Here is a 53685-nt window from a genome sequence, read left to right on the forward strand (position 1 = left end):
TTTTTCATTTACCTTGGATGCATCATATCTTCCATCAGAGGAAACTTCCTCGAAATTTAGTTATATTTTAAAGCTCTTTTTTTTCTTCGACATAATTGGTTTGTTAAGCAAGGCTACGATCTAATCTATCTCACATTTTAAAAGAGGATATTTTAAGTGTATGCTGACACAAGCGAAATGCAACGGCTTTGGTGATTCAAACAACGATTCACGAGGCGAACAGAGGCGTGATGTATAATTTTAGGATATTTAATTATGTACTTTTAGTTTTTTAATTATGTTAGCTTTTATAGTTTTAGGATTTTAGTTAATTTTAATTTAATTAATAATAAAAAATATACTACTATAATAGATGAGACACCTAAAAAATGGAAAGAAATAGATGAATTATGAATACGTGGATACGATTGTAATGCTAAGTGATAAATAAAAATTAAATTAAAGAGAGTAAGACCAATCTAAAAATGGTTAAAGAGTAATAGTTACGTGTACCCAAAAATTAAATTACTCTAAAATTGTCCATGTACAAAAAACAAGTGTGCCTAGTAGTCTAATTTCTATTTAATTGTTTCCATATACTTGGATGAGCAGTTAATTTTCAATCTCATCTCGCAAAATCTATCCCAACCATTTTCGTCAAAAATTATTTTTCGTTTTTGAAAGAGTTAAATTTTAAAATTGATATAAAAAGAATGAAAATGCAAAAGGGAAGTGATAATTGCTAACTAATTAGTAATCATTAAATCTTAGCCATTAGATTAGAAGATCTAGTAGTTAAAAATGCCATGGATTATATTTTTAATTAAAAAAATTAATAAATAAAATTAGAGGGTATTAATGTCAATTCCCTCTAATTTAATCATCTTAAAACTTTAAATTTACGCAACTCCCTCGATTTAAATTATTTTTTTGCAAAAAATATAACAAATTAAAGATAATTTTATAAGGATTCCAACGAGATCTCAATTGCATATGTTCGACGACGTCGGATGATGAAATTTGATATTTTTTATTTTAGTTTTAAGTAAATGTTGATACAGATTTTTATCACAAATACATAAAAATCTCAATATAAAGCATATAAAATCCAATAAATATGTGTTGATATTTTCTATCTAGTGTTGATATTCTTATGTCATACTGTTGATATTTGTAATACCTATGTTGATATAAAAAACATTCACGAAAATTATCATATGATAACATAATGACGATATTATTTTTGTTGATATTTTGCCCATTATTTATTGAGATTGTAAGATTTAGTCTCACTCACTCATTTTAAAATCTAAGAGTGGAGATTTGATCTTAATTTTGGATTTGTGTGCTATAAGCATTAGAATATGACCCAAAGGCCAAATATAAAAGATATTAAATTCTTGAAAGATTCGATTGGATGATTCTATACTACTATTACAATTATTGGTATCGAATTGATCTTCATTGACTCTAATATTATCGAAATCCCCAATTTATGCGTCTTTTCACAAAAATAGCAATTTATATCGTGTAAAGGTACACATAGACATAGGCATACAAATTGTAAAAAAGCTAAGAAAATTAGCCATTTTTTTGCCTGAGATATTATCTTTCCTTATCTAGCGACTTCAATATTGAGTTTATGACCAAACTTATTTGGGAGTGAATTACCTCATAAATACAAGAATTCACAGCTAAGAACATGTTTGGCTCTGAGCTTTCCTTTAAATAATAAAAAATTTAATTCTTAATGGGTAAATAGTAAGACCTCGCTTTATTATGTTTTTTACATTAGTGGCTATTTAATATCTTTATTATCGTGAAATTGCAACTTAATTAGCCACTACTTTTATATTCACTCACCCAAAATATCATCTTCAAGTTGACTAGGCAACCATTGCTAATGCAAAACAAAAGTTTTTACTATTTCTTTTTTTGGGTTTGACTATTCCTAATTCCTTTTGGTAACAGAGGATGAGCATTTCCTTGAATTCGATCAGTTTTAATTTTTATTGAATTCGGTCTGTTTATGTACACATACAAATAAAGCAAATTATTAAAAGTGATTCTTTTCCTTAAGAGTCGATAACACACTTTCTTTCAAATTCGTAGTTAATTTGGAAGCAATTCAATTGAGACCGACAGGCAAGGGAGAGTGATGAGATAAGGAGAGGTATATCAATTGAGTGATTAAATCATTTTTCATCTTTGTAATTTTCAGCGGTATATATTGGTTCACTTTTCAAATGCTTACCTTCTCATGTATATGTTGGAAACCACCCAAGATTGGAAAGCATCACATGGAGTATGATTCATTTTATGGTCAAAATATATTACGATTCACGTCGGTGTGCCACCTCATACATGATCGGCAACCGACTGATCGAATAGGCCTAGGTGCCATAATTCTGATACCACCAAATATAGTAAAATTTAATATCAAAATTACTATCACTAACCAATAACAACGTTTATAAAGTATATAGATATTACTTACATCGCACCAAAAGTCAACTAAACTTAACATGCAATAACTACTGCAACTAAAGATATACATATGCCCAAAGACCCCATCAGTGACCCAACAAGGATGCAGCTCGATGAAAAAGCGAATGAAGAACCCACATAAATCCTTTATCAGCTACTCTTTAGCACACGAAACACTTTAGCTATAATTCTTTAACAAATGATAAACACATTAATTTAAAATTCATTTCATCTTCCATTATGCATTTATTTTATTCACCAATAGTCTATGTAATTATTATATACTGTATCAGTTTTCATTAATTCCTAAAAACAAACAAAAACTTTTTCCTTATGTACAGCACATGACCAAAAACCAACAACACATTCATAATGACATTCAAAAGTCCCAACAAAGCTCAATTGTACTATTTATATTCACATCTCTAAAAAATTTCATAATGAATAATACTAACATATATGTAGTGATAAAAACACCCCAATTCACCAATTCACATTAGCATCAATCAATTGCACATAATCAAGTCTAACATCAACCAATACATGCATGTCGCATCAATAGTCCACATCCATGTATGCTTGAGAGTCTTCCTAGCACACTCGCCTTTATTGGACTGACCCATCTTTGAACTCGCAGGAGTGTACGGCTTGTTACGAGATTATTTATGACTGTGCATGGTTTGATATTTTAAATTCATATAGAGAGAAAAAAAGAAAAGAAATAATCAATTAAGGACATGGAATTTTCCATGGTCTTGAACTAAGAAAGCAACGAATGCATTGGGGCCAAGAAAAGAAGGGCGTTTTGAATGCCATCCCATGTTCTGTGAATGAAATTTGTTGCTGGTTTTGACATTTAAACACTTAGAAAATACATACTATAATACTAAGGCCCTACAATTTGTCCATTTCCTCACTGATTAATGCCAATCGTTAGTATGATCTAATATAAACCCACATCCAAATTTAAGGGTTGGATCTTCACCTCCAAACTATATACTATAATCATTCTTTTTGTCCTATTTTATGGTACAATTTATTAGTCCTTTATGGATCCCTATACTTTCGGAAAAGATTAATTCAACAATCAAAATCATCAATTTTACGAGCCATATTATGACATTGACATCAAATTATATATCTCTTTGTAACAATATTTAATGTTATTTGCGGATAAACATTGTAAATGAACCGACATGAATAATTCGCCAAATCAAATGTGAAACAAGGGAATTTTTTTTTATTTTTTAAAAATGTTTGTATGAGAAATAATGTTATTGGCTTGTCAACATGATGACCATGTTACCTTTGCCTCCCTTTACTATTGTGAAGACAACAATCAAATGTACGAGTTCTGTCAGCCAAACCCCATGCCTGCCTTATTCAATCCAAGAAATTTTTCCAAACTCAACCACCTCCCAAATTGTAGAGGTGAATGAAGCTTTCTTGGTTTGGTGAATAGGGTAGTACGCAATGTCCCTCTATACCTTACGACAATAATACCTAACAAGTTGTCAATCCTTCTGTTCGCGTCGACATAGTGGTAAAGTGGTTGATGCTGGAGCCAAAAGTTTGATCGAGTCCACCATGACACAACAATTAAAATTTTATTCATTTTTCAATAACATAACTTTGGCGCTTTTGGAAACTCTTGTTTTGCATGTAAACTTAAAATTCATTCGACATTATTGAACTTAACATGGTCACTGAAAATTTGAGGTCGCCAAATCGATCGACCTAACTTACCATAACGTCTCCGACTTCAAACATGACTTAATTAATTGCCGGACATTTTATAATGTGCAGAATCAAATTTGACCTAAGTTCAATAACTTACTAACTATTATCCTATTTTTTGATATAAAGAAAATGAGGGATATATGAATCGATGATTTGGTAGCAAGAACACACAAAAGGTAAATGAAAATGGCTAATCCCCAACTAATATAACATTTAAGGAAACAAATAAATGAGAATTCAAATATGAAGCATAGAGTGATTAGGATTGGTATGAAGATTGAAAAAACATAATGAGAAGGTTGAGAGATGGCCCATTTACAGCTAAGATGTGGGAAGAGGAGAAACAAAGGACTTACGGATGTACCTCAGCCATTGATACCTCATCACATGTAACGATTACTACTTGCATTATCACGTCTAATTGACTAGTGATGTCGTATCATTAGATGTCGAATTAGTGACGTAGTATCATTAGATGTTGACATGAATTCCTAATGGCGTTATCAAGACTAATTGACTAATGATGTAGTATCATTTGTTAATCAAATCTCGTATTTAATGGTAAGGATTAGATGTTAATTAGGATTATGATGGATTTGCACATATGTACACGAGTGTGAATGCAATGGTGGATGTGTAATTAGTTAAGTGTACGCAAGTCAAGAAGTTAGCGGCAGCGGCCGGCCATATGTTTGGAGAAACCATTTTCCAGCTGGGTCAAACAACATTTATTTCTATGACAAATGTGTACATATATAATTAAAGAGAATTGAATATGTATTGCTGGTTTTGAATGTATTAATTATCTACTATTATCAATTTATCATCGAAAGTATTGTTGTTGTAGTACATGATGGGGTTATTCGGTTTGCAATATTGTATCCGTTGTTAAATTTGTACTGTGTTTGGTTCATGAAAATTACCGCACAATTCAATCATAGATGAATAATAATGGGATAATTAATCATAGCTAACCCCTCATGATTAAAATAATCTCACAGATTCAATCCTAGATTGTATCTTGGTATTATTTTATTTTGGAAACCGAAAACCAGCGATAAGTATTATACTACGATGAAAGATGAAATTTTATGTATACATCGATACATTATTTAGACTCCATTATTATTTTCATATCGACACAATAAATATGAAAGTTTATAGACTAAATAGACTTTCTATCTAATATTACTATTTTATTTGAGACTCCATTATTATTTTCATATCGACACAATAAATATGAAAGTTTATAGACTAAATAGACTTTCTATCTAATATTACTATTTTATTTGAGAGACTCAATGACTTGAAATAGTGACTCATATAATGGTTTCCTAGGAAATGAGCCAATCGTGATCAACACAGTCATTACCAACAAAGTCATTAGCCTTTAAGGAGTATTATTCTATGTCGATTAATGTATAAAAGAACAAAAACAAATGTGTAGTTCATAAGACAAAAGAACTAGTATCTTTATCATGTTTAGCCCTTTCTCACTCTCATGACTCCGCTTTGAAAACATTTGTAATTTTAAAAATACTGAAAAAAGCATTCTAGTGTTCAAGAATCGTTCCTATGAGAGTTGTACCAAATAGTATCACATATATGTGTGTGTGAATGGTAATGGGCCACAAAGTTTAATGGGCTAAGAATTCAGGAGCTAACTATTGGATCGTTCATTTGCATATCTAGAGAGTTATGAGCTAGGTGGTTTTAGATATGTAGATCTCCATGTGTATCTTTTATATTCATTCAATTTCATTCCTTTCCGTTGTAAATTCTTTTGTAACGATCAACAAGAAGCTTAATTCCAAAAAAGAGTGCATCACCATACATAAATAAAGCCATAAAACTTATTGACCTCCCAGTTATATAAATATAACCATCAAATGGAAATTCTTGATGAGGTTAGTAGTTGCCTCAAATACTTGGAATTGTTTTGAGTGTTGCAGTCTGAAACATTGGACTGAAGAAGCGAGCTCCATATTCCCACGCCTTGAGAAGCTTCGTCTTTTTTTATCTACAAGGGTTGGAGAATATCCCGTTACAAATTGGAGACATAGCAATGATCCAAAAATTATGGATGGCCAGTTGCTGCGATTCAGTGGTGAAATGTGCAAAAGATATCGTAGAGGAACAAATGGATTTGCAAGGGGATGATCTTCCATTTCATATTGAGGTTCGACTTCTGCTTGATAAGAACGAAGTGATGAACGAAGCAATGTTGTACAATTCCCAAATGAGTTTTAAATGTAATTTGATTTGAGGAACAGAAGCATTGTATTATGCTGTACATTTAACAAATTTAGTGTAAAATTCTTCAAGATATTTGCAATAGAGACAGTGTGATAATTGATTAAGAACGATTAAATTTATTCGAAAATGAAGCATGATTTGAAACAAATGAACCCAATTATCTTCAACCCGGTGGATCTACCCGCCACCGCCACCGCCACCTCCACCGCCCCCGCCACATCCCGCTCCACCACCACATCCGCCGGCGTCAGCAATATTATCACCACATCCCGACCCACCGCCAACAGGACAACATCCGCAACAACGTTCCTTCTTCTTGTCAGCGCAAGCAAATAATAACATAGACATCACTGAAATGGACACAAGAAGCATCAACATCAAAGCCCAACCCTCATAAACTTCATTTACCATATTCATGCCCTCTCTAACACTTATAACTCTACCCATTTTTATCACTTTACACAACAAATATTGAGATAAAATAAGCAGTATATATAGTTGCATTGATCTATGCTTACCCTTTTGTTTCTATGAAGTTGCAAACAGGACCACGTTAACAAGTGGTATACTATATAGCCCATAGGAAAGAAATACCATTCAAATTTAAGTCTTTAAAATTGCAATAGATTTAAGATCCTATTTGTATTATACAATGGCTATATTCGGCTTTTATTCTGTCATCGTATCTATTATCAACCTTTCCCCAATTAATTTGTCAACCCTTTTATTTAGATATACAATTTTAAAATCATTTTATTTCTAGCTAATCCTATATAAATAAGTTAACAAATACACCTAGATTTCTTCTTCAATATATTTGCAGTTTTGCACCATTAGAATAAGAAATTCAAAATATTAATCAGATTCAAACAAAAATAAATGGAATGTCTCAACTTGCCAACTTGCAATGTTTTTAAAATTTTCATAATTGTATCAACTTGTTACATATAAATCAAAATCCACCCACTGATTTGAATCTAACTGGAAATTTCCAAGATCCATACCAACAAACTTGATCATCCTTACTCATATTTTATGCTTCGATCAATGCATAAATTGGGACATAAAAAATCAGCCCCGGCCATTAATCACCTATGCAATAATTCATCATTTCAACTTTCATAACTCATAAGTGTGTTCTTGCACATTGTGTTATTAGAAGCTAAACAAATATTATTGATACACTTTAATACACTACAATAACGTTATACAATGTCCATACTTCATACATTCAATATAGATAAGTGCAAATAGATTATTGATATAGTCCAATTGGTTTTCACATTTTTCACTTAAATTTTTTTGTATCTAGATAGCAATCAGATTCAAATAAAAAGAAATGGAATATGACATCTTCCAACTTGCAATGATTTTCAAGTCACAAAATTTACCAACTTGGTATGCAAACTAGGTGCCTTGCTTGTACAAAAACTATACCCATTGTTTTGAATCTACTCGGAAATTTACAAGACCTATGCCGACCAATTTTATCATCGATAATCATATTTTTTTTTTCGGTGCATGAATTTGGACATGAAAAATCATCATATTTTTGTGTAGTTTTATGATATCGTCTCACACCAATTATGGGTTGGCCTTTTTGGGTAGATGGGCCCAAATAAAACATTTTTAAAATGAGAAATGAGAAATGAGAAATTATATTTATAGACAGTCCCGTTCCCAAAAATAGAGATTTTGGATTTAATATAAAATTGATAAAATAGGAGATAAAATAACAAATTATTAGAGTATTGTTAATGAAAATTAGGTCAATTTCTTAAAAGATAAATTTTGTAAAAATAAAAGTGGACTAATTTTTAGTGGAATGGATCAAAATAACTAAAAGAAGACTATTGTTTGGAGCTAAAAGGGAATAGTAAATTATACACTCTCCCGACCCGCTTAAGAGAATAATCTTTATTAAGTTAAGTGTAGAGAAAATAAAATATACTAAGTAAAGAGAATGAAATAAAGGAAATATAGTAAGTAAGAGTAAATATATTTTTTTGCTAAAATTAATAATTAATTACTTGTAGAAAGACAAAAAAAAGAAAAAAAAATCAATTGTAATAGGGTGAAGGGGGTAATTATAGATTATAAGTGACTTATTTTTCACTTGCAATAAATCTGCATACTATGATTATATAAATATGTTTTTATTTTATTAGTTCTTTGCGTCTTATATAGATACAGTCTAATTGATTTCCACGATTTCATTTTTGAAATGTTTTTATTTCAACCTCTCATATAAGAGTATTGTTATAATTTTATAAATATCAAAGGTTTCTTCAACAATAGTATATTTGACCCTTTTTGAACTAGTTAGACAAAATCTATCCATTGTTTTGAATCCACTTGGAAATTTCCAAATAATTATACCATCCACCTTGATCATCAATCATTAATCATATTTTATACGTTGCGTAACATCCCACATTTATTTTAATGCTAATAATAGTTTCATATAGAAAGTGAATGATACCATAAAGTGGAGTAGTACTTTAAACTACTACGTTTGCTTGCTTTACATTTTTATCTATGTTAAGAAAAATTAATTACTAAATGTGAGAAAGGAAGCTTGCTAGAATGATAAATACAAGTCGAGGAATGATTTATGCAAGAGCAAGTATAGTAGAAGAATATTAAGTGTCCATGTACATATATGAGATAATGCTCTTTAACATGAGTAATACAGTAGCAATACATGTGAATATAATTATCAACTCTCTAGTATTAGTACTCTACAATAGGAACTTCTCGAATAGTCATTCCTTCTTCTTGAATGCCCATTATTTCTCTTCAAACGTAACCATGTCCTGTAGTCAAAGGAAAATAAGTTTGTCATACTAGAAGACAAAGCACTTCTACACTCTACTTCCTTATTTAGTCAAAGAGTAAACAGTCCATGAAAGAACAACTTTGACATCATTCTATTGATGGTGACACCGAAGCACACACGCGTTACCATCTTTCAAAATCTTGCAAGAATAGACCCTTCCCCATGCATACTCCAACAGTTAATTAGCATAGTAAGTTGATTAGAATCAAGAGGAATAAAGTCTCCAACATCATGATGAGTATGATGAATTTGAGGAGAAGAGCTTTATGTTTCTTGTAGCCACATTCAAGATCACACGGTAAGAAATTCACTATAAATAGAACATCCGCTCAACCTTTTTCCCATCACAATCTCTCATCAGCTTCATCGCATAAATGTATCTCTTTCACCCACAAAAATCCATGTTTCTACACATTCAAGTTTAGAGGAAGGTGCTTCAAGAGCTTAGCTAGCAAGTAGAGGAGCAATCTTTCACTCACCAAGTTTTCTCATTATCTAAGCATTCGCAAGGAAATAATACCCTAAGGAGGTATTTTTGTATCAAAGTTGCAAGGACCTAAGGTGAACTTTCGAACTTATATACAAATGAAAGTATGAAATATATTGAGATAATATTTATCTATGCAAATGATATTGTCTTGCCATAAATTATTTTGGTTTTATGTGATGATGCCTATCTGTGTTGGTTATACGAATGTGCTATGCCAATTAAAGTAAGAATCGATCGGGTCCCGTAAGGGAGAGTCCCTACTCGGACTAGTGTACATGGGCTATATGTCATCGAGAGGGTTGGCCGGTCCGGTGTCCGTGGAAAGTGGCCACTTTCCCGGCACAAGAAGGAATGTTTAGATATGGCAAATTACGAAGGAATGAGAATGCAGTCAAACTTTTAAGCAAAGGAATTTAGTAAGCTTGGGCCCTTTTTACTAAACTCTAAGTATTCAGTACGATGGCATGCCAATATTTCTTTTATAATTGTATATGTGTATATTTCGAATATGTTCACGAGTACTTTTGTACTCAGCTCACTACGTATTTCTAAATGTGCAAGTTGAGCTGCGATGAAGGGGGAGAGTGTTGAATCAAAGGGGCTTATTTCTAAATCATGTAGTACTCTCGAGGTTCATGTCTTCACACATGGAACCATGTTTCGTCATTCCATGTGCTAGTTTCTACTTTTCCGAAGACTCGATATTTAAATAAATCGTGTTGTACGAACCCCTAAACTCGAATCCTTATGTGATCGAGTGTACCTTATCTAATACTCCCTTTTTTGTTTCTCTTTTATTATATGATTTACTCTTATATCTTCTTCCCCATTTCTATCCCCTCTTCTAAATTCCCATCCACAGTCACATTAACCATGTTTTACTATCCTTAGTAAAATGCGGGTGTGACACGTTGATACATGAATTTGGACATTAAAAATAAGCACCAATCACCTATGCGATAGCTCATCATTTCAACTTCAAGCATCATGAGTCACATAAATATGTCCTATTTATTAATTAATAGTACTTGTGAGTATCAGTTTATACACTACATACATACACTAAAATTTTATTACAATGTGCATCTTTTATACATTAAATGTGGACAAATTCAAATACTTTGTAAATATAATCCAATCCAATCGATTCTAACATTTTATTATAAAATGCTTTTTTTTCAAACCTTTCCGATACAAATATTCTTTACAATATGCCCATATTTCGATAGTATAATATATCGCCTGCGACAAAAAAATCACCTCAACATATCAATCAGATCCAAACAAAATAAATGGAATATGATAGCTTGGCAACAACCACCTTGATATCATATTTTCACAATTCAAGAATTGTAAAATGCAATCTTGGCAACTTCTTGGTACAAAACCTATCCACTTTTTTAACCTACTCGAAATATCATAAATCATATTTTATCCTCGATGCCTAATGTCCAGTGACATGATAAATCAGCACGAAACACATCATGTCATTCATCATATCAGCCTTCATAACTCATAGTGTATTCTTCAACATTGTGTTATAAGCGATACCATCAAATTCTTATCCAACATTCTCATAACTATGGCAGCCTATGCAGCCATGGTTTCTCTAATGAATATCATAGATTCCATCAAAAACAATCATTCCCCACCCATCTCTCTCCAAACACCAAATTCAATCTCTCACTGAATATGTTAACTTCCTGCAAGAATTTCTCAAAGGTTACGGGTCCCCTGTTTCCGACACCGATGAAGCAATCCATTGGAGATGCGTATTGCATGCAGCTTATCTTCGAGGATGTTACGAATCTCATATTGTCGACAAGATTCACCTCGGTAGATCCAACTCAGGCGCTTCTTCGACTTCTTTCGAGGTCCCAAGGATGGGAGAAATGTCTCATAAAAAAAGATGATGACGAAGCGGTCAAGGTGTATCAAGCGGTACAAAATGTGATAAGAAATGAATCGGATCAAGGAAGTGGCAACGGAGACCAAGACAGAGAAGGTGGTGGAGGTGGTCCGTGATCGGCCGCTGGATTCGTCTCTCTTCTAGTAGGAAGAAGAGTAGTGGCATGATGGTGTTCTCTGATGATGTCTTGCATGGGATCATGGATAAGCTCATGTCAAACGAATCCGATCACCAAGTCATCCCCATCACGGGTATGGGCGGAATAGGTAAGACCGCTCTTGCTCAAACCGTATATTCGAATAAAACTATCATGGACCATTTTACCGTTTGTGTTTGGGCTACTATATCCGAACAATACAACACGAGAGAAATTCTATGTGAACTTGTTTCTCAAGCCACTAAGAAAGACAAGAGACCCTTAGTGAAAGGAATGAAGATGAATTAGGATCGAGCTCGCAAATATTTGTGGGGTAAAAGATTTTTAATTGTAATGGATGATATGTGGAACATTGAGTCCGGGAAAGTATTCAACATTACTTTCGACAATAACAAACATAGTCAATAATGGTGACGACTAGGGTCTCACAATTGAGTTCTGTTAAACCAACAATATAGCCATCAAATGGAATTTCTTGATGAGAGTAGTAGTTGGTCTTGTTCTCCAAAACTGTGTTTGGAGAGGAACATTTTCCTTTTGAATTGGGGAAAATCGAAAAGAAATTGCAACTAATTGTAGGGGACTTCCTCTTTCAATTGTTGTAGTTGGTGGTCTTTTGAAAATATTGAACACACCCAAAAAGTTGGAATCAATAAAGAACAACTTAACTTCAAGAGTAAATTTAGACAATAATAAGCATTGCTTGAAATTGTTGAAAATGAGCTATAATCACTTGCCGTCTACTTGAAGCCTTGTTTCATACATGGGTGTGTTTGAAGAAGATGATCATTCTAGTCTCAACTCCGTCAAGTTTGGGTTTGTGAAGGATTTCTTAAACTCGAGATGGCCAAAGTTTGGAAATGATTGGGAAAGTGTTATTAAAGGATTTAGTGGATAGAAATCTCGTTCTAGTGGATGAGTTGGGGGTCTATTGGAAACATTAAAGTAGTAACAGAAAAACCTCATGTGATAGGAGAGTCTAGTCCTCGATGCATAAATAGCAACGTCGCGTTGTTATACGGAAAAAACCTCAAAGCGGTGCTTGATGATTTTGCAATCTATGTCGCATGTTCACTCCAATTATTCGCGAGCATGAGAAACTTCCTAAGGACCATAACTTTAGATTGTTGAGGACAATACATGCATAAAAATTTCGTTATTACGTGAATTCTCGCGTGTCGGGTATGTTAACTTGCGGCTGCTTTTGAGATTGCCGGGATATCCTCAATTTTTTCTTCTTTTGGTCACCTTTGGAATTTGCATACTTTGATCGTTTCTTGAAGTGAGTTTTGCGCTACGGAGAGTTGGAAAATGCCTCAACTCGGGCATATTGCTATGAAGGGGAAAGATTAATTCTACCGAGATCCTTCCAATGATGATGTTGTAATGGAGAATTTAATGGTACTTAAGGGAGTACTCAATTTCAAGTGCGACGAAGAGGTGGTTAAGAGAATTCCCAATATCAATAAGTTGGAGATTTTGTAAAAAGGGGAGAAAGGGAGTGGATCATGGTGATTATTATAGTTTGGCCAATATTGAATGTTTGGGTAATTTAGAATACCTCAACATTTCACTATGGTTAGATTTTAAAGGAAGCTTGTATAAGCTCATGTTTCCCCAAAACCCGAGTGTTTGACTCTTTCGGTAAATGGTGGGTTTGAATGGGATACGATGTTGGAAAATATAGGTGCGTTGCCCCTTCTTGAGAAGTTCCAGTTTTGGCGTGGATGTTTTAGAACGAAAGAGGGAAATATTGGAAGGCCAATTTCCTAGCCTGAAATACTTGGGATTATTTTGTGTCTAGCTAAAACCTTGGACTACGGAAGATGAATTTATCTTTCCACATCTCGAGAAGCTTTATCTTTTCCATTTAGAAGGGTTGGAGAATATTCCATATGAAATTGGATGCATACCCCCGCTCCCAAAACATTTCAAATGGTTGATTGTCGCGAATCGTGGTGAAGTGTGCGAAAAAGATTGTAGAGGAACAAATGGATTTAGACGGGGACGTTTTCCTTTAATGTTAGCTTTGCTTCCATTTTATAAGAACCGAAGAAAGCGGTGTTGCGAGAGTTGCGAGCTTGTGGGTCTCAACTTTGAGGTTGCATATTCCTAACTAGTGTTATGTCTTATGCTTACTAAATATGGGGAGTGATCAATTACTAACTTATCATTTAATTGCTAACTACAACTAATTTATGGCCATAGGTTTTAGAAAATGTGTGGTCTACAATTTGTCGTTTAATTTTCATTTTTTTTAATTAAATCGAAAAAAAATAAAAAAAAATCCCAAAATTAGGATTTTGGATAAAAATGTTAATATAAATGTTCGAAAATATATAAATCTTTAAGAATGTTAATCATTGCTTATATTCACATTCTACATGTATTATATTTCATATTTTTTTATAGTATGTTGACATTTATCTATTGAAAAAATTTAAAAATTTTGAATTTTTTTCGATTTGGGCGGAACATATGCATGTATGATATGTTGGAATCTTATGAAATTATCTTTAATTTGATATATGTTATATGAATTTAAAGTTTTGGGATTTCTTTTAAAAGTTAGTTATATTTAAACATGTAGTTAATTGGCATTAATACCCCATTGATATTTTTTGGAATTAATCCTATAGCCTTATTGCGTTTTTGTTGATCGTATTGGCTTTATGGATTAATGATCTAAGCCCTTAATTTGAATATCGAATGAATTATTTAGTTGTAGTTAGCAATTAAGTTATCGTTAGTAATATAACATCCCTAAATATTGAGTTTGAGTTTTTTTTGAACATTGTATTATGTTACATTTTCCACAACTTCTGTATAATATTATATTTGCAATTGAACAGTTTATCACGTGTTTTTATAATCTACTATTCATATACATGAATCTCATAAACTTTAATGGATGTCACGTTTATGCATTATCTGACAATTTGTAGGATCCAATATACATATGTGCTTTGATTAAGAAGTCGCAAACATTTTCATTTGCCATCAAGTTTTTATGTTTTAATATCTTTAGGGTCCAATACATATGTGCTTTAAATTGATTCACAGGTCACAAACTTTTTAATTTGTTATCAAGTTTCTATGTTTTAATATGCAAGATACTGTATCTTATATAAAAATGTACTATAATATCAAAGTATTGCGGTCTTTTAATTTTAGATGATTTCCCAATCATTTTTCGTACCAAAAAAAGCCCACGAAATTTTAAAATTTGCAAAACAATATATAAAAACTATATTAAAACAATTTTACAATGCAAAAAATAGTATAGTACTCCCTTCGCCCAATTAAAATAAAACGTTTCCTTTTAAATTGTCCCATTAAAAATGAAACATTTACTAAAATGGAAACAACTCTATCTCTATTTTTTCATTTCTTTTACTTTACCCTCTTCATTAACTCAAAAAATAACATTACATAAAATCCTACGATTCTTAAATGTTTCATATTTAATGGGACGAGCAGTATATAATTACGAATCACCAATATCCCAAAATTCTGCAAAACAATATACGAAATTATATTCATAGTGAAACCGCAAAAAAAAAACATACTCCCTCCCTTCCGCCCTTCATTTTTGTACTCGCTTTGAAAAAATGATACAAAATAGTTAAAAGGGGTAGATGAAAAGTAAAGAAGAATAATGTAGTAAGACCCGCTTACTTTACACTCTCTCTATTTTAGTACTCCATCCGTTCTGCCTAATAGTTTTAATGATATGCTACATACCTTATGTGAACACCCTCATTTGGCGACATTTAGCGTGTCGCTTCGATTTATAAATTTAGTTTGATTCTAATACATTGAAAATGTTAGTGAAATTTTTAATTTCACAAAATTTGTAAAAATCAAAGCTTGATTTGCCGTTTTTCTCACAATTTCAAAATAAATTAATACAATAACAAATCAAGCTTTGATTTTTATGATTTTTGTGAAATTAAAAATTTAATCAACATTTTTTATGTATTAGAATCAAACTTAAAATATAAACTAAATGACAACGCTAAACATGATGAACGGGGTGATACATACATAATGAGCTCACAAGGTATGTAGTATATCATTCCTCTTTTATAATGCTTTACCAATTCTAATGGTAGATTTTCAGATCTTGGTAATGGTTTTTCAAATTTTTAAATTTGGTATTGAATTTTCAAATTTTTATATTTATGCAATTTAGAATTTTTCGGGTCGATTAGATCTCATAGTTCGGATTTTGGATTTTCGAATAATTCGAATCAAATTAGATTCATTTTTCATTAAATTTTGGATTTTCAAATTAAGAAAAATCTGATCGAAATCTGAATGTTCACCCCTAAATTGAGTAAATTTTTTTGGCCCACAATATAAGAAACTAATGTCAAATTGTTAACTGTGTAGATAATAAAATACTACTACTCTAACATAAAATAAAATATGTGACATAATTGAGTGTCAAATAGGCTAAGGCAACATGAGAATAGATACTTGGCCTTCTTCGAATTAAAATAGGCTGAAAAGGTGAAGGGTGGACATGAGAATATATACTTGGGCTTCTTGGGCGTTTTCTAGGCGTATCTGCCGACTGCTATATCATACAGGCCCACTACGACTTACTCCACTGTAGAGATAGTCAATTCAACCCGAAATTCATGCGGCTACAACAACCTGGAATGAAGATTAGCCAATTCGTAATTTTATTAACCGAATACAAAAATGCTAAACGGGTTGACCGAATGATTGGTGGGTTAAACGGTTGGCTCGATGGGTTGTGAGTTTTAATTATAAAATATATTAAGTTTAGGGTTTTTTTTATATTTTTGAATCCTCAATCTTCATTCTACACAATCATTAGTCCTTATTCAATCTTCATTCTACACTTTTCCACTCGATCCCACAATATTAGCTTTCAAGTTCCATCTCAATTCATTATTGCACCGTCCCATCATCCGCCACTAGTGTCTTACCACCACCAAAACCAATCAAGACAAAATTAAGAACTAACCCATCAAAATCTTAATATATTTATCATTTTTATAAAGAATTAGTTACTAACAATGCCATAATAATGACACGAACACAAGCTTTAATTTATATATAGTTGATCGAGATTAACCTTTTCAAGTATTATTGAAGAAAACTATGAAAATTTGCAGATTTTATATGATTCTAAACTAAAAAGAAAAATATCTAAAATTTAAAATCATTTTATGAAGAAAATTTTGATACAAGAGATTATTTTCAAAGTTTTGCTGAATACCAAACCCGATGCGTGCAAGTTAGGGTGAAAATTTATGACGAAAAAATCCATAACCCGAATGCCCGCACCCAAATAGCCCGCGATCCGCGTGGGCTGATCCGAACCGAACGGATTAGCCCGATTAACATCCCTACTCGACTGTAATAATTAAAGCCCACCAATTTAACTAAATCAAGGCCCATAGTTTTAGCCCATTTAATTCTTTGAAATTCGACCGCCAGCCGCCACCACCGCCAGATCCATTAACTACCTCTCTCACCCGCCCTCTTCCATGTCGCCGACAAACCTAAATCCGTAATTTCAAAATCTTCCTCTCTCACTCCAAAATTCATCGCATCAATCAATCAACGCCTCCGACCGGCCGGACGATCCGCCACAACAGCACGGCCGAACAGCCAGCCGTCGACTTAGCACTACTTCTGAAAAACCATCCATTTCCCTGACTCAATTGATTGACGATGGGGTTCCGCGTTCTATCGGTGGCTGGCGGAGAAGTATCCAATGGTGGTGGTGGACGTAATTGAGGAGGAACCTGTCGAGATAGAAGGTGTTAAAATTCCGGTGGATACGAGCAAGCCGAACCCTAACAACATCGAATACGATAATATGTATCTCGATATGAACGGAATTATTCACCCATGCTTTCACCCAGAGGATCGAGTAAGCATATGAATTTGATTAATTTCGTAGTTTTAACTTATTCCAGCTCGAGGCAATTGCTGTTTTAGCATAGTAGCTGTGTTGAACCAACTGAATTTAAATAAATTCAGACGCGTGTTGTCGTCACTTGTCACTCTACCTAGGAAATGATTGATTGCTAATGTTTTGTTGCATATATACTGATAAAATTCCTCAATTGTTACTTTGAATTTTCTCTGACCAAGGAGGTATCAACGTCCTGAAATATATCCTATATACTGATAAAATTCCTCAATTGTTACTTTGAATTTTCTCTTGACCAAGGAGGTATCAACGTCCTGAAATATATCCTAAGGATTTGGAGTCGCTGAACTTGCTTTGCTTTTGTAGAACTATTTTCTGATTTACATTAGCCTATGCAACAGTGTTCCCTTTTTGAGATGAAAAATCTGTTAATAAACTTTATGTATCGCGCAGCCTTCTCCAACCACCTTTGATGAGGTGTTTCAGTGCATATTTGACTATATAGATAGACTTTTGTGATGGTGCGGCCACGGAAACTGCTTTACATGGCTATAGGTGAGTAAATAGGTTAAAATCCTTATTTAGCAATGGATAAGTTGAGAGTCAATATTGGCAACATTTATTTGACTCAAACTGGCATTTATTGTTAGATGGAGTTGCACCAAGGGCTAAGATGAATCAACAGCGGTCACGGCGTTTCAGAGCAGCCAAAGATGCAGCAGACTCGGTGTGTCCCATGTTATAGTCTCATTACAAATATATAGTGTGAAGTATTTTTTTCCCATCATATGATTTCTAGGCAGCTGAGGAGGAAAGGTTACGGCTGGAGTTTGAAAAAGAAGGAGAAAGCTTCCTCCCAAACAGGAATCCCAACTTTTTGATTCCAATGTTATTACGCCCGGAACACCATTTATGGCTGTTCTATCCGTTGCTCTACAATATTACATTCACCTAAGGTTAAACAATGACCCTGGATGGAAAAATGTCAAGGTATTGCTGTCATGGATTCAGCTACTTTTATAGTGTGTGTTGAATAGTAGAACTTCTTAATGATTTATGCAAATTACTCTGCCTCCATGAAGGTTATCCTTTCAGATGCAAATGTTCCTGGTGAAGGCGAGCACAAAATCATGTCTTATATTCGCCTCCAAAGGAATCTTCCTGGTTATGATCCAAATACCCGTCATTGTCTGTATGGATTGGTATGGCATCTTTCTGTTTAAAATGTAGGCAAATTTCTGTGATTTATGCACTTAACAATCATTGATTGTCATCTCTTTCTGCATTGCAGGATGCAGATCTGATCATGCTTGCTTTGGCCACTCATGAAGTTCACTTTTCTATTCTTAGAGAGGTATGCCACTGGTTGCTTGGCACTCTAACTTTACTTACTTTAATCACTTGATTTTGAAGCCTGTTAATTAATACTACCTCCGTCCACAAATAATAGACAAAGTTTAAAATGGCATGGGTTTAATGCGCAATTGGTAAAGTAAGAGAGAGGCAGAGAAAAAGTGGTGGAAGTAGTGTTAGTGGATTGTGGGGTCCACATTTAGAATGATGTGTATGGTTAGTATTTGTTTAAAACTTCAATATTTAGAATTGGTCTAATTTTGATGGACACCCCAAAATGGTAAAATTAGTCTAGTTTTTGTGGACGGAGTCAGTATATTTTGAAAGATGTGACAGTTTGATGTTGAGTAAAAACTTATGCTACAGTTAATTGCGTCATATGTTTATAATTAGCTACAGAATTGGGTGTTAAACTCTCTAACCAACATTTAACTTTCCTCTTTATGACTATTATTTTCTCCAATTGTGATTGCAAGGTTGTGTTCACTCCAGGACAACAAGATAAATGTTTTCTTTGTGGTCAAGTGGGTCATTTAGCTGCAAATTGTGAAGGGAAGGCAAAGAGAAAGGCTGGAGAATTTGATGAGAAAGGTGATGCAGAAATTGTGCCTAAAAAGCCTTATCAAGTAAGTTGGAAATTACATGATAGAGCATCATAAGTATACTTGTGTGTGTAAATTCAAATGCTAATGTGGCCTTTCATGCAGTTCTTGAACATTTGGACTCTTCGTGAATATCTGGAATTTGAGATGAGGCTCCCTAATCTTCCTTTTGAGATTGATTTCGAATGTATTATAGACGATTTCATCTTCATGTGCTTCTTTGTTGGTAATGATTTTTTACCTCATATGCCAACGCTCGAGATTCGTGAGGTATGTTTCGTAGATGGTTTTGTGTCTCCTTTGGGTTGATTATTTTCCTTTTTTTGGATAAATAAAAATGTCATGACCGGGGTGTTTTGTGACCTGTTGATATGGTTTAACTGTTTAGTAAACCTAGTAAACCTTGACTTCCTTACTGTGGCATTCAATTTTATTAGACAACTCAATGTTAAGATAGCTAAAGTAATGATGGGAATTATTGAAGAGTCTTATAGTTTCTTTATCATGATATGAATATGGGTATCATAGGTTTTTGTAAGGTTTAACCAAGAGAACAATTGAAAACAACAGACTGACACCTATGGAGTGTGGAATGCAATATGATAGATTGTTATTAAGATAAAAGGTATTCTAACCACTGTCCATATAGGATGATTGAGTTGAGAGTTCATACTATCTAGGTTGTAGTATGATGATTTTCTAGCATGGATAATACTTATGGTGAAGAGTTTCTTAAGTTTCTAAGAAGCTTAAAGCTCTTGATACTAGGTCTATGCGCATCATGAAACTCAAACTTGAATTTTCATAAAGACATTGATTTCAATAATTTTTTAATTTGGTCTGGCTATTATTTTTTGGGGAGAATATAAAATGGTATGCAAATCTGATAATTTTAAGCTGTGATCATTTTGCATCTGTTCTACCACATGACTTATAATGCTAGTTTGCCAACCAAAACCCATTTCCACTAGGTTTGGACACATTTTTCCCTTTATGATTTCCTTCAGTCCTATCTACTTTCCAACAATAATTCATAATATTCTGGTACTGCTAAATGCTAATACTTCTAATCTCTTCAATGCACAGGGTGCAATCAACTTGCTCATGGCTGTTTATAAAAAGGAGCTGGGGGCAGGGTGGTTACTTGACTGATGGAAGCAAGGTATGTTTTTTTGAGTAAATTGTTTTATCACTCAAAAAATGCCATTTTATGAACCCTCTAGACTCTACCAACTATCTATTTTTTCTGGTCGGTTGCAATATGCACTATTTGTTTGATAGTTGTCTGGTAGCCACTTCAAGCAGAACAGCTTTAGGAATATTCCATCTGCATGGATTCCAGGATAACTCTGCTGGTGATAGCACCAAGTGGCAATGCAAAAAAAAAAAAAAAAAAAAAAAAACTTAGTTTGGTTAATTAAAGTTTGGATGGCACAAAACAAATTACCCCCTTTTGTTAGGAATTATGATTCTTTTCTATGTCTCCCATCATAGAAATACTTTTGAGACGAAATTTTTTATTCTATCATTTTTTTTTTTTTTCCCGCCAAACCTTAAGGGGGACATTTTTTTCAAGCCGGGGTTTTGTTTTTAAGATAAAATATTTCAAAAAAGGGCCCGGCTAATAGGTTTATTCTACCCCCATATTCAACTTACAACTGTGCTCATTTTTTTTGACATGCTCTAATAGTATAACAATCTTTCTGATTTTTCCCTTATATTCTTTTGGCTATACTTAGTTTTTTTGCTTGGCCCCGGAGTTGTTGAGATTTTCTTAATCATGGTTGTCTTGATGAGCTTTTATTTTAAATCATTAAAGACCTATTCCCAGATGGAAGTAATTCTTCAGTCTGTCAACATTACACCATTCATGCTTATGTGAGTGATATAATTTATTTCGAGAGACAAGCTGAAAGAATCAAGCGCAAAAGTTTCAAGCTAAACGAGGAGATGATTGCGAACCAACAAACAAGCCAGACTTTAGTTCCAGTCACTGATTCCATGGTTCTCGCTTGCTTCAGGTCCTTCATCTTCACCCTATCAGCAGAAGGGCTCTTCATCTAAATGAGCGTGATCAGCTTGACCTTTCCCCTGCTTGCCTAGAAAAGTTGCGGGGGTTGATCTTGGATCCACTATAGGGGCTGCATTTTGAAGCTGAAAGTGGTCTAGAAAGTGAAGTATGTTTCCTCTGAAAGGAAAAAAAAGCTCATTTTTATTTTCATTTTCGAGTTTTTTGGGCAGTTTCTATCAGTCGTGTTATCATTGTTTTCGTGTTATCATTTTTTTATTTATACCCCCTCCGCCCAAAAAAATATGTGCACTTTCCATTTTCATCCCCTAAAAAAATATGTATTCCATTTTTGTAAAGTTATATCAATATAATAATGAGGCCCCACTATCCACTAACACTACTTTAACTACCATTCCCCCCTCTTTACTTTACCATACCATTCTCCTCCTCTCTCTTTTTACCAATTTTGTCTTAATTCCGGTGCCATCCCCATTGCCCATATTTTTATGGGGTGGAGGGGGTAGAACATTTTTTTTCATATGTAATTTCCTTTATCTTATCATGTTATTGTTGTTTCTTTACAGAATATGTAAGTTCTAGACATAGTGACAAACTTATGATTATTCTGTGTGCAGTTCAAGATAACAAAGAAGAGCTGAAATTTGGGTTTAAAGGAGTCCTTGGGGGTCTGATGCTTTTAACCCAGGAACACCCAGAGGGGAAATAATGTGAGAATTAGCTGAATTCTTTCCTTTGTACATACTATATATTAAGTTCACACAACATTACCCTCTGCCACCAAACTAAAAAAAAGTTTTTTTTAGGCTTAGGTGGAAGGGAAGCCGCCCTTTAGTTAACAACATTTCATTTTTTAAATTAATTCTACGATCTCAGTCCTTTGTGTTATTTAACCATTTATACTTTCATCTCCCCAAATTTTTTTGAGTTTTTTCCTTAGTTTAGGCTATCTATTTGCTTTGTTTCCCCTGCTCTAGTACTTTTTTTTGATTGGGGGACAAGTAATTCCTAACCAATTTGGGTAGTATTCTGTTTTTTCCCCCCCCCCTCTTCCTCTCCCTAAAACTCAGTTCACCCCCCCCCCCCCCCAAAGTTATATCTTATTTTTTGCTTCCCCCACTAATTCTTTTGATCACAAAAAAATGTAGAAAATTTTATTGGAATGCAAATACTACATTTTTAATATTCTAATTGTTAAGAGTTTAACCAACATAAAGTGTATGCCTTAGTTCCTATTTGCTAACAAAACTTTTTTTGACGAATAACTTTGAATTTTGTTTTTTAGGTCAGATTGGGGGAACCCGGGTTTGGGAAAAAGAGGTACTATGGGAAAAATTTTCTGCAAAATCACCGGGAAAACCTTGATGCTATACGAAAGATGTGGGAAGTTGTTCAACTGGTTTGTTTGACTGCTAAATGAGAATGAATTTTGTTTAGAGATTTAAAAAAAATGCCATGATTGCCATTCAGTGTTTGCTTCGATCTCTTTTAAATTTTATAGATTAGCAATGAGTTCACTAGCTTATTGATTTCTTACAGGTCCTCAAATACGTAGAAGGTCTATGTTGGGTTATGCACTACTACTATGAAGGGGGTTTTTTCCCGGCAAAAAGCTGTCCTCTACTTCTGTTTTAATGTTTATCTCAATAAAAACAATGACAAGTGAACTTCTCTTTCTTGCTCAATTCTTTTCAAACACTTGGTTGTTGTGTCTTTTTTGCCTTCCCAACTGAGCATAATATCATCAAATAGCAATGCCTTATGCTTGAACAAATACTGACTGCTTAATTTATTTTTTTAAGCTTATTAAGAAATTATAAGCTGGGTTCTTGATCTAAAAAAATTCGATTTTCAAGCTCTCTCATACAGATATCAAATGGGTGATATAATGCTCCCTTTTCCTGATCATGAACTCCTACTTGCTTATCACAAACGTTTGGAATTTGTTACTACATACATTGTTTGCTGTTATCCTTACTGATATTTGAGGATCAACATGTACCTTGAACTAGAAAGTGTGTTTTAAATGGAATTTAAACCCCCCTCACTTGTGTACTGTGAATTTAAAAACACGCTTTGTAGAACACTTGTCTTATAGAAAGCATATGTTTTTGCAGGTTTTTCCCCACCATTATGCTCCTTTTGTTGACCTTGGATCTTGGACAGTTGAACATGCTTTGAGTTGGGAACCCCATTTAAGCCGTTCAATAAATTGCTGGGGGTCTTCCTGCTGCAAGGTTGGATTTATGTTCTCTCATTGCTTTTCATACCTAATTGTTCTGGTGTTCTAACTGAGATTATCTTCAGTGCTCATGCTTTTCCCGAGCAGTACAGGAAATTGATGACTGATCCCAAAATCACCGAAAATGACTTTTATCCTACTGGAAAGTCTTTAAAACTTTTTTTTCAAATCATAGTACTTTTTTTTATCGAACCCGAAGAAGCAGTTTTTTTCTTTTTTCAGACTTTGAAGTTGACATGAATGGTAAACGGTTCTCTTGGCAGGTATGTTTTCATGCGGTGAATCTTACAATACCATTAATTTAAATTATCTGGCTTTGAATTTTCACTCATATTCTCTGATTTTCTTGGGCTTAGGGGGTGCCCCTTGAGAGAGGTGGCGGGGGGAAAATTGAGACACACTGACGGTACAAAATGGCTTGTTCTAGTGATTTAACTGTGAATTTTGCTTAGGAGGTCCAACTTTTCTAGATTAGAGGTAAAAAGTTTAAAGTACATAAGTACAAAAAAAAAAAAAAGTCATTTGTAAAATCATTAATAACTATTTACTGAGTATCTTAAAAAAAAAAGTCAAAATGTTCATCAAAGGGCATAAAATGAAAAATTTTTGCATGATTAACTAGTAGATTGAGCTTTGCAAGTTAATAATTGACCAAAAAAAAATCTAGTGCTAATGATGAATACAATACTAAGAAAAATGAATAATCTGAAATATTGATATATTCATTGTGGTACTAGTTTGAATTCCTAAATTGAGAATTAAAAAAAAAACTCCAACAAAACACTCTCAAGGAAAGAACCGATGAAAAAAAATCCAAAGATTTGACAATAAGAAAAAAATTATGGGTTTTTTTGAAATAAAAGTGAGTAGGTCAAGGGTTAACTGGATCTGAATAAATTTTGATTTGACAAGGCTCAGGTAAAGAATGAAAGGCAAAATAATGCCTAGCATTACTAATAAATGAAACTATGCTTTGAATGTAAAATTGGCATAGAATTAAATATCTAAACACTACTGATAATAAACCTTACATTTGGTATGTTTAAAATTTGAAGGGGGACACTAGTTCCTCCCTTTGTCTCCTTTGGTCCTGTCTCTGGCCCCTTCTCAATGATAGTGTAGTTGTGGTTTTATGAGTGGTCTTCCAAAATAAGTTGAATGGCTGCATGCAGGAAGAAGAATCTCAAGAAATAGTACAATGTCTGATATGCTTTTTGTGTCATTATCCACACGCTGTCGCCATATATATTTTTCTCGATGATCGTTGTAAGCACATGACTGACAGAGAGAGAATTTCGTGAAGGAACGGCTTGATCCAGGGGCAAGGTTTGCCTTCAAAATTAATTATTGCATGGACATAGGACATCTTTGTTGATTGTACATATATTTTTTTGTGGTTACGATCATCCTGCCTAGCAGAAGTTCTTACTGTAATAAAGTACTGCCTGGAAAAGGAAGAATGATATTTGTTCTAATAGATGCTACCTATTTCATTTCATTTTAAGATGTATTTCCTCCATTAGCAACTTATGTGCCCCTTGTTGCTCGAGCTGAGTTGTGTTGGTGCTGAGTTTGTAGGTGGAATATGATGTCATAGATCCTTAATGTGGCATACACTTCCAGTTTTCGCCTTACTAATGATTGAACATTGACCTTACTTGCTGGACTACTATCTAAAAAGATCTTTTGATTGGTTTAGTTGTTCCATACCAATATGGCAATACCATGGATTTACATTTGATATATTTTTTTGTTTGCATCTATTAGCATTCGGACATAGTTTCATGTCTGTGAAATTTGAACACTCTACTCCTGAGTTATGCTCTAATTTATTAGTAGGATCAATAAGTCTATTCCTTGTCTTTTGGAAATGCCTGTCTTGCAGCATCATAGGGCTGGCCTCTTTATGTTGGAATTTGACTAATTTCTTTTTCTCAAATTATGGCAAAAAACCTATACAGACTCTTTCTGATTTTATTTACGGCGTATACAGTGGTGGAATGAATGGCTATATCTCCCTTTGTGCTGGAGATCCTTGCCCTCCTGTCTTCAGATCACCTATTTTGGGGATGGAAGATATTATGAACAACCAAGTCATGTAAGCTTCATAAAATTGCAATTTGATTTTTTTTTTAATAATATGCCAGTTGATTAGTTGCACTTATATTACTGTCTGACCATACAATGTTTTGGCATTCAGATGCTCTATATATAGGCTTCCAGATGTTCATAAACACATAGCCAAACCACTGCCAGGTGTTATTTTCCCAAAGAAGGTAAACTTTGACAAAATTTGTTTGTCTGGTCTGTTTTGGTACCTTTTGTTTTATGGTCTTAGCAGCTATATTGTTCTACAATTTTTTCTTGAGGTGAACTTTCCCCTACCTGATGTTTTATGTTAATCAGGTTTAGGTTTTGTTAGTTGTTTGCTTGTTCTTAATACATTTTTTGATGTCATGGATAAAGCAACACTTTTTAGATGTCAACTTGTTTATGGTCTGTATGAACTCAAAATACTTCTTGTTGGGTCCAATTCATTTAACAGAGTTTAATTTGTGAAAAGTTTTCTTTTGCGGGACAGGCTGCATATAGACAGCCCAAAGTGGTGTCATGCCACTTATAATGGGGCAGAGGGAATACTATTTTTAGTATCAAAATATCCTGAACTCCTACATCTACTGGCATGATTGTTTTCGTAATAATGTAATATAAGGGAATCACAGAAGGTCTTGGGTAGATTGGGTTAGTTGAGAAGGGAGTGCCAACTTGATGTGTATTTGCTCACTCCATAATTTCTCAAATCCATATTCATGCAATCATTTCATATTATCAACATCCATTTTTGGCTCTCCAAATTCATCAACCAAAAACCCATGGGTTACTGGTTATTTCTATCATTAAAACTAGAACGATTCACTAGATAATAAACTTAATGCAAAGAAAGTAGAAAGTCTTCCAATCTTCTTCTCAAACCCCTATAAGTCTGATTTATTTTATACTCTCTCTGTTTGTTTGCTTTCTTCACTGTATTCTTTGACTTGCTGCCTGATTCCTTTCTTTTTATCATGTAGATTGTGACAGTTGGTGATCTGAAACCTGAGCCTGTACTTTGGCATGAGGATTCTGGAAGGAGGCCATTCGACAATGGAAGGTATTTTAGTTTTAGCTGGTGTTGTCTGTTTTGGGTTGGTCTATCCAAGATGTATTAATGGAACAATCTCTTAGCAGGTACAACAACAACCACAACAACAATCACAACAACCACAACCAGAACCACAACCATAACCCAAATGGAGCCATATCTGGCCGGCAGCTTGGAGAGGCTGCACATCGCCTTGTTCTTAACAGTCTGCAGCATCGGGAAGAGCACAATGGCCATGCTGGTCAAATGCATCATCCATATCCTCCTCATACTGTCGGACACAGACCTCAATATCAGCATTACCAGAATCATACATACCCAGGTGGAGAACATGCTGCGATGCAAGCGAGTTCTGGCTATTCTCACCATAGACCACCAAGCTCAACGGCTTACAGACAACCGTATGTTTCACAACCCCAGAATCAACATATCAGATTCCAAAATTCTGGGAATGAGGTATACGAAGCTCCTGCCCCATACGCTAGGGAATACAACAGACATGGATACTACCCACCTCAACATAATGGACATGGATATGCTCCGCATCCTGCTGGGAGTGGAGCTCATGTTCCTGATGCTTATTTCCGTCCACGACCTGGATACAGTAATTTAGAAGCCGAACAACCATATGGGAGTAATTATAGTAACCATAGAGCTGGTAATTGGGTGCCCCCAGTTAATCCGAATGCTGGCCGAGGATACAACAATTCTCGCCAAACTGGCAATCAGTACTCAAGTTCGGATAGGGGAGGAAGAAGGCCACCTCAGTCTAATTATCGAAGGTAGTATGTCCTTAACCTAGCTTGTGGAGCATGTTCAAGGTGTACGAGGGTTAGCTATAGAATTTCATGATTCCATATTGGTATTTTATTGTCAATTAGTTTGAACTCAGAATGTAGGGGAAAAGGTCGATATTTGTTATAGGATGAGTGGCTCATATAGGAATAGCTTGTATGTTGTAAACGGTTCCTTCTATATTCTTTTATTTTTGTTGAATGTTTCATTTTTGTTGTATAATACTAAGATTTGTAAACCTTTACAGTTTCGATATCTCTCTTTGGTTTGGTTTGTCTTCCGAGTAGTAGTAATTTATGACTGGCAATTGTGTCTGTAATGAATGGGTTCAAATGTTATCGTTGTGTGTCGTTTGACAAGACATAAAATTAGGATGTTAATTTAGTTAAATTATTACTCCATTAGTGTATGAATTTAATTAGGATGTTAATTTAGTTAAATGCGTCTTAACTATTTATTACTCCTTTCGTTCATGATTAAATGTCCATATTTAACGGACATTGGATTTTAAGAAATTTTTGGACTTTATAGAATAAAGTTGGTAGAAAAAGTTAGTGAATGTAGTAACTATTTTTATATAATAATTTTATAATAAAAAGTGAGCGGAATGAGTTAATAGAATAGAAGTACGTTTACCTAATATGTTAATGTAAAATAAGATATTTATTTGGGGGATGGATGAAAAAGGAAAAATGTGAAATACAATATCAATTTATACTCTCTAGGTCCAATAAATGTCTCATTTTACCATTTTCGTCCATCTACCAATTAATGCCCCATTGTTTTCTTACTACTTTTTGTCTTTGGTATGGACATATATTTCACTAATTTTATTTCACTTATATTTCATTATTAAACTAATAGATAAAATAATAATTCCCGCTTTCCCTATTAGTTTAATAATGAAATGTAAGTGAAATAATGAGTCATTTTCTTATTTTAAACGTCAAGTTGATTGAGTCACTCTTATTATATTCTCTCTTCATCTCTCTTACTTTATTCCTATCCACTAACACATTATTCTTAAACTTCGTGCGAAAAGAAGCACCTCTATTAACAAGGAAAGGAGGGAGTATGAATCTTGTTGGTCCAAGAAACATAAATATGTCGAGACTTGTTCTTGCAAATATTCGACAAACCCAACAAATCAAGAAAGAAATAAGACAACAAAAAGATGGAAAAGAAGATGATGATGATAAGTGTGATAATTGCAAATTAAAGCTCAAAAAGAAAATCCAAAGGATACTTTCTCAAACAACAATCTAATGACTCCATCAACTAGCACACAAGAACTATCAAACATATCTTAACAAATAATCCATGTTTGACAATAAATTAAGTGCAACCATAAGGGATTTTGATAAATCTCCAATGATGAAGAGGGATGTTCAATGTTTAGACTTCGTTTGTTTACAAACGAGTACAAAGTTGCTATGGAAAAACCTTAACATCTATTTATACTAAGAGTAGGAGCAAAATAAAACGATCAAAAAGTATATCCGGGCGAAGCCCGGCAGGAAAATTCTTCTAGAGCCACGCGGCTTTCATAGAACGGCCATAACTTCATCATTCGGATTCCGATTGAGGCGTTCAAGGTACTCATGCAAAGCTCTTTCGACGATAAAGGCAATGGTGGCTTGAGAAGAGCATTTGGACTTTATCTCTATAGGAAAAATCCAGTTTGAATCATACCTCTAACTCTAGCTTGGCTCCTTGTCATGTTGAATACCGGATTCACATCATAAAATTAGAATCCATATTCCACCAACCCTTTCCATTCACATTCCACTGCATTTCTTAAAACTGTGCCTAGTTAAACTTAACCTTATATTGGTGAACGGAGGGAGTAGCTCTTTCTCCTCCTTTTTTTCTTCTTATGATCACCCTTAGGTCTCGAACTCATTTTCTAATCTTCTAATACTTGAAAAGTTTTAATAAAGTACAAAATTGACACGAGAAAACAAAACCAGGTCGTGCACTGCCAAACAATTTGTATATTAAATTCAAACTGGTCTTAGCAAAATATCATCTCATTAAAGCCATAAACAAAACTAGGGTTTTGTGTTTTGTTTCATCCCTCATGCAAAAGGTTTAACATCAGATGAGGCGGTGAGCAACGACGAGAGGAGTGCAACGATGAGAGCAGAGTTGTATGTGGTTGGCTCGCCCTGCATCGAGTTGTTCCTCGCGTCCACGTACGTTTCGTTGAGAGATGGTCCGCCAACGAGCGCTCCCACCGCCACATTAGGGTTAGGCTGATCAGAGTCCAGCCACTTGAAACCCTCCTTGCAGGTGGGGAACTCATCCCCGGAATCGAGGCTCCTCTGTGATGCACGTATTCCGGGTACTTCCACCGTACCCCACCACGTAGCTCATACCCATCGGGTTGTTACAAGCACGTATTCGACCTAACACCATTTGTTACAAAATAAATAGGTCTCATTGCATGAGTGAAAAACTATACATACATGCATACCTGTGTCTGTGCGAACTCGCGAAGATCCACAGGCGTAAATGTCGTCCCATCGCACGATATGGAAGACACCTGTGCAGCGTTCATGTAGTCGCCGTAGAGGACTGCTAGAAATGCTGATGCCACCGGATGCTGCAATGCGTTCCATTCACTTATCCATATCAAACCATCTGCATACAAACAAATATCTCATATCGATGTAAATTAAATAATAATTTTTAAAGTATTAAAATCAAACTAAATGTATAAACCGAAATAAATAATGCTAAACGTGAGCGGTCTGTGTTCACTTAGTATATGTAACATTTTTCTACTATATTCAATTATTGAAATAATTTTTAGGATATTCTAAATTTTAAATTGTTAACGCGCGAGCTCAAGAAGATTACTCTCGGTTCTACTAGAGGTGGCGGATGGTGATTCCGGTAGAAGGCCGCACATTACCACTTCTGCAGAGTCCCGATATTGCATGAGGATGTCGGAGTTGGAGATGTCTTTTCCTCCGAAGAAGCTAATTCGAGATATTAGGACCTGCAGTCGAGCACATGCATGCTTAATTACAAGTAGAGTCCAACACGGAAATAGTCATGGTTTTCTATTTTGGACCGTCTACCAAATTAGTCTTTATCTGTTTTGGTACTTCAATTTTCACTACAACACCTTAATCAGTTTTTTTCAATCCTCTTACTTTATTAATTTTATAATAAAATTTGTATCGTCCAGTACCAAGACATTGTTTGTTGACAGAGATAGTAGTATGTATCTATGTTGACAAATAAAATAAATAAATATTCACATCAGTATAAAAGAGAATTGGAACTACCTGTGCTCCAGGGAGCTTGTTATCCCAGCTAAACCATGACGGATTCCCCAATCAGCAAATTGATCGGCATTTTTCCCGGTCACAAAGTCGAGATAAGGTTGCTCAGCTGTGGCGTGGTAGAGCCAGCCCGCGGCCCACAAGAGCTCATCCCCATAGCCGGTGGAGTTATAAAAATCTCCAACTTGAGGAATGCTGATGCTATAAGACTTCCTATACTTGTCTGCGAATGCGAACAATTGACGAGCATGCTTCAGAAGCAAGCTTGAATACGTAGCATTAACGCTCTTAAAACAAGTGAAGCCGAAGCCAGGGCCGCGGCTGCCTCGGCTGCACGTCGTCTCCCGGAGATGTGACGTTCACCATCAGTAGAGGCCTCGCCTCCGTCATATCCTCCGGCTTGTTCCAGCAACCGTGGTCCACCTTTGGATTGCCCACCTGCCAATAGTTTTTCCTCCGTCCATAAAAAATAGTCTTAGTTGATAAAGTAAAGAAGATAGAGAGAGAAAGTGATTAGTTTGTTATTAGTGAAAAATTGGACCCATAGAGAAAAAACTACTATAAATAGATACTCCCTCCTCCGCTGAATAGAGTCCGGTTCACTTTTACCATAAATAGTAATAGGGTTCCACCCCACTAACTCATTCAACTCACATTTTATTTAAAACTAATATATACAAGTGGGGCCCTTGTTCCACTAACTTTTTTCCACCCACTTTTCTTAACATTTCTAAAACTCGTGTCAGCCATGAATGAGACTCCAATGGCGGACGGAGGGAGTAGAAGATAATTTTGATGGACTATTCAAAATGAAAAAATATTACTACTCCTTCGTTCCATAGTAATGGAGGCTTTTTCGGCACGGAGATTAAGAAAATTGTGTTAAGTGAGTTAAGTAAAGAAGAAAAGTGGAAAATTAAAAATGTAGAGAGATGAAGAGAAAAAAAGTAAGAAAGAGTAAAGTAGGTGTGAAAAAATGTGTTGACTTTTACTAAAAGAAAAATTACTCTATTACTATAGAACGTACTCAAAATGGCAAAATGCTATATTACTATGGAGCGGAGGGAGTACTATTTTCGTGGACGAGGGAGTGTATGATAGTATGAGTGATGGTGAATGAACCTGAATGTATAGGACATTATCAACCGGGTGAGCGTTGACGAGGAAATCGGTGATCCATTTGAGGAAGTTTGAGCAGGCTCCAATTGATCGACGAGCATCATCTGGGCTCCGTATTCGAGAATGGCCCACGAGAGCACGGTGGCGGTGAAGGCCATCGGAAATCCAAACTTCATATTATCGCCGGCGTGTACATCCCTTTGGACAGATCAAGCTTTGCCTCACTTCCATCTTTCAAAGCAGAATCCCCTCTCCAAGCTATGTTACTATCCTCCAACTTTCCAGCTGCACCCAACACATACCATCACCATCAAATATCAACAACAACCATCAACCTTATCACAACTTTTCAATCACATGTTTTTAGTTTTAAAAAGAAAATATCATAACTTATTTCAAAAGAAAAATCCGTCTATTTTTGGGGGGTTTATAAACATCACATAAATTGTCTTAAAAAACCCCGGGACAAAAAATACTAGTGTCCTTAACAATCAATCCCAAAAGGCCAACGCCCCGTTAATCAGACTATTTTTTTTCCAAAAACCATACTCTGAGTTCGTTGGTTCATGACTCTTTTCTCAATTCACCCTCCATACTAATATTACAAACCAAAAAAAAAACCAACCCCCAAAAGACTAATCTACCAAGATATAAAACTCATTTTTCCAAAGCCGCCCCCGACCCCCCAAACAACTTTTCCCACGGGAGTCCAGATTTTGGGAAGAAATTAAGCAAACACTTGGGTTTGGGAAAAAACGAGTAATTAGTGATGAAAAGTACATTTTTGTACGTCGAAAACTTTTTGGCGACGCCTAAAAGCGGGGAATATTTCTTAGAGACGGAGAAGGCGGCAGCAAAACCCGGAAAGGGTTTGATTTGAAAATACGAAAATCGAGAATGCGATGCCTCCTAACACTTTTAAACAACACGAACCAACCCCAACACGATCCCTTCTTCTTCTTCCGATCCATCATTGTCAACGGAGGGAAAGATTAATTACAAATTTTCTTCTAAAAAATTCAATGATGATGAGATGATCTACCCTAAAAGTTATAGGGGATTACTTCTTTAAATTAGATAAAAAAAAGAAAACACCAACCAAACAAAATGTAAATATTAATCCTAGATTTATTGATACTGTTTTGAAGTGAGAAAGGTATTGGGTTTTTTTTGGATGGGAGAATGGATATTTTTTTAGAGAATTTTTTGATAAAGTAATGAAAATGTAGTGGAGTTGGCAAGATGTAAACGTGATGAGAGTCTGTAGGAGAAAACAGAGGACCGTTTAAATGCTGCTGAAGACTGAGATGTTAGTTAAGTTATTTGGGAATTCTATGAATTTCTAACTGGAATTGGTATATTTTTATTTATTTATTTTTGTTAATTCTTTTGGATGAAGATGATGACAATCATATAATGTTTCAATGTGGAAAAAATATTCAAAAAATTTTTAAAAACTAGTAGGAGTTTTTTTAAAAACTAGGAAAATACACTGTACCCCTAATATTTTAAATAGGAATAAACCTCAAAAAGGGAAAAAAAATTGTTGATCTACACCCCAACTATAGGATCTCATTTAAATCCCCACCTCATTTATAGGAAATTTTTTGGGATTATTTCCCATTTTAATAGTTGTATAAATTGTCGATATGCCCGAGTGGTTAAGGAGACAGACTTGAAATCTGTTGGGCTTCGCCCGGCAGGTTCGAACCCCCGCTGTCAAGGGGCTTTAAACACGTTTTCAGTCATTATTAAAATGAGATTATGATTATTTTTTGGGTTTTTTTTAAAGAAACTGGTGTCGCATCCGTGCAATACACGACCTGTGACGGAGGAACGGTGAATCCAACCCCGGAAATTGGGGGAATTTGGGAATTGGGAAAGAAGGTTGGGAAAGAAAAGTCATTTTTTGCAATTTTTGTTGGTTTTTTCCATTTCTTTCATTCTTTTTAAAACCCCAAAAAAATCAATTTGAATGGAAGTAGGAATCAGTTAATTTTCCAAAAATTCCAAATTCCTCTATCGAAGTAGTTTTCGGAACAAAATTCTTTTTTCTTTTTCGATTTACAAATAGCTTTTTACTTATTCCTCTTTTTTTTACCTTCCCTTTTCTTTAAAAAATTAATTTTTTAAATCCTTTCGGAAAAACCCCAACTAAATTGGGAAGAAGTAAAAAATTTATAGAGATTTAATTTTAGTTTATGATCAATATTTAAATTTAAGATATTTTAGATGAGTATTCCGGGTTTTTCTTGAAAAATCATTTCACTTTTGTTTCCCTAAATGTGACAAAATAGATGGGAAAAATTTTACTTCCACATCCTTTTTTTATCATAAAAAAAAATAAAACTTTTTCCTTCTTTTAATTTTTTAAAGAACTGAATCTTGTTCAAAGAAAAAATTTTTGAGTATATTTTTGAATCTTAGTAGTTGTTTTTTTATCAATTCAAATAAATATTACTACTCTCTTATCAAGTTACATTTGCAACTCAATTTCTTTCTTCTACTATCATAAAAAACTGAAGATATTATAGATATAGTTTCTCCTTTCCACACATTGTTCTCTACATCTGCTTTCAGTTAACATACATCAAATGCATGTAAAAGCCGAACAAGTGAAATACACAAAATCAAGAAAATACACAAAAATATATATATGTATTTGAGCAAAAATGTGTCAATGCCCTATCCACGTAACTTCAACACAGTTAATTTGGCATTAGAGAATTCACCCGAACCAGCCATGTTCTCTGCAGCACTCAGTCGTCGTCCTTAAACTCTCTGATTGATGCAAAACAGAAGAATAATTGTAAGTGTTCATCATCGTTAGGTAGCCATTACAAGGCATACAGTTTCCACTCTTCTGTGCGTTTGTATATACCGATAATAGCTGTAACTTACATAACGGATGGAGATAAACGATATATGATCAGTCAACTCACCTACGGTCAAGGTAACGAGGTTGAATTCCACTGCCTGGCATGTGGTGCACGTCAATGAGCCAGCCCGTCACAGTTGATGCACCGAGAAATTTCTTTCTCATCGCCACCAAGCTCAACAGACACACTGCCGGTACCCAAGCAAAATCTACATTTTCTGCAGAAAATTTGTAATATTGAATAATACAGTATAGCTGATTACAAATCTAGGAAAAGCACCCGGTTCATGTATACTAAACCGTGGGCTACTGCGCATGTACGAGAATGGCAAGGACACACAAACAAGTGCACTTATATAGCAGAAGGCATGCAACAGATTTAATACAACAGAGACAGATATGTAGTTGTATTTTAGGAGAGTAATACCCGTTCATCTTGCTACTTGTATTTACGACCACTTATCACTAGTGAAAGCCAGATACCTCTACATAACAAAAAACAGTACTAGACTAGTCCATATCATTCAATACATAATGCATAACACGAAAATACGCACAATAGTGCATTAGGAAAAAAGAGAACAAGAAAATCAAGAGATTAACATTTGAAAACCTTCTTCTTTCAAAACCGGACCCATTAAACAGATTGATCATCATGTATGGCTAACTGAATAACACTCCAGAAACCGACACACTCTGCATTATGTTACTTATCCGTTGATCATCATAATTATTCAATCGCCATACTTCGCCATGGTCTCGAATTGGATTATTAGGGGTGGAATAAATGGGGCGTGCATGAAGCGGCTGGTTACGGAGCCCTCTTTTGGGCATATAACTAGGCAATGGCATTGTCATTTTGTTTGGACTTGGAATAGCATGGCTCTTACTTGTATAATAAACCAATGCGTAACAAGTCAGGCCGGCCCCTAATATCAATTTAGCATTATGTTTACAAATTAATTTCCATATGGAACTTTTAGCTTCGGTATATGGTAAATATTAGTATATTTAGGAAAATCAGAGGTAAAACACACCAGCATTGTTGGAGGATAGCCTTCTAATACACATTTTGATACATTTTTCCTAACACTATATATTTTCAAAAGTAACAATGAACAAAAGAACAACCAAGAATAACAAATTTTATTTCAAGTAGTGCTTTCTTCCTTTGCGTATCCTTCGTAGGAGAAATTCTTTTTCCCAACTACGGCATTCAGAACTCATACGACTAAAACTTTATGGAACCGAAATTGACAAGCACATATCATGCATTCACTTTGTAATTGGATCAATATCTCCACGAACCTATTTCATATCGCAAGTGTGTGTGTGTGCGCGCGCAAAGTTAGGAAAACTTCGTAATGGTATGGGATAGCAACATCTAATATGCAACCTTCTCTAACTCTCTAAAGCCACCATCAAACTAAATATAGAAGGAACCTTCAACTGTTTTTGCACATCAATTAGAAATCTCAATTTAGGCAACAATGAGAATGACTTACGAGCACCGGAGCCTTCACAGGGGAAGCATGCCTGTGTATTTTCTCTCTTGGCCTTAAAAAAACAACAGTAAAGACTCCATATCAAAACTCTTATCAATACATAATTCAATAGTTACTTCAAACAATCCAACATTTTAAAAGACCTAAAAAAGGGGGAAAATGATGAGAAAAGGGAAGTAGAAAACCTACAGCACTGTCAATTTGGGTCTCATAAAAGACAGGAATTCCAATCCCGACTGCAACACTGACCACTCCAACTGTAATTGCCACTATCTGCAATCAAATTCATTACTCATATCACCAATTGGAGAAAAAATTAATAAGAATAGATTTTAGGAAAAATGTTATGTACTGTGCTCTGATCAAGATCAACTGCTCTGACGCATGGATAGGAAGAGGGAGAGCGTTGCGTTTTGAGGGGTTTTGTGGGAAATGGGGATGGGGAGGAAAGCTTAAGGGGACAATGGAGAAATGGAGAGTTGAGGCGAGAAGCTAACATTTTCCCTTTTCCGTAATCAATTGCAGTAAATCCTTGAATAATATGATGGAGAGGAGAATCTATTGGTGTGTTTCAGTGAAGGAATGTGGATTGTGTGGGGCTGACTTCAATCTTTGCCATGGAAAGTATGGAGAATGGTTGGTGGGATTTTGTTCAATTTTTCCAGCAACCTTGAAGATATGTTTCTCTACAAATAGAAATAGGTTCAAATGGTTTTCACGAAAAAGTAGTTATACATTTGCTGTAATTTGCTACTGCTTCCTTCTTCCTGACCTTCATAATCTCATTTTACTTGACACGGTTTTAACTAATTATTTGACTTTATGAAGAAAAATGGTGAAATGAGTCCACTTTTTTATAATACTAGTATTGTTTTATTTTATAATAGAGTGTGTGTATAGTTAAATAGTTGAATGGTGCATACATTTATCTAAATGAAAAAAAAAAAATGGGACTTTAAATCTCAAATATCCGAAAATAGCAAAATGAGACTTTTTCAATGGAAAACGAATATTTTTATTAATCGAGTGAACTACTCTCATGTCCCAACCTAAATGAGACGTATTCCTTTTTATACTTCAATCTAAGTGAGACATTTTCCTTTTTGAAAATAATTAACTCCCATCTCCTCCTTTATCCTCTTATCTCTCTTATTTTATTCGATCTTTCACTTTTTTGCGTTAATCGCTCTATCATTTTATTATATAATTATCTTTTACTTTATCCTCCATCTCTTTCTCTTTCTTACTTTTGCTTGCTATAATATAATTATTTATTGAGAAAGAAATGGTCCTAAATAGCTGTTTTATCAATTGCCTAATATTATCTTTTTGATTATATAGTCCTTCACAATAAACTGATCCGAATCGTCTCACTTACATGAACCGTAAAAAAATAGACGATAACCCAATTTGACTATATTAAATTACTAATGGTAATTAATTTACCTAATTATAATTCTTTTCCTATTAGCAAAATTGGAAAAAAGATAGATCGTTGAAAATGAAATGAATAATTTGTAATTTAATAGGAATTAAGAATTATAATTATGTATAATTAATTACCATTAGTAATTTAATATAGTAAATTGAATCACCGCCTATTTTTTGACGTTTCTAAGTGGGACCGATTCGGTCCAGTTATATGAGGACCAAATAATCTAAATGATATTAAGCGACCAAATTGATAAAACGACTATATGCTAGTACCACATTCTCCTTTACTCTTATTTATTTATAGTAATTTAATTCACTAAAACCCCACTATCTAAATTCTTGGGTCAAAATAGAAACGTCTTGCCAGGTAATGACACAATGGAGTACATTTTAGGGCATTCGTAGCTCGGGCTCGCCGAGATGAACCAGCGGCGAGCTCACGCTGCTAGTGGATTGACTCTTGGAGATGCCCCCCACCCTACATGCGGCGCGTTGTGGCGTGAGCGGTGACACCCACTCGCCGGCCCCCGAGTGGGTATCGTATTTTAACCATTTTTTATAAATTGAAAAAATAAAAAAAATATATATTAAAATTTTTCCACTTCTCCAAATATTATCATTTTATCGTTGTTTTTTCTTTTTTTCTTTTTTTATTTTTTATCATCCAATTTATCCTAAACCCATTTATAATACTTCATTCGTCACGTTATTTTTTTACAACAAAGAAAGTCTCTCACTTATTTTCTCTAAAAGTTTTACTTGGGCTAATTCAAGAGAGGAAATCCTTCGAATCTTGACAGAATCATTCGAAAAAGAAAGAGATATAGGGAGGAAGTCTTGTGCCGCCAAACCGGCGATACATCCATCGTGACTCGTGAGCAAGAGGTAGCCGCCCAATGGCTCTTCAGGATTACTTTTCCGAGCAACCACGATTAGCACAAAATAGTGAAAATTTGACAATATTATATTAATAAAAAAAATTTATTGTATGGAGGCTAAAGCCCTTTATTAACACCATGTAGTTCCGCCAGTACAATGATTAGGAGCTAAAAAAGAGGCATGTGATTTTTTTTTTTCATTTCCAGAGATCTGCAATTTTTTTTTTTTTTTCTGTAATCTAGTGACAATCTCATTTTATGGGACTACATTTGATACACATTTGTTTGAATTAGACTATCTCCTTTTCTGTACATAGCACACTAACACGGTAATTGGATAACTATCGTAAAGCTACAATGCTTTTGCACCTCTAGTTTTCAAAAAGACTCTATATACGAAGAATTGTTAACTTTGTTTTAGAGTTACAAATAAATTGAGTATGGATTTGGGTTGAACTCAATCCTCTATTTAACAAAGGGTTGTTTTTACTTTGACCATGTAGTGACTTTTTAGCCAAACTTGAAAATATCTACAAAAGTCTCAAATTTTTTGACTTGAACTATTAATTGAACAAGACAATTGAGTACTTATAAGTAACATTTTAAATACAGGCTAAACCCGTGGTCAATGTTCATGAAGAATAACCCTTTCATAAATGACCTGAGCTCAATAAAACCAGAGTTCGACTCTAAGTATGAATGTCCATTTCTTTATGTTATTGCTTATAAATTACATTAGCATAATGTAAGCAAAAAATATCATAAGTAGAGGAAAAATAAGTTAAAACTAATTATAGCGTAAACATCAAACAAATATCAATACTGAAATTGAAGAAGGCATTCTCACATCAGTACTGCTGCAAATGACCAAAATGAAAGGAAAATGCATAAGATGATCATAATCCCCATATAAAAATAATAGGAACAAATAATTGGATGACCCACGTTGTAAACACTATTTAGGCATTGAATGCTAAAGATATACATTTGAAATTTTCAAAAGTGCAAAAAGGGATTTTATTATTGATAGGCTCCATCCTTATTTTTTCTACCTGAAGAGCCAATCTGCGAGATATTTGAAGATCTCATTTTCCAGATTGATCACTCAATATAATTGTAGGTATAGAAATAAAACTGTAGTTCTAACTTATATACATCCTTCATTTTCCCTCTGTTTGTTGGTCAGCACATCCTTTTGTCCTGTTGAAGTGCTACAACTCTTCCGAGCTCCATAAATCTGATAAGCTCACATTACGATCCGATCTCAACCAGTAGTCATCATCACTCTGCATGCAGCCGTGCACAGTTAAAAAAAGATAATGAACCCCTCTCACCAATTACTAACTGAAGCTATAAAAACGAACTTACACCAACATCAAACGGGACTATTTTCTGGAACCCTGATGCCTTGGAGGTCGTTGAAGTATCAGGACTTGAGGACAGATCGGCTTCATCAACTCTACTGCTACTAGTCCTGGCCATTGAATCCAACAACTTGGCACGCTTGACTGAGGCATCTCTACTTTTCTGTTCCTTTTTGCTGCAGAAATTTTACGAATTTGATATTAGAGGTCTACATAAATTGTAGTTTGAGGGTCTTATCACACAACTTTGTAATAACTTTGATATGCATCCTTCACAGGTGTACAAAGATAAAGAAAATTTTAGTGGATGCATCAACTTCTCAAGCTCTTGATACAAGTACCTCAGGAGATAAACATCAATAGGTCCAGTCGTGCTTCTCACAATAAGTTTATGTTGTTTCTGAGAGAAACCAATATCCTGAGATAAATGGCACCATTAAGAAACCAACAAAAAATGGTAAGAAAAGTATGAACCAGAATAATCCAGTTACCCACCTCATCAGGATCTGGCACTTCCAGAAAGCTTGCACGAGGAGCTTGAATGGCGATAACAGTTTGATTCTGTAGCAGTCGTACAAAAATAAAATGCCTAGTCAGTGGAATATAGGAGTAAGGAAATGAAAAAATTCTGGATGTCATGAGAGTTCAAACCCTAAAATTTGGAAGACTCGTGATATCTTCCTCTGTCAGAAAGAGATTCCTGCAGAAATACCAAAAACTATAATACCAAATTTCGCTACTAGTATACATAAAAAATCAAAAGGGGACACATCAGCATACTTTCGATCAAGTCCCCTAATGTCGTCTAGTTTCTGCCTGTGTAAAATTAAGTCATTAGCCAAGCACCTTTAAGCTTTAAGATTACAAGAGATTGTTATTTCTTTCAATTATCCATACCTTATGCAATCATCAAGTCTACAATCTTCTGCACGTAGAAGTTCAACTTCAGCCTGTCATGAAAAATAATTCTGTCACTGACACTTGAAATTTTATAAACAGCGTAAGATTTTAAACAAAGAAACTTCTATATATAACAATGTACTTCATATCTACATTTACCAATAAATAAGTAGCAATAATGATTAAAATTGACAATTACATAGAAGTGCTATAGGTGCACCTTCAAGTGAGAAACTTTGTCATCTTGCTCCTTAGGTCCATACATCTCAACTCCTCTGTCACAAAGAAGCCACACATGGTTCACATGAAAAAGCATGAGACATGTACAAGTGAAGGAAGGTGATCGTAACATACTTCCAACGAATGTGATTCTTGGTGGTTTTCTCTATCAAACCGATCCCTTCAAGAACATTTGTAATATCATAAATTCTCCTCTTCTGGACCTGCATATTGTCAAAACCAATTAACAGCAATATCAGGCACAAGAACTAAAAAGGTGTCACTTAGAAACATACTGATGGATGTTTTCTATAGAAGGCATCCACTCCATTCACTACATTCTCTTCAGTGGTTTATTATTCTTTATCAGGTATTTGTTTGAGCAGGGAGTCTAGCATTAGTAATTGTTTAGATATTGCTGTTATCTCCTAGAGTTAAAGTTGGTTTAGGATTCTTTATGAGTTTTATTCAAAGTAAAGAGTCTCCTAAATAGCTCCTAAATAGAAGAGCAAAGTGTCTTCAGTTCAGGACGGTAGTACCGTAGGGCCTCTTTTGAGGATTATCTTTTCTTTTGTATTTTCTATTCATATCTTATATCGAGTCATTTGTTCTCTATTCCTCTCTATTTTCTGTTCCGTTCCAGTTAGTTTTCCAGCCTTTACTGCATCTTCTATATAACTTACGAGCATCCGTCTAATAAAAAGCTATTACCTGTAAAACATCAGCTGTTCTGTTAAGATCAAGAGTGCCATCCTTAGCCTCTTGAATAAGCTTGATAAATTTCTTTGTCAATAAACCTGCAAAATTTAGCGTTTGGAATACCATCCTTTAACTTCTATTATTTGCAAAAACTTAATTGCAAAAACTTAATTGCAAAAAAGTCATTATAACAATATATTTTTCCCAGCCTCACCTAAAGAACTGTCATACTTTCAACCGCTTTATCTCCACGTCTACTTGCAATAACCTCTGCAAGGAACCAAGGATACCAGTGAGAAATAAATTGCTATAATCATGATTAATTACACAATTCTAGATAAAATAAGCTTAATTTACCTAGGTTTGCATCTTTAACAACAGATTTTGCATGTTTTGAAGATTTAGCTTTACTGAGACGTTTAGCACCCATGTAAGATGAAGGCCCAAGCACAAATTTGCTCACTTCTTCCTCCTGTTTAGGAATCAGGATACTTGCATTACCACCAGACTTACAGCCAACATTTGCAAGTTCATTCGGCTGCTTCAAAAATAGTTAAAAGACATAACATTAAAATTAGAGAGCTTCTGAAGAGACATACTCAAGCAACTAAGGCTCAAAACTTGTGTAAGAAAAATAAAATACCAGTTAGACTGGTGAACAATGATACACTAAAGCTGTGAAGATTGTAGAGACTTGCATATATAATTTTATAGTAGCCTTTTACAATTTTTTATGCTAACCTGAGAACTTGAGAATACTTATACCAGTAATCCAAATTTAAAGACTCATATTCTAGCAGTTTGGGAAACAAAACATGGGAGAGCAAAGTTAAGCTTCTCATTGTACTGTAGGTAGTAATAATTCTAAAAGGCAAATCCTCAAAATTAGGATCGTTAGCCATGCTTGTTCTCCTTGATAGCTGAGGAAACATGAGCATGTGAAGAAGATTTTACAGTTATATTTCCATTTGTATGACTTTCAAATCTGAGAGAGGCACATCACATCTCAGAAGGGTATTACTAGATTCATACTTCTCCTATAGCAATATGCTTAGGACCAGTACTCCAAAATACACATAAAAAAGGAAGAAAATAAAGAAGACAATTCAAACCACGAGGAATCTACCTATACTAATTTATAAAACTCTACACACACACAAATTCAAAAACATGAGGCATTAATGCTCCCCAGTTGATGGGTCCCATGCCACGGATTTTACGTAATCACCCTGGAGCGCCCCATGCTCTGAAACAACACTGATATGGATGATATTCAATATTATATTCCTTCCACAGAATTTATGCAGTATGTTTTAATTGCACCTGAAACGGCCCAAGTTGACTACCATGAAAAGTATCAAATTAAATAACATCCATGCTGTAAAGACATCTCAAAAGAAGCGATCAGGCTCACCATGTCAAACAACTTAACCAATAATTAATGGACATGGGAGTATAGGTGCTAAAAGGTCAGCATTACCATACAAATCAAGAACCTTTCTCATCTCACTAGTTACTACCATATTTGACTCCAGCAGAACAACCTAAGAAAACACTTCATTTCATAAACTTCCATTTATGCACCCAAAGGAAGGATTTGGAATCAAAACATCCCCCCCTTTTTCACATCAAAAAGAAACAGAGGACATTTTGTGCCACATGCCAACTCTATTAACACCAGCAGAAACGGTAAATTAGTGGCAACTTATCCGCTTTCAAAACTAATGTGTGTGGATGGATCAAATTCTATGAGCTTAAAAATGTGTCAGAGATGAACAACCAAATACTGCTGAACTAATCTACTTCAGAAATGCTCAATTCATACACATTGGAGAACATTTGAATGCTCGTAATTTTTTAAACAGTTGTTGGAATGCTTCTTTACCACATGATGAGTTTGTGATTACACCTACTTTCAATCTCAAAGACATGACAATAGATGCTTCTAGTTCTAGGATATCACTGAGCAGTGTGAGGACTTAATAATCATACAGAAAGGAAGAGAGAACAATAAATAAAGTGATGGATTAAAAAACATCAGAATCCAGATCCTACAATTTATGAAACACTATTCTATTGCTATTAGAAAAGTAATGCCTAGTGTAACTTTTTCAGGAGCATCGATCCTAATCCTATAAATACCAAAAAATCAAATGAAGTTAGAGCTCAACACTAATTATAGCAATCATACACAGACGAAAAAAAAGGAGGCAAATCAAACGCACCGCATTGCTCCGAGGCAGCAAGTGCGACGGTGGAAGAGGAAAAGGCGGTCGTTGTGCGATCATCAAACCGTTGGAGTGAACTAGAAACTTATCATCAATGGAGCCGGTGGCGGCGAAGGCGGATGGCGGAAGAGAAGGAATCCGAGGGTGCGGCGCCGGCGATAGGGAATGCTTCTCCAGCTGCAATCTAGAGAGAGGTAGATTGAGGCTGAGATTGAGGTCGAGATTGTCGCCGGAGGCCGACATACCATGAAATCGAATTCGGAATCAGGAAGGGTTTACCGGCGAGCGGGAGTGGAGTTCGAATCCCGCCCCCCGCCTCTTGCCCTTTTCAATTTTTATATGGGCCCAATTTATCAATGTGGGCCCGATGCTCTCCCACTATATATGCTCTACTCACATAATTTGCCACACTATTGGTTGAGTAAAACAAAAGCTATATTTGTGCAAAAGCTTTTATTACTCCTTGCACCTCACTTATTAAAGTAAAGTATTTATTTTTCGACACAAAATTATAATGTCATTTTATTAATTAAATAGAAATAAAATGAAATTGAAGAGAATAAATTTAAAACTAGGATATATTTGAATAAGATACTTTAAAAAGAAAGAACATGTTCACTTGAAATAGGAAATATAATTCTAAGGATTTATGATTTTAATTAGAATCTAGTTATTCTCAATTTAATTACTATAATTTTAGATTTCAATTTTCGTCCTTTTTTGGTTATAGGTACTTTTTTTTGAGATTCGAGGAAATCCTTCAAACGATGAAGAGGATGATTCAGTTGTTTGTTGTCAAGGACTCATGTACGTTGAAGTGGGAGGAGGCGAGAGGGCCATGTGTTTCATTAACGCGGTTTATGTGGTGACGTGCGAGCTAGGATATGGCCGCTTTAATGAAACACAACCTCCGTCGCATCATTTGGCCTCTTCTGGATGCTACATAGCTTGCTGAACTTATTTAGGAACTCATATGGACATTCATTCCTCCGTCCTGAAAAAGTGGGCAGAACGCCTAGCACGTTCGTTTTGATGTGGATGAACCTTTGACGCTGATTCGAGACAATAGCATGGGCTGGTTCGCTATCTAGATGTGCGGTGAGCGAACCGATCTCAGGATCAGGATCCACTAGGTTTGCCATATCAACGTCTGCTTCCTCCTCTATTTCTGAGTGTTCTGTTTCTGATGATGACTTCGGGTCCTCTCTGCCTGACGAATTCCAATCTTCATCACTTTCTGAGCCAAACAGAAATGGATCTCCTGTTGTTAACCCCTATCTGGTGGTGACTGTGGATGTTGACTCCTTGACCTGCCACCTGAATTGAGCGTTCTTTGACCCAGGCGAGTTACTCCAGTTTCCAAACCGTGAGCCTCTGCTCATAAACTGAAAAGAAAACAAATAAAAGGAAATTAAAACTATATACGTCAAATCTCTAAATACGCAAACAAACTACGCCATCCATCCCCGACAACGACGCCATTTGAAGCTAAGCAATGAGTCAGTTCGTGTGTGTGTAATAATAGTCAGACTTTTCAGATCTAGAGAATCCGCTAGATCACGGGGTTTAGGAACTCAGAGAATCTTTGAAACTCTCAGTCGTTGAGCACACAATCTTACACTGCTCTTCAAAACCCTCAACCCACAATACTAAAACTAGTATAAGGAAGTAGGGGTCGAATCCCACAGAGATGGAAGCGTAAGAAAACATGCAAGAGAATTTGGACACTGTTTTTGGCTATTGCCACGCATTTTGGGGGTTGAGAATTGACTAATAGACTCGGGAAATGTAAATAATCTATTCTAACAGCTAGATCTAGGCAAATATAACGGGAACATGCATGACGAAAAACAAGACATAAGCAAGATAACTCTTCAGCGACAACATTTTACTAGACCTAGTGAACAATTTTGCCTAAAGTTAGCCTTGACAGAAGAAAGACAGATCGTGGGGACCATTTCCCAAAATAGTAAGGTACGAATCAAAAGCTGCAAAATAACTAACTAAATGTTCAACTAACAACTAGCTTCATCTTCTCTAACAATCCTTGATCACAAAATGCAGAGGAAAACAGAGCAAACTATAAAACTAAATAGAGCAAGCTGAATTAAACCATTTAACTATGATTAACTACGAAAAATTAAACAGATCTACTACCACTAGACGAGGTCAATGAGAAAACAGAACCAAACATAAAAAACCATGCAGAATTGTAACAGATCTAAGCATCAGACGTTTCATCCGCTCCGGATCCAAACCATCCACAACAAACCACAACAATTCCCATCTCTGATCACACAGATTCAACCAAATTCAACCGATCAACTACGATCTCCACACAATTCAACTCAACAACTCAGATCAATCGCTAAAAGCATCCAAAGTAAAACATCTTCTGCTCACTTTCTCCAGTTAGGATTCCTCCTCCAGCAATCTTTCCTTTCTTATCCGGATCCGACATTTTCTCTACACACATGGCTTACAAAACCTTGTTAGACCCAAGAAATTACGAATTTAACCCCATAACCAATGTATAAAATTAGCCTTATCGGATGGGATTGACCGATCCCACCCCCTCCTAGAGTGTCATCACAGCCTCGAAACCCCACGACATTCGCTTCTCTACACCCCACCTCAAGCAATGAGAGATGAATATAAGACTCGATTAGAGAGAAAGGAAGGAAGGAGATGAGGCAAGGTGACGTCTAGGATCCGCGATTGTCAAGAATGAAGAGAAGGAGAGATTCAAAAGAGGTATTTAAGTTATTTTTTTCATGGTTGGTGAGGAAAGAGACTTCATTTCCCATCATTATTGTTTTTATTTCCAATATTTACTTAGTGAATCGATACAAGCCTGTACAATATGCTTAAGATTAAAAGACGAAGTATCTTGAATTATATCTTAAAATAGCAGCTAATTTGGAAATTAATAACGGAAAATCTAACCATTCAAATTTAATTTCCTTCAAACAAAAAGAAATTGGATGAGCAGTTTACTATCCATTAAAATTTTAAAATAATCGGACAACGCTTACACCTTCGATCATGTAGAAAAGTGACATTGTTACTATTGAAAACAACAGTTTTATTTGAAGTTTCGGACCGATCCTCGTCTTATATCTCGTTCTTTTTCCATAGGTTTGGGCTGAGATATTTTGAACTCTTATTTAATACTAGGGCCTTGTTATTATTTTTGTTGGGCTAGTTTAGATAAAAATTTAATGAGCTCGTGTTTTAAATTAAATCTTTGAACTTAAGTTATTTGATTAGTAGTTGGGCCTCCATTAATAAATTCTTAAGTTAAGATGAATTAATTGTTAAACTTGGTTTAAATTAAAGTAGGATTTGGACTTAATAGATTTGAAGTTATTGGGTTACAATTGATTAATTCTTGGGTTAAGATTAATTAGTTGTTGGGTTACAATTTATTATTTCAGGGTTAAGATTAATTAATTGTTAAACTTGGATTAAATTAAAGTAGAAGATATAGCATAATTTGATTCGAATAAGTCCTCAGATCTATTGATTTAGTTAATCTCTTATTTAGTTATTGCCAAGAAATAAACCTTCCGATTAATTAAAGTGAGAAAGTAGACGCTTGAAAGAATGAGAAAATAAAATAGGATGCATAATTGCATATCCCTACATGATAGAATCATCTTCTTTTAGTTATTTCTTGAAGCTAAATAGATTATTTATATTTTATTAGAGAAGATCTCTCAAAGAAATTCACTTTAGGTTGATTGATAATCTTTAGATTTTGGAAAACGTACAGGTGAACTTTTAAAGCCTACATACTATTCCTATAAAAATATACACTCTTTTCTTTTAGTCCGTCCTACGAACACGCACTTTCTAATTTTGGAAAGTATTTTCATGGAACCATTCTCCACTAACAATACTTTTTAGTTACTTTTCCGATTCTACCTCTCTCTTACTTTACCAATTTTACATTAAAACCTCGTGCGAAACCAAAGTGCGATATGGATTAAAATACAAAATATTTTCTAGATGATATTTTATAATATCGAACTCATATTCATTATTTATGCAAATGATGTTGTCTTGCCATAAATGTTTTATGTGATATGCCAAAAGTTATCGAACTCATAAATGTTTTATGTGATATGCATATGGTTACACCTAAAAAGATATGCCAAAAGTTATTAACTGATTTTGGTTCTAGCAAAGGGAGAGTACTTACTCACTAGTGTACATGTGGACCGTGTGTTATTGAGAGGGTTGACCGTTCCAAAGGGCGCTGGAATGTAGCAACCTTCCCGGCACAAGATGTTTAGATATAGTTAATTACGTAAATAACTTAAACCGATCACGAACTTTAACTTACAAAGAATTTAGTATTTTTGGGACTTTTACAAAAACACATGTTTGTTATCGTTGATAGTTTGACAATATTTTCAAATGTGTAGTTGCTTTTGACAATGCATTCACCGAGTACCCCTTGTACTCAATCGTGCTTGTATTTCTAAATGTGCTGTTGAGCCATATGGGGTGGAGGGTGCTGATTCATGTAGGGTTACTCTAGTGCTCATGTAGCATTCTCGTATGGTTATGTCTTTATACATATAACTGCGTTTCAATTGTTTTCGCCGTGCTTTTAAGCAAGTTATAACAATTTCGCATTCTGGCTGTTGAACAAGTTGTTTTCTATGAACCATTAACTCTAATTTTTATGATCATCGTGAAGCTATTTTATTCAAGTATTCATTTACACCATGATACGGACTCCGCATCACTATCCGCCGGCGACGCACCACCGGAAGCGCAAGAGGAAAGTGGAGCCGACCAGCCCTGAGGTGCCGCCGACGATCGCAACAACCAAGGGGAAGAGGAACGTTCGCTCACCCAACATATTGGGCGACCTGCTCCTGGGATGACAGGAGTCCTTTTCGTTTATTTTGCTTTATTTCTTTCCTTTCTTTTGTTTCTTTCCTTTTGAATAAGTTAGTATTTTTGTTATTTATTTTTGAATAAGTGTCGAGCGACTATAAGTCTGCTGGGTTTTCTTTGTTGATTCTTTCCTTGCATTTGAACAGGACAGGCCGAATCAACCTTGTGTCCTGGGCCTATAACAAGGGCGATTGTTAAACTTGAGAATCATTGAATAATATATCAAAAGCAAGCTTGCCCAATTACTACTCGCTCGTAAACTACAACCCTAGACAAATCGTCCGACCTGGGAAGTCCTCCACGCCATTTTCAGCCTATTGTCTATCAACCGGCTGATCTACGCCAGGTGCTCGGTGCGATGTTTGGTCGCCGCGCTGCCGCGACCGCAAGACATGAAAATACTCTACCAACTGGTGCTTTCATCCGTGAACTCATGCGGCGATACAACATCGACAGTAGGCCGACGTGGGGCGCCGCGACATGACACCTATCCTTACCTAACGTTCGGTGGTCGCACGTGAACTAGCGGCGTCGTGACGGGCAGCTGGATTGCCACGTCGCTGCTCGACGACGGCAGGACCCGAGGGTCGCCCGACGACGACAAACCCTGACGATCGATTGCACCACCAAGCTTGATCGATTGATGGAGAAAAATTGATAAGATTGATTTATGGAAGATCTAAACCGACCGTCGCTCGAGCCGCCACGACATGCGCCTCCGACGCGAGATGGAACATGGGACCGTTCTAGATGGAGGATGATCTCGGAATTTGACGATCTTCTTACCGCCGAGGGTTGAGATAAGGGCTACCGCCCCGTAAACCCTAATTGGGGATTTCGCGACAACCTCGCGGGCTTATAGTAGACGTCACGACATGTACGGGGATCTGCTCGTAACGGTCAGAGCAACTCGAAACCGTCAAACACGCTTACTCGGGCGCGACCGATCGACAATTTGACCGACCGTCTCCTCGTTGGGACCCTCCCCAACGGTATCAAACCAATGTTACGGGGTAACAAAAGACTTTGCGCGTCAAGATTTAACTCCTCCGCTTCGATGGTACTGATGCAACCACCTGGGATATCCAGGGTTCTCGTACTATTTTGATCACCTTTTATGATGCCGACGCCACAACGCCTACACTACGCTGGCAGTTATGCTATTCGATCCACCGCCATCGGGATCGGGCATTTAACTACCGTGCGCACAACGAGTTCGTCACGTGGCGTGATTTTGGCGGACGACGCCATCGTTTCGACAACACAAAGTTTTAAGAACTATTTTGATCGATTGCGAAATTGACTCAAACAGGACGGTTCTGAGTATCACGATATTTTGAAAATACCTCAATCGGAATTGTTCACTTTGTCCGTCGCCGGCTTAACCTCGACTACGCAGAACGCCGCGCCCATCGTCCGTCCTCGCGGAAGCTATGGCGTTAGGCCCCGGAATTGATCGACATACAATCCGACCGCCCTATCCGGCACCAATCCTCAACGAACCCACGACGCCAATGGCAAAATACAGATGGGCTGGGTGTTGGTTCACGTGTACGTAAGAAAGCATGTAAATAAATCACATAATAATCGTATCTATTTAGCATTATTTAGACAAAATCTATTCTACGCAATTATCACATGTATCATGCTCATAACTTGAATTAATCATGCTTTAAGAATATTGAAAACCTAAAACATGCTTTTCTACTGAGTAGAATAATACCTAATTAATTCTCCAAAGAATTGAAGATGGCTAATACTTCTCCACGTGTAGCTTTAAGTACTAGACCACAAATCTTCTCTCCGGTTCCCGAACCGTACCCCCAATATCGCTGTGGCCGATCTTACTAGAATACTAGGACTTAAAATAAGAAGACAGATTAAGAAATCCTTTTTGGAATAGGACTCAAATTCGAAATCTCCTACACCTGGGAGAGATCGAAATTTTCGAAAATCGTAATATGAGATATTGTGTATTTCTCTGCCTCTTTATTCTCCTATTTATATTAAGTTCCTTTGGGCCCGCACAGGATCTATGGAAGGCTTTGGATATGGGCTCATCCAATTTACTTTTGAATCGTGCGTGAGGTGAGTCTCGTTTGATAACATCCTCAAGAGAAGCTTGAAATAAGGTTTTATTGTCTCCGAACCCACTTAGTTGGAGTTTAATTACTCTATGAATAATAAATAAGATTTTCTTACCGAGTCCTCTCTGGAATATATAAGATATTAATTAATTAAGTCCATAGCATACAATAATTAATTAATGGATGTTTCTATCTTAAGCGCGGGAAATAAATATCAGTAATGGAAACCCGAAATACTGGTACTTGATTCGATGGGAGTGCAATATTACTTCGTATGGTTTGTCAGAATATTCCAATTATGTTTATATTAAATCAGGTTTAATTTAATTAGTTAAAAGCTAATTGGAGGAGTGTTAGGTTTGGCATAACAAAAGGCGCGTTTTCGGCGCTTCACGCGAATAGAATCTTGCTTGAATACGTAAAACTCTACAATCCACTTTTTAACCCGATTCGCATTATTCAGCTACCTCGACGAATAGAATCATTATTATTATTACATTGTGTTTGTTGTGGCATTTATAAGATGTTTTACAAACATTTAAATGATAAGAAGTAAACAAAGTCTAAGTCTTTTGCTTAGTAGACCGTCAGGCGTCGTCCTTAAGGTAACACGGTCAGACGCAATGCTTTGCAAAAGAAAGAATTTCACAACCTAGATAAAGCTAGACTACCTATCGGAAAGGTTGTAATGTCATCTGCATATTTCTAAGCCTTACCGAAATAAGATGACATTGGTGTGGTATAGCACTCGAACGGATCTAACAGCAAGACGTGTTCTTTATGCTATCTACCGGAAGACTAGGTCTTGATAAAATATTTTTTCTTAATCTACATATGTTAGTATTGAGCATGTGTATTGATTATGCACTACTTGACTTATCAAATGGTGCGAGTTTCATAACCCAATAATCCTGATATATCGGGTAGTGGTGATTAATATCTAGCGGTGCTAGGATCAGGCTAATATAGCCGACCGTGCGCGAGGTGAGTCTCGCTTGATAATGTCCTCAAGAGGAGCTCGAATAAGGTTTTATTATTCGACCGGCTGATTGGAGTTTTTTTATTACTCTATGAATAATAAATAAATGTTTCTTGCTAAGTCCAATAAATAAAGATATTAATTAATTAAGTCCATAGCGGGACATTGATTAATTAATGGACATTTATATCTTAAGCGCAGGGAAATAAATAATAAAAGTGGAAACCGGGATTACTTGTAATTTCGGATTTGGATGGGGAGAGTTCAATATTACTTATCTGTAGTGGCTGCTCGTAATATTCCTAATATAAGCTTGTATTAAATTGTGGGTTCGATTTAATTAGTAAAAAGCTAATTGGGCGAGCCCATATCCAAAACCTTCCATAGATCCCTTTCTGTCGGGCCCAAAAGGAACTTAATATAAATAGGAGAATAAAGGAGACAGAATAATCACAATTTTCATTCTCAAAATTTTCGAAAATTTCGAACTCCCCAGCTGAAGGAGATTTCGATTTCTACTCTTTTTCCCAAAAGGATTTCTTCCGTCTTCTTTATTCGAGTCCTAGTATTTTGATAAGATCAGCCCACCCTGATATCGAGATACAGTTCGGGAACCAGAGAGAAGATCTGTGGTCTAGTATTGAAGATCATCACGTGGAGAAGGCGCAAGCAATCGACGATTCTTTGGAGAATCAAATCGGTAACTTTAAACCGTAGAATTCATGATTTGGGATTTACTTTCTTTGAGCATGAATTATTTGTGTTCTAGCATGCAATTATCTGTTTAACATGTGAATTGATTAATCGCATGATCGGTCAAATAGATCCTATGTCTGATTTATTTGTTATGTACAAGTCTTCCGCTGTGCAAAGGGCACCAAACCCCAGCAATTGGTATCAGAGCCAGGTTTTTGGCTCTGATTATGTGGATTAATTTCATTGTTATGTGAATTGCTTGAATGCATGTTTTTGTGCGTTTCTGCGTGTTTTATATATATATATGATTACATGATAATATTAATCGTTATATGCGAATTTAATATATGTAATCGTTGCTGCTGTTTTGGAGAATTAATGGTTCTTCTCCTTTTGTGTAATCATTATGATTACTTAAGTTCGTTGACTCCAATTCTTAAATGAATGTATATCAATTTGTTTTGTAATCTTTGGATTGGAATTTTCGGCGATCTGCCATGAACAGCGACCGTTAGGCTGGGAAGAGGTGTCGACGCAGCTCCGTCGAAGATCACCGGG

At 35.3% G+C, this 53685-nt stretch overlaps 1 long non-coding RNA gene and 3 pseudogenes across 1 annotated transcript; 1 reads left to right on the forward strand and 3 right to left on the reverse strand.

Annotated features, from left to right (window-relative positions):
- The first annotated feature begins 11866 nt into the window (after positions 1 to 11866).
- LOC125198830 lies at positions 11867 to 28210 on the forward strand (annotated as a pseudogene).
- Positions 28211 to 29911: 1701 nt separating this feature from the next.
- LOC125198826 lies at positions 29912 to 33323 on the reverse strand (annotated as a pseudogene).
- A 1533-nt stretch (positions 33324 to 34856) lies between these two features.
- On the reverse strand, positions 34857 to 37441 carry LOC125198828. The gene is made up of 4 exons (XR_007172478.1): positions 37085 to 37441; positions 36922 to 37005; positions 35292 to 36784; positions 34857 to 35130 (listed from the first exon to the last, which is right to left on the reverse strand). It is a non-coding gene; the product is annotated as an uncharacterized LOC125198828 (long non-coding RNA).
- A 2476-nt stretch (positions 37442 to 39917) lies between these two features.
- Positions 39918 to 44783, reverse strand: LOC125198831 (annotated as a pseudogene).
- Between the last annotated feature and the right edge of the window lie 8902 nt (positions 44784 to 53685).

This window comes from Salvia hispanica, unplaced genomic scaffold (assembly GCF_023119035.1).
Source record: "Salvia hispanica cultivar TCC Black 2014 unplaced genomic scaffold, UniMelb_Shisp_WGS_1.0 HiC_scaffold_29, whole genome shotgun sequence".
NCBI classification, from domain to species: Eukaryota; Viridiplantae; Streptophyta; class Magnoliopsida; order Lamiales; family Lamiaceae; genus Salvia; species Salvia hispanica.